This window comes from Silene latifolia, chromosome 10 (genome assembly GCF_048544455.1).
Source record: "Silene latifolia isolate original U9 population chromosome 10, ASM4854445v1, whole genome shotgun sequence".
NCBI lineage: Eukaryota > Viridiplantae > Streptophyta > Magnoliopsida > Caryophyllales > Caryophyllaceae > Silene > Silene latifolia.
Window position 1 is genome coordinate 45795728 of NC_133535.1, and position 72089 is coordinate 45867816.

At 39.1% G+C, this 72089-nt stretch overlaps 2 long non-coding RNA genes across 2 annotated transcripts; both read right to left on the minus strand.

Moving 5' to 3' along the window:
- Positions 1-32675: 32675 nt before the first annotated feature.
- On the minus strand, positions 32676-34847 carry LOC141608967 (uncharacterized). The gene is made up of 3 exons (XR_012527096.1): positions 34675-34847; positions 34469-34577; positions 32676-32746 (listed from the first exon to the last, which is right to left on the minus strand). It is a non-coding gene; the product is annotated as an uncharacterized LOC141608967 (long non-coding RNA).
- Positions 34848-38673: 3826 nt separating this feature from the next.
- Positions 38674-40908, minus strand: LOC141608968 (uncharacterized). Its single transcript, XR_012527097.1, has 3 exons — positions 40713-40908; positions 40507-40615; positions 38674-38782 (listed from the first exon to the last, which is right to left on the minus strand). It is a non-coding gene; the product is annotated as an uncharacterized LOC141608968 (long non-coding RNA).
- Positions 40909-72089: the final 31181 nt, after the last annotated feature.

Genomic DNA, 72089 nt, shown 5'->3' on the forward strand with positions numbered 1-72089 from the left:
CTGGACATAGTGTATTGTCTTCACAAGAAACGTTGAAAGCGAGTTCCTAAGAAGTTTAACGTAGAAGGGACAAATTATGTTACTATCCCTGCTTTGTTTATACTTTGCAATTACGATTTGGGGGATGATGGGGAGATGAATTTCGAGGTCATTTTGTGCTTTATGCTATGTCCATTGTCCTTGCTCCCCCTTCAAATTATGGAATTGACTTTACAATTCTTAAAGCGGTGCAAGATGTTTCACGTATCCACCATTTGGATTGGTGTGGGTATGTGTTTGATAAATTAGTCGCGGTGTTGTCGAAAGTGTAGAACTGGGTTCTCTACTTTGCGTGGTTGCATACTTGTTGTTATGGTGGCATACTTCCATCGTTTGTCTTTTAAGGAAAAAACAATGTCTTCTCGAGACTCCTCTTATCAAGCACTCGGGATGAGAAGTATTTTGTTAGTAGGTGTATGTCGAGCTCAAGTCCAGTTCGCTAGGTAATGGGGAATATGTCAATGGTGTGTATCCCGTCCGCAAACGCTAAGAGAAGCAAAAGTCGCTGAGGTGTGTGCGATCGTTGATAAACTCAACACGGAAAAAGTATCTGAATCGCCTGACTTTTTGATACGATGATGTTATTCGAGCAAAGGCCACTGATGTAAGTTCCAATCATTCTTTCAATCATTTTTTGTGTAGTTCTTTGTAAAGGTGTAGTGTAGTTATTTTAAAGTTTTGTAGCAGTTATTTTTCCAATTATTGTAAATTATTGTAAAGACTTAGGACAATTATTGTAAAGACTTAGGACAATTATTGTAAAGACTTAGGACAATTATTGTAAATACTTAGTATAATTATTGTAAAGACTTATTATAATTATTGTAAAGACTTAGGACAATTATTGTAAAGACTTAGTACAATTATTGTAAAGACTTAGGACAATTATTGTAAAGACTTAGTATAATTATTGTAAAGAGTTATTATAATTATTGTAAAGACTTAGTATAATTATTCTTTTTTTTTTCTTAGGTTTCCCAAGCACATCTTTTGATGATGAAGAGGGATGTTGAGATATTTCTCCATTTGTACACGCAACGGAAGGAAGCGATGGGGAAGGAGTGTGGTTCTTCAACAGTTGAAGATTCTTCGACAGCCACTTCAGTTTCTTCGACTCCTGCTTTCATTAGTGACGATGATTCTTTGTTCACTAAATATTTCAATTTTATTTGTGAAAAAGCTGAGGAAATGAAACAAAGGGAAGTAAACCGCCGTTGTATGAAAGTTTTTGTAAGGAGCATGAAAAGGGGAAGCATGAAAAGGGGGAGCATGAAAAGGGAAAAGATGAAAGGAATGGGGGTTTTGCGTTTGATCCCGAAAAATATAAGGTGGTTTATTCTCGGGAGAAAGGTAAAAATAAGGTCTCTGATGTAGCGGTTGAGAAACCGAATGAGGAGGTGCCAACTGATGACGGCATTGATAATATTGATGTTGAGAATGAAACTGTGGACTTGAGTAGTGTGGATGACGTTGTTAACAAAGTTGTCAACGAGGGTGTTGTTGGGGATAGAATCCAAGATAATTCTCAAGATAAGTGCTTACTGCTGCATTCGGACGTTATGCCCGAGCATACGTTTTTGGGATTTGTGGTATAGGGTGTGATTTAGATTGTGAATCACCCAATCCCGATGCAGATTGTAGTTTCTTTTTTTGTGCAAGTACAAGGAGCTTTTTGCTCCTATTTTAATGCGGAGGAAGACCGTACTTGATTACTTGTTTTCTCGACGATCATGACCTACGAATTGGGTAAGCATTATATGTTTTTTGTCCCCTCTCTTTTTTTTTTTTTCTTTTTTTGCTAATATATCTACTATATAATTTGTTTTCATGTGGCAGGGAGGATTTGGTTGTGTTTTCATTTCATCACATGTTAACTCGAGATGACATTATTTCATTGTCTGCTAAGACTATGATCACATCGAACGTGATTGATTGCTGGTCATTCTTACTTAATGACATGCTGGTCAAGGTTGGGAAAGGGTTATCCCCCACAAGAAGTTTTTTTTGTACAAGTCATTCGGTATGTGATTTTTTTTTATATATTTCTGTATCAGTAAATTTACAATGGTTATGACAGTTATTCTATTGTAGTTACTTGATTATTGTAAAGTATATTAGCTGTTTTTTGATTCAGCTAAAACAGTTTTTCCTATTCTTCAATTTTCCTATTCTTCAATTTTGTTTATTGTTTCTGTGATTATTCTAATACTGTATTTCAGTTATTGTATTTATACAAGTTCAATTATTCTGTCTTTTTTACAAGTTACAATAACTGAGTTTTCATAATACAATAACATTGTTATTGTAATACAATAATCGATTATTGTATTACAATAACAATGTTATTGTATTATGAAAACTCAGTTATTGTATTATGAAAGCTGTTTTTGTTGTGATAGTTATTGTAAAGCAGAATAGTAGTTATTGTATTCAGTTAACCAAGTTTTTTCATTGTGATATTTCATTTTCTCTTATCGTGTGGTAATATTTTTCATGGGCTTCTTTGTTTAAGCTTATCAAAGCTGCTGATGATGAGAAAGATTTATACGAAAGGAAATTTCTAATGTTTGGGACAACATCATTGAGAACAACGAAGGTTCTCTTGACATTGGTGCCGATTTGGTAATTTTTCCAATTCTTTTCTGTTCTTTCTTTCTTCTCGTTGATTATTTTATTGTTGAGAACAAAGAAAGGTTTATGTACGTCTGTTTTATCATGCCAGGTTTTTATTCCTGTTCATTTTGGAGATCATTTTTTCTGTGTTGTTGTTAACTTTGTGGGGAAGACTGTGGACTATCTTGACAATCGTGTATATGTTGATTTTGAAGATAGTATCTGGGTGTTGGCTACCAACTCTATTGTATGTACCTTATTATAAGTTTTTGTTTTCATCTACTTCTTCTAGTTATTTTTCTTGTTCTTTAGTGATGATTTTTGATTTAAAAATGTAACCAGGTTGAAATATTTGGTAGTTATCTTGTCGAGAAAGGTTTTGAAAGAGGCAGTGAGGTCCGCAATTTCAAATTTGTAAATGTGGCTTTTGGGTGGAAATCGGAAGGGTCCCAGAATTTGGATTGTGGTGTTTTTGTCATGATTCATATGATGTTTTATCTTTGGGAAGTTGTTCAAATCTGAGTTGCATGACGCATTGAAAAGGATCATATATAGAGCTGAGATAGCTGCCATCTTGGTTTTAGCCAATATCAACAAAATTAGGAAAAAATTGTTGGATTTGGTTGATGATTTTACAAAGACAAAGGCACCTTTGTCACTGCTTTTTGCTTGAGAAGCGTAGGTTAGCCGAGTTGGAAGCGGCAAGGGTGAAGCGATGCTTTGGAAGCTCTTAGGGTTATGGCAGAGGAACCTGATGATGGTGTAGGTACTCCGGGGCCTAGGAAAAAGAGTATGCCTGGTACACCTATGAGCGCTGGGATGATTAGATCGCCGAGGTAGCATCCGAACTCGATGGTCTTGGTCGCTCAATAAATCGTGGCAAGGCGATACAAATCTTCTTGTTGTTTCAAAAGTTATGAGGGCTAACAGCAGATATACACACGCTATGCCAAGCAAGAAGAAACAAGTTGTTGATTATTGTTTCTTGGATGATTACAATCTTGCAGATGAGTATGTTCATTTTTGTCCAAACTCAATGAGAAACAAGTTTGTGTGATTATTCTAATAATTGTATTCTACAAGTTCAATTATTCTATGTTTTTTTACAATTACAATAATTGAGTTTTCATAAAACAATAACTATGTTAATGTAGTACAATAATCGATTATTGTATTACATTAACATAGTTATTGTTTTATGAAAAACTCGTTATTGTTCTTTGGTAGTTATTTTTTAAATATTGTTTTTAAAATTTACTAAGCTTTTTTTTTTAACTCCTTTGCGGTGAACTTCTTTTTCAAGGGGCAATGCTATCTTGGATAGGTCTCGATATTCTTTCTACGGCCCAAGATTACACCGAGTTGCGCGTAATAGCCGCCTGGTCGGTTTGTCTTGAATTTCATGGAGGTTAAGGAGAAAGAAGCGCCAGTGATGATGTTCCTTGGGACACAACATATGGTATGATCTGTTTTTCATTATTCGATTCTTCGTAGAATGTTTAATCATTTATCTTCAATTTTATTAACAGTTTTATGGTATTTATAGGAAATCTTTGAAGAGATGCTAGAGCAAGCGGATGGATAGTGATGATGTAATCGACGACCCGAGAAAGACAAGGTTGTGCAGTCTTGGTCCCATTTTTTAGGTGAAAATGTTGTAAACTCTGAGATCGATGTGGACCTTGTCTTCATCCCGTTGTCTTTAGAGAAGTACTACTTTTGTGTTTGTGTGAACTTTATGAACAAGACGGTTGATGTCTTTGGACCATACGTCGCATAAAGATTGGGTAAAATCCGATTTCTACAGACTTGCAAAGATTGCGAAGACGTTTTTCTAACTCCCGATCATATACAAATGCTATTTTCAAATCGGAAATTATTGTATTGTTGTAACAAAGTTATTGTATTGTTTTAAACTTGTTATTGTATAGTCGTGCTTTCTAATTCTTTCTTTTTTTGTACATGTTTGTAGGTTAATTGTTTTTCGACTTTTTGGAGACAAGGAAAACAAAAAAAAGAAGGAGTTGTCATTAACACATTTACATTCGTGAATGTTGATTTTGAATGGAAAGCGACTATCAAGGGTGATAAGGAATCGGGATTTTACACAATGTTTCACATGCTCACATATGAAGGGAATCACGAGCAAGGATTGTATGTGGTTAACAAGAAATGTGAGAGGATTCCTATATGGCTTGAGATGGTTGCTATTTTGTTGATGTCAGATGTCAACGAGTCAAGAGCATCTCTTTTGGAAAAAGTGGGAACTTTCAAAGTGAGTATATCGGAAGTAGAGAAAGAAGTTTTAAAATTCAAAAGATCGGGGAAGAAAAGGGTTAAAACAACAATTCATCTGGTCCTTCTCGGCGAAACAAATAAAAGAACAATTGATTGATTATAGATGGATTTAGCAAACAATTCTAGATGGATTTGTTCGATAATCTAATGTTTAGATAGTCATTTATTGATTGTTTGAACAAATTTGATGTAGTCATTCATTGATTGACTGAACAAGTTAGTGTTTTTGTAATGCCTTTAAGTCATGTTATTGTAATATCTCTAGACAGTTATTCAAATGATCAAATGCAATTATTCTATCAGCCTTCATGTAGCTGATTATTGTAAAGCGTTTGCCCAATTATTTTAAAGCATACCTCTGATTATTTTAAAGCTCTCATGTATCTGATTATTGTAAAGCTCTTTCCCAATTATTTTAAAGCATATCCTTGATTATTGTAACAAATTGGCAAGTGCAAAGCATTATCAATTACAGTAAAGCATTATCAAATTAATATATTTATGGAAAAAAATCGAACGATTGCGAATAAACTCAAGATCAATTATTATAAAGCATAATTGTGATTATTGTATAGTTTTCACATTATTATTGTAATAGCGCAAGGTATTATTAAATGAACAAAATCCGAACAATTGCAAAAAAATTCAACATCAATTAATGTAAAGCATAACTTTGATTATTGTAAAAGTCTAACACACTTATTGTAAAGTATACCCCGATTACTTGTAAAAAGTCTAACACAATTATTTTGCAATCTTGCGGTTATTTGTAAAGCATAATATGGATTATTTTAAAACGTAATCTTGATTATTTTAAAGCGTAATGCATTTTTCATTTTTCATTCTTCTTCTTCATCTTCATCCTCCATTTCATTTTCCTCTTCATCTTCTTCCTCCAAAGCATGCTCAACAAACGGATTTGGACAGTTTCTCTTGTCATGGTGTCCCATTTGTTTGCGCTTATTACATAGCCTCTTCGGTTTGCTCGCCTTCTCAATTGCCTTATCCTTGTTTGATTTCATTCTCATGCCGCTTCCTTTGTTTTTTGCAATCTTGGGTGGAAGAACAAAGAATATTTGATTTTGGTGAACAACCTAAGAGCATTTCCAGTTCTTGATCCTTTGTCAAGCTCTCTTTGGTTGGATTTATTTTCTCTCGGAATTGTAAAAGCATCAAACTTAGCTCCTTGATTCGATTATCGTGCATCGAGTTAAGAACACTTATTGTTGCATAAAACTCTGACCATACCCTTGATAATTCCAATTTTCTCAAATCAGTGGGATCGTAGTCTTGCAATAACTTTCCATCCAGTCCATACAAAGGCTTTCTATATGATTTCTTCGTCCATCTACTTTCGATGTCTTTGCTCCGGTATGCGTTGCGATCCTTTTCCGATATAATCCATATAATGTGTTTACAAAGGATTCCTTTCCTCTCAAACATCTTGCACGTACATGTTGTTTCCTTTGATTCATTATTGTGAGCAACCCGCATGCACAAAGTGTAGTTATTTTAAAAGGCAATCATAGTTATTATATAGTTCAACATGAATTATTTTATGCAGACTAGCAATTAACACCAAGGTAGAAGTCCTTCAGTTTTTTTATGTTCAACATGTACTTGCCAATTATTGTAAAGCATACCTCGATTATTTTAATCTAATGTTTAGATAGTCATTATTGATTGTTTAACAAATTTGATGTAGTCATCATTGATTGATGAACAAGTTAGTGTTTTTGTAATGCCTTTAAGTCATTATTGTAATATCTCTAGACAGTTATTCAAATGATCAAATGCAATTATTCTATCACCTTCATGTAGTGATTATTGTAAAGCGTTTGCCCAATTATTTTAAAGCATACCTCTGATTATTTTAAAGCTCTCATGTATCTGATTATTGTAAAGCTCTTCCCCCAATTATTTTAAAGCATATCCTTGATTATTGTAACAAATTGGCAAGTGTAAAGCATTATCAATTATTGTAAAGCATTATCAAATTAATATATTTATGGAAAAAAATCGAAACAATTGCAAATAAACTCTACATCAATTATTGTAAAGCATAATTGTGATTATTGTATAGTTTTCACATGATTATTGTAATGGTAAAAGACGGTTATTGTATTCTTTTATCACAGTTATTGTATGTTAAAGTAAAAAGACAGTTATGTTTATAAAATTGAATAACCTGAAATACTCTATGCTTCCTGTAGGCATCTTCAACATTTATAATGTGCATGTTTCCTTGCTCGAAAAATCCAACAACGGCACACGAACAGGGAGCCATTTGCACTTGCTCTTGGAACTCATAGAAAACAGTATGTGTGTAGATTTTAGAGGCATGTTTTTCAATCATTGTCTTAGAAGAAACTCTGTGGCAATGTCTTTGTCACTTGCAGATCAAGAAATATGTGATTATAGCGTTGTTGTTCCATTGCACTCTGAAAACGCAACCAAAATTCTACAAGTGTGCCGTCTATGCTCTCAAATCTTTTGAAATAACTGTTTTGACTCTCGATCTTTGTGTAGTCTTCAAAAGGCGACCTAAAGGCAAATCCCTAAAGTAAGCCGGTATCCATTTGTGCCTTTTGCCATACATGTATGTCAACCAAGTATTATCATTCAACTCAAAGTCATTAATCACTTGAGTCCATTTTTCTTCAAACTCAATGGGTTCCAAGTCAGTATCCCAAACAACTCCGCATATCCGCTCAACAAAGTCAGTCTCCTTACAAATCCGTGACTCAACTTTATCGGTAAGTTTTTTCATTATATGCCACATGCGAGCGATGTCTTGCTTGCTTGAATACGAACGCACCCCGAGTTTAATTGCTTAGGATCTTGATCGGTAAGAATGCACTGAGGTTCCTTGTTGCCCATACAATCAAGGAACTTCTTAAGCACCCAAATGAATGACCCATCGTTCTCATGATCGACAAGTGCAAGAAGAAAAGTCACCGATTTTTTGTGGTTGTCAACACCAGTGAATGGGGTGAAGGCCATGCGGTACTTGTTAGTACCGTAAGTAGGATCAAAGGTGATGGTGTCCCCAAACAAGGAATAATTCATTCTTGCTTGTGCATCTGCCCAAAAGAGTTTAGCCAAACAATTATCCTCATCAACTTGGTAAGCATAGTAAAAGCCATCTTGCGTTTGAGAAAGCGCCTTTAAATAATCGAGAATCATGTCAAGATCATTCTCACCTATATAACATTTAATATTTCTTTTGAAGTTCTTGAAATCTGTGAGAGATGCACCAATGTTTGCATACCCATTTGATTGTTCCGCCTGAAATTCTAAAAGTCCTGGTAGCCCCGATGTTGAGTTTACAATTGTTAACAATTGTCCGCTTCATGTAAAGGTTAAGTGTTCTTACATTTTTCCGAATTCCCGTTCTTTGAGTGAGCAGAGCTTGTGATTATGACCTTCATAAAACGTATCAATAGCATACCCTATTAGCTCCTTAAGGTCATTGAATACAAAGACAAAACCGTATTTTTGCCTTGCAACCAAATCTTGTTATTTTTGTTTTCTTTGGCTCTACAGACCTTTTCCTCTTTTTTTTCTCTTCTGTGTTTTCAAATTCAACAACAGGTTTGAGTTTTTTGCGATCCTCTTTGAATCCATGTCTGTTGCAGACCATTGATTTTTTGTCTATCAAACCATCACGGAATCTTGTTTGTGTGTACTTCCTTGGTATGAAACCACAAGCCACAAAGATATAAATTGTAAAACTCTATTGCCTCCTCCAGCTTTACAAACATTAACCCCAGAGCAGGTTTGAAACCATTTTCTACCATCCTATTCCACTCCTCACTGCCACCGGAGTATATCTCAATCCCGATTATGGATAGTATTTTCTCCTGTTTCGACGCAAAGCAGAGGTGTAGAAAAAGTTGTTGCATTGGTAGTATTAATTTCAATGCCTGGAAACATTAAAACAAGAGAACTGTTATGGTATTATTAATTTCAATATCTTAGATTCTATACAAAACAAAACAATACAACCTCTGCAGTGTGATTATTTTAACGTTATTTTTCGATTATTGTATTATACAAATACAATTATTCTATCAGAGAGGGGAGTGTTTTAATGAAATTGGTAGCCTAGTCCACTACAATACACACACAGTTATTTTAATGTAGTATTAAAGTTATTTCATTATTAAAGAGTAGTTATTGTAAGGATTTTTTGGTCAGATCCTATAAAGTAGTATTTATTATGACAAAAACAATCTCATTCTGAAGAATTATTTTAACGTTATAATGCAGTTATTGTATTATACAAATGCAATTATTCTATCAGAGAGGGGAGGGTTTTAGTGAAATTGGTAGCCTAGTCCACCACAATGCACACACAGTTATTTTAATGTAATATCAAAGTTATTTCATTATTAAAGAGTAGTTATTGTAAGGATTTTTTTTGTCAGATCCTATAAAATAGTATTTATTATGAAAAACACAATCAGTGCAACAAAGCAATTATTTTAACGTTATAATGCGGTTATTGTATTATACAAATGCAATTATTCTATCGAGGGGGAAGGGTTTTAGTGAAATTGGTAGCCTAGTCCACCACAATGCACACACAGATTATTTTAATGTAATAACAAAGTTATTTTAATACTTAAAGGCGATTATTGTATTATTGTAATCCAATTATTCAAATACTAGATATTGAATGATATCATGAATGAAAACCTACATGCAATTACGCTTAAACTTTACATGCAATTACTTGTTATGAAAACAATATGAAAACAACTTACATGCAATCGATAATTTGAACAAAAAACTTATCAACGTAATAACAACAGTTTTTATATCAGCATTATGTCACAAATTTAAACCTGAATTCATCGTTGTTTGATTATCAACATTATTATCAATCATAGTAAGCGTTTGATCGTCTCAATTCAAATCGTTGAAGCTGAATTTTATTAGAAAAACACGTAAATTAAGGCAGAATTTGTTATTTGATTCAATTACTGAAATTATTCGATTATTAAATCAGAAATAGGGAAGAAATATCAATACCTTCAGTCGAATTTGAAGAATTAGGGTTTTCGGAGAATTGTGGATCAAATTTCGAAAAATTGATGAACAAATTGATAGTTTTAATTGAAAGAATCAAAATAATGAACGAATTGTTGATCAAATTTGAAGAACTGATGAATTTTCTTGATCAAATTTGTTGATCAAAATTTGAAGAACTGATGAAAAAAATTCGGTTGATTTTTTGATGAAACAGAGTGTTTATCAGTAGAGAGAGAAAGGGGGAGAAAGAGAGAGAAAGCGGCTGCGATTATGACGGCTAGATTTTTGATAATTGGGTTTTGTCAACTCATTTGCTTATATATGCGGGGGAAACTCACGAAAAGTGGCAAACTCACCGGATCTTGCCTCTATATATATATATATATATATATATATATAGGCGGGTTCAGGTACGAACTGAGTTACGGTGCGAACCGTACGAACTAGCTTCAAACCATTTTTTTTTTTTTACGGATACACTTTATTTACTTAATAGATACACCTCTTATTCAGATACACTTTATAACATATGTAGATGCACTTTTGCACTTTTACACTTTTTTAACACTAATTTTTTTGGGAGTTTTAAGACTAACTCCGAGATACATTTTATACTATTTGCGGATACATTTTATATTATTAGCGGATACACTTTGTGGAAATTGTTACAAGTTTTAACACTAACTCTCAGATACATTTTATATTTTTTGCGGATACATTTTATATTTTTTTGCGGATACACATGACATTAAAGCCAGATACACATCTTATTAACCCCAGATACGCATGTCATTAAAGTGGGATACGCATCTTATCATAGATTTATGAGAAACGCATTTCCAGATACACTAGCTAGTACCTCCGGATACACATGGTATTAATACGGGATACACATGTATCCCGTATCAATACCATGTATATCTGGGGTGGTATTTTGTGTATCCACTTCCACCACCGTCATCACAGCCCCCACCACCACTGCCCCCACTAATGCCACCACCACCACATGGCTCCCACCACCGCCACCACCACGCCGACCTGACTAACACCACACCACTACCACCACTATCCCACAAACAACACCGGCTGCATCACTCCACCAACGCGAACACCACAACCACCACAACCACTGCCCCCCACCACCATCACGCTGCCGTAACAGTCACCACACCACTAACAGTCATGAAAGATCGAGAAAAATCGACCAAATATGAGCACTCAGATTTCCCGTTACCTGTTACCTGATGACGACAACTTTGCTGAACCTTCGACTTCGTATTCGCATCTCCATGAGCGGTAGCACAACCTCCGACCACCGTCGTATATTACCGCTCATCAAATCGTCATTCAACACACCCCACCACGAAACCCATCACACAAGACCTCCACCAACCCCCCTCGCCATGACCGCCCAACACACTCCACACAGCACTGCCTCCGACCGTCACACCAACCCCTGCTGGTCGCACCAAATTTCCGGTGACATAACACACTAGCGCCACACATACCCATAAACAAAAAATAGCAAACGTCGTCCCCGAGGCTACCACGACACCACCCGCTCCAAATATTATTGTATCTCCACCACAACCCAGAACTAACTCCAGCAAACATCAAATCCAACCACCACGCCACCATGGCTCAGTCAAGTGCCTGCACGACCACCTCAAACCTCATTTTAAATCGCCGTTTTTTCAAAAACTAAGTGATTCAAATCATAGATCTACGAAAAAAGAAGATAAATTTCAGAAAATTAATCGCATTGGTGAATTTGTTGCAGGATTTTGAATCTATTATGAGTTCATAGTTCAACAATTAACCTGGGCTTAACTTGTCGGATTAATCGAAATAAAATCCTCGATGATCAAAAGAAGGATGTGGAGACCAGTGACGAAGGTTTTATTGTTCGATTAATTTCTTTGTATGGTAAATCTGGGTCAATTATGCTCGAAGAGATCTCGGGGAATGGCGGTGTTGCGGCCAGCAGGTCGGCGGCAACGTTTTGTGAAGAAGATATAAAAAAGGTTGACGGTGAAGATGACACGCGAACTCCGGCAACCGTCAGATGGTGTCTAAAGGTGAGGACGAGTGGTGATGGTGGTTGATAAGGGGAAGGGTGGTTAAAGGTTGAAGGAACGAGAGAGGAGAGGTATTACTGTATTAGTAATGAGGGATTGACCATTGGTTGTATTAATCTGAGGGGATTTAATTAGTTCGTACGGTTCACACCGTAAAATGGTTCGCACAGGATCCTCATTCTATATATATATATATATATATATATATATATATATATATATATATATATATATATATATATATATATATATATATATGGTGAGTGCGGTATACGTATACAAGTATCGTATCTCAAATCTCATATTATTATTACTATTATTATTATAACTTACTATTATTATTACTATTATTATTACTACTATTATTATTATTATTATTATTATTATTATTATTATTATTATTATTATTACTACTACTACTACTACTACTACTACTACTACTACTACTACTACTACTACTACTACTACTATTATTATTATTATTATTATTATTATTCTGTCTCATACATAATCCGTATACAAATACAATATAATATTATTTATATAATTATAAAATACGGAGTATTACAATCTCCCCCCTTAAAAAGAACTTCGTCCCCGAAGTTCACCTCACTCTCTCCTTTCCATAAATATCATGCACTCTCTTGCACCTCACATGCCTATCAACCGTATACGCTTTTTCTAAACATCGCACTCATCCCAAAGTTCTTCTCTCAATTCTCACTACTTTCTCACATTATGTACTTTCTCTTTCCTTAATTTCCGAATTGTTATATTCACTCCCCTTAAAAGAGAACTTCGTCCCGAAGTTCAACTATCAAACCTCATAGTGTTCTCTCATATGGTTATTACTAAATTCCACAAATGTTTATGTTTCAGGTTCAACACTCTCTCTGATGTGACTCATAATTGCGCACATTTAGTCCCCTAATTGAGCCTCTTTTGCATACTATTATAACATTCCATAGCCATTTTATCCGTCAAATGCTTTCTATTTTGCTTTCCTAGTGTATTTCGTATGTTTTGTAGGAAAGAAGACAATTAGGCGGAAATTCCCGCCTCCCGTGCATGTTTGGAAGCTTATTGATGATAATGGGTGAACTAGTGTGAAAGAGGAGGCAAAATGAAGACCGACAACACAAGAATAAAGAGCATGCAAGAGAAGGAAAAGCAAGGACCATTCTGAGGAACAATCCGAGCGGACTACAAAGAAGACGCTCGTCTCCCCTGCCCAGAATCCGAGCCTCTCGAGCAGGCGACGCTCGTCTTCCCGTCTCTTCATCCGAGCGTCCCGACCATCAACCGCTCGTCGCCGCAACCCACAATCTGAGCGTCTTCCTCCTTGGTCTGAGCGGATAATGATGACTCTAGCACGATATGCTCATCTCCTTGAAAAGACTTGCATTTCCCTAATTTAGAACTTGGCATTGTTACTTACTAATTTATCCTTACTTAACCTAGTAATGCATTACTATAAATACCCCATTTTGTAATAATGAAAGGAGATTATGATGGAGGTTCCCATAGTAGGAAATTCTATTAGATTAGATTAGGAGTAGATTAGAATAAATTACTCTTTAATCTTTTCACAAATCACACATTAATCTTTCCTTAATTATTGTTCAAGTTTATTTTTTTCTGGGTAATTGAAGATTATTGGGTTATTATTGGAGAATTGATAACTTTTCATCAATCAATCAAGTTCTCTTCTTTTATTCTTTGCTTTATTATTTGGATTATCTCAAGTTTGATATAATTCCTTTACTCTTTACTCTTTATTGTTTATTTCCTTAAGCTCTTATCATGTTTATACTTGTTGTAATGATTGACACCATTGATGACATGTTTTCCATGATAATGAGTGAGTAGCCTTTTAGCTAGAATTAATGGGTAATTAAGGGAAACAAACATGGGGAATGATTCATGCTTAATCTAATATGTCTTCATAATTAATTTGCTTGCTTGTTATGATTTCAACTTATGCACATGTTATGTTTGATGAAATGCTAAGCCTATGAATCCTTGCATTTTTACCCATCACTTATATTTTCAATGAGACTTGTAAGACATAAACCAACTCGAGTCTCATTAGACCATGCATATAGTTGAATAGGAAGGACTAAGTCGACTTGTAGGTGTTGTACAATCTAATCGATTTGGCTCCGGGACCTAAACCTTCTTAGGGATTCTAAGATATACACCAACTCGATCCCATCACAACAATAAATGCTTGCTATATAATTGAGAACATGTTTGTATGATCAACTGCCATGAATCCCCTATGATCCCATGACATCCTAGTATCCTTTATTATTTGTCTACCTTTGTTGCTTGTTTTACTTTGTTGCTTACATTAGTTTAGAACACAACTACAAACCCAAATCAATTGTGACACTAGCACAAATTGAGATAGATAGACTTAGAACCCAAAGCACACAGTCCCATGGATCGACCTCGACTTAACCACTAACTAGTTGTTTGTTGAGAATATAAATGTGTTTGATTGGGAGACCCAACGACACTCCCGTCAAAATGGCGTCGTTGCCGGGGACGGTGTTATGTGATTAAATTCTTACTTGTTTGTCTATTTTTAGTTGTGCTTTAACCTTGAGGAACTTGTTCTTCAAGGTTCGTTTTTACCATTTTGTTGTAGTTTCCATGTTTGTAGTTGTTTCCTTGTCTTAGCTATGATGGCTCAAGACTTGACATATGGAGTATGTGGTGGATCTTTTGAGTATGACTATGGGTATGGGGAGTTTGAGGAGCAAGTCAACACAAACCTACCTTACTATTCATACAATGAAAATCCTAACTACTACCCCAAATTTTCCCACCAAAATCACTACATCCAATATCCACAACAACCACCCACCCAATACCCACTTCATAATGAATTTCAATTGCCACAATACAACCACTTTTACACCCACCCACAATAAGAAGATAATCCCATTCAAAATGTGATCCTCCAAATGATGGGAGATCAACAAAACTTCTTCAAACAAATGCTAGAGGAGAGCCAAAATAGGGACAATGTTCTTCAAGGCATTGTTACCCAAGGTGAGGAATTGGAGATCCAAATTGCCTAAATAAAAGAAGCCCAAGTAACTACTCTTCACCATTCCTTAGAAATTGATCATGAATACGAGTTTGAAGGATTTACCTTTGATAAGAAGTGGGAGGAGCCAATCCTTTTGAGCTTTTGTGAGTATGAAAGTGTTGTATTTGATGAAGGAGATATGAGGTTGAGTACGCCAAATACTCTTAGCCTTTGTGAGTATGAGGGTGTGTCTTTTGATGTGAATATTGAGATGGTGGAGGAAGAATTATTGAAGAAGAATGAAGCCGCCGTTTATGATTCCTATGAAGATAGCCATGATAATAAGATCGTGTTTTGCAAGAACTCATGGGACAAGGAAGCGGAAGGTTATGAGATCACTCTACTTCAGGAACCTATCCTTGAGAAATTTGAGATACCTTATCATGAAGAAGAAGAATGCCCCTTCCCTATTGCCTATGAAGACTATTTTACACCCACCATGGAACCTATGATTGTTGGACATGATATGGTGGACCTTCTCCAAAAGGTCAAAACATCATATAAAGGGTACTTGGTGGAAAAGCTCAAGAAGAAACTTGTAAATGAACTTGCTTGTGGAAATTTGGCATCCACAATTTCGACTTCTAAAGAACCCGATCATCAATTCCATAAGAATTCTCCTTCTACCTTGGAAGGATTGAGTAATCAAAATGCTATCATCATCACCAAAATTGAAGAGGAAGATGGTAAGTGGAAGTCTCCGGACAAGTATGAACCATACTTCATACCTTATGTTGACAAGAATCATGGGCTTGTTGGTTTGAAGCATCGTAAATACTCAAGTGCTAAGAAAAAGGTGAAAAAGAAAATGAATGACAAACTCCTTTGGCCAAGCTTTGCTTTGAAGTTGAGCAAACCATGCTTATGCTTATTCGGGGCTTGTTCTCAAGCTTTTGATCTCCTTCTAAGAGCTTTGAGCTCTATGGATAAAGAATTTCGACAATTTGAACTAGATTGGTGGAGTCCTATCTCAAACCACCATTTGTAAGATATTGCTTAAACCTTTGCATAGTATAATATTGTATAATTTCGCACTTTTCTTACATTTTCTTACATGAGAGTAGTGAGAGAGGGTTTCTTACCCATTTATTGAGCATAAATTCACAAAAAGATAAGGAGGAATTACAAAAGGGTGCAAGGTAATAATTTTTGGAAGAAAAGAATAAAGAAGTGAGAAAGACGGCACGAGACGCTCGTCCCAAGGGAAAGACGCTCGTACAGAGCCTCTTTATGGGTATTGTTTGGTCCTGACCTGAAATCCGAGCGGATTATAAGAAAGACGCTCGTCCTAAAAGAAGACGCTCGTACCAGAGGAAAGACGCTCGTCCTCAGCCGATCTCAGAAGAGCCAAAATCACTGACTAAGAATCCAAGCGAATTCTCACCAAGACGCTCGGATTCCTCTGCGAGATGCTCGTCCTGACATCAGGATGCTCGGATTCCTTTGAAACCTCGTGAAATCCGCCCGAGCCCGACCCTCAGTCGCTCGTCCCTCGCCCCTTTTTCTATATAAACACCCCCACCATCCCTCATTTCCTTACCTTATCAACCCTAAAACTCACATCTTCATCTCCCAAACACTCCCATCCCAAAAATCAACCCCAAAACCCTAACTCTTTCACTTGAAAAATGATGAACCTAAAGGGAAAAGCCAAGAAAATCGTAGAGTCCGCCACCAAGAAACGTAAGGGCTCTTCTTCATCTTCCCAAGGAGGGATGCCGGTAAGAGGCCATCGCAATGTGATGATAGGAGGAGTGAAACAACTTGATTACTTTCCGGAAGTGATCTTCACATCCAATGAGCACCGCAAAAAGTTTGTCACATTGCTAGGTAGGCATTATGAGCCAACTCAATTCATTGATACCAAAGTGTTAGAAGTCCTAGGTATAAGGTACCATACTGAAATGTTCTTTGATTGTTTGGGGCTTGGAAAACTATTCTATGCCCATGAAGAGACCTACCTTAGCCTTACCCTGGAATTCTTGAGTAGCCTTCGTATCGTCACAAACACGCAAAGAACCGTTTGTATGGAATTCCGATTGTGCAATCACGACCATAGACTAACACTTGACCAATTTGCAAGTATTTTTGATCTTGTTGTGCCAACGAGAAACACCGACAAACCCGCCGACTTTGATGTGGACCAAGTTTGGAGGGCTATTTCCGGGAGGGACTTCATACATTTGAAAAAATGCTATACCTTCGCAATCCAACATCCGGTGATTCGAATCACCGAACGCTTCATTATCGGCACTATTAATGGGAGATTTGAGCAAGATAGGTGCACTCTCCTTGATTTGACCTTTTTAGAGTCCTATATAAATGTTCGAGGGACGAGGCCTTATAATTTCAACACCCCCCTTGAGATGCTCTCAAGGTTCTTCGACTTTGCTCAAGGGAGCTCCCAAATTAAGACCTTCGTGATGGGAGGTCTAATTACAATGTTGGCTAATGATCTTTGTCCCGGGTTTAACCTTCATGGGGCTTATGTGAAACTTGAGGGTAGCACTTTAATTGATGAGGATGACATCTTCAACCACCACCGGTGGTGTACCTACACCCAAACCGGGAGTGTAGAGTGGTTTACAAAGGGGTGCTCTTCTATTGTTCTTACGGGGTGGAATGTACCTGCTACCGACCCGAGGTTGAGCCGGTACTCACCTGCTCCGAGCTACCTCCTCGACATTGAGATCTACCCCAACCCGCCTCAAAGAGAAGAAGCACCCCGCCAACCTCAACAACCTCGTGCGATGCCTGTAAAGGGTATTGCACCACCATCTTATGTACCCATTCCACCATACCCCATTCCGCATGTGCCATTTAGATCACAAGTCCCCAATGCTCCGGATGTGAATGATTTGATGAGCCTTATGCAACGGGTCGATCTCGGGGTACACCGAGGGCAAGAAGACAACTATTTGGCCCTCTATCCTCAATACTACCAAATGGCACAACAAGGGTATATAGACCCCAATGGCCATCGTCTATCTTGGGCTCAGCCGCACCTTTTGTTCCCTAATCAAGGGAACCAAGACGGGAACTTTGGCGGTCAAGGTAGATGAGTCTACGGTCAAGGTGGAGGATCCTATGGTCAAGGAGGAGGGTATGACCAAGCAGGTTCTAGAGGGTATGGATACCGCGATGGTGATGATGACGAATGATAGATGTCTACCACACCATCTCCAATTGTATGATACCCTTCTCTCCCTACCTCTTATGTATAGTTGCATTGCATTTTAAATTACCTTGAATTTAGTTTACACCTCACTTGCATTTGTATTATATTTATATTGCATTAACATTAGTTAGTTCATTTAGTATAGTTTGCATTGTAATATATCTCACATGATTTATATAATTAGTTACATATAGCTAGTTGCATTCTTACATAGTCACTAATGACCCAACCTCATTTCTCCTACACTAGAAATAGTGCTTGAATCGGTTTGGGGAGGTTTGATCATAGGTGAAAACATGCATCATATAGTATAGTTTAGATTGCATTCATTTCTTATATATGTCATATAGAATTACATTTAGTTAAAGCATGCATTCATTCATATCATACCATTGCACTTGTACTTTAATTCCGTAAATTCAAAAATCCAAAAAAACATGTACTTTCCTTTTCATTCCTACTCCTACATATACATTGAGGACAATGTCCAAAAAAAAGTGGGGGATGGGAATTTATAATCCAAAAAAACATAAAAATTTAAAAATTTTAAAAAATTGAAAAACTCAAAAACATGTTCATTTCCTTTGTAGTGTAGTCTTGCGTATATATTGTGTTTATATATATTGTGTTTGTTCATCCTTTTTCACATTGATCGACTACGCCACATCTGAGACATGAGAATATTGAAGACCGCATGGTATGATCTTTCCAATATGATTTTTCCTCTTTATGTTAATGACTATGTGGCTTTATCTTTTGATTGATGTGGTATAAACAATGTGATTATAGGATTGCATTTAGATTATTTGGCATACTAGTTGGTAGAAGCATATGCATTAGGATGTATATATGTTAGTTGCATCATGGCATGTAGTTGCATGTTAGAAAAACTTTGTGAAAGCATCTATTTGGGAAACTTGACAAGTGTATATAAGGCCCTTGTAGATACTTTTTCTTCTTAAGACTTTGCTTGTTAGAATACTTGTAAAACACCCTAGGATGTGTCATGCTAGTATCCTTTGACCCATGGATTAAGGCCTAGTCAAGAGTACCTTGTGGTGTGATAACTCCTTGGCTACCGTTTATTCCAAGGTGACCCTTGAAACCATGCAACCATTCTTCATCCATGTTCTACCACATTTTGTCATCAAAATGGGAATTGGCACAAAAATTGTTCAAAATTGAGTTCAAGAATTGAAATGAAAAGTAAAAAAGTTTGCAATTACATCAAAAGAAAAGAGGAGTAACAAAAATGAAAACTCCTATGCTTCAAATATAAGCACCCTTCCTACAAATGGGGTAGCTTTGAAAATGTTCAAAAGAAAATGCAAAAAGTTGAAAGTTGTCAAGTATTGAAATGCCAAACATCAAAAGAAAGGCGAAAATAAAGTGTTCTCAAATGTCAAATCTCAAATGCCACAAGAAATTGGGGGGAAACACAACAACAAAAGCAAACTCCCATATGAAACTCAAATACAAATGATCCCTTTATCCACCAAATCCACTTTTGTGCATGCTAGAGAGGGGACGACCCTTCTTCTTGTCTAGGCAAGAAGGGGAATTCTGCGATCCTCCAGTGTTTCTAACACCATAGGGAGTCTACTCTTGACAAAAGCATTTAACGATTGAGGATAAAAGTACCCTAGCTTGACACAACTTGGAGGTGATTTATTAGTATCCTCCTAGGCTTAGTAAGTTGAAGAAATTGTATCTATAATGGAGTGTGTACCCTTAGATTGCTTCCCTTATAGATAATTTCCGCCACTTAGATGAGGAAAGTGGCTATTCATTTTTGTAGATGCATCCATTACTTGTTTTGTATGCTTTAATGCTTGGATGTATCGCCATTTTGGCAAGCCCCACCTTGCCTTGCAAGAAGCCATCCTACCTCATGGTTGTCTTGTTGTGAGTTGAAGGGGCGGAGTGAGACCCGCTAAATGTCTCACAACGGCTATATTATTAGGATAGTTTAAATAAAGGTCTAGTTCTAGTCACCTCTTTACTCGGGACGATTAAAGGTTCGGTTTGGGGATATTTGATGTGACTCATAATTGCGCACATTTAGTCCCCTAATTGGGCATATTTTGCATACTATTATAACATTCTGTAGCCATTTTATCCGTCAAATGCTTTCTATTTTGCTTTCCTAGTGCATTTCGTATGTTTTGTAGGAAAGAAGACAATTAGGCGGAAATTTCCGCCTCCCATGCATGTTTGAAAGCTTATTGATGATAATGGGTGAACTAGTGTGAAAGAGGAGGCAAGAACGAAGACCGACAACACAAGAATAAAGAGCATGCAAGAGAAGGAAAAGCGAGGACCATTCTGAGGAACAATCCGAGCGGACTACAAAGAAGACGCTCGTCTCTCCTGCCCAGAATCCGAGCGTCCCGAGCAGGCGACGCTCGTCTTCCCGTCTCTTCATCCGAGCGTCACGACCATCAACCGCTCGTCGCCGCAACCCACAGTCCGAGCGTCTCCCTCCTTGGTCCGAGCGGATAATGATGACTCTAGCACGATATGCTCATCTCCTTGAAGAGACTTGTATTTCCCTAATTTAGAACTTAGCATTGTTAATTACTAATTTATCCTTACTTAACCTAGTAATGCACTACTATAAATACCCCATTTTGTAATAATGAAAGGGGATTATGAAGAGGTTCCCATAGTAGGAAATTCTCTTAGATTAGATTAGGAGTAGATTAGAATATATTACTCTTTAATCTTTCCACAAATCACACATTAATCTTTCCTTAATTATTGTTCAAGTTTATTACTTTTGGGTAATTGAAGATTATTGGGTTATTATTGGATAATTGACAACTTTCCATCAATCAATCAAGTTCTCTTCTTTTATTCTTTGCTTTATTATTTGGATCATCTCAAGTTTGGTATAATTCCTTTACTCTTTACTCTTTATTGTTTATTTCCTTAAGCTCTTATCATGTTTATACTTGTTGTAATGATTGACACCATTGATAACATGTTTTCCATGATAATGAGTGAGTAGTCGTTTAGCTAGGATTAATGGGTAATTAAGGTAAACAAACATGGGGAATGATTCATGCTTAATCTAATATGTCTTCATAATTAATTTGCTTGCTTGTTGTGATTTCAACTTATGCACATGTTATGTTTGATGAAATACTAAGCCTATGAATCCTTGCATTTTTACCTATCACTTATATTTTCAATGAGACTTGTTAGACATAAACCAACTCGAGTCTCATTAGACCATGCATATAGTTGAATAGGAAGGACTAAGTCGACTTGTAGGTGTTGTACAATCTAATCGATTTGGCTCCGGGACCTAAACCTTCTTAGGGATTCTAAGATATACACCAACTCGATCCCATCACAACAATAAATGCTTGCTATATAATTGAGAACACGTTTGTATGATCAATTCCCATGAATCCCCTATGATCCCATGACATCCTAGTATCCTTTATTATTTGTCTATACCTTTATTGCTTATTTTACTTTGATGCTTGCATTATTTTAGAACACAACTACAAACCCAAATTAATTGCGACACTAGCACAAATTGAGATACATAGACTTAGAACCCAAAGCACACCGTCCCATGGATCGACCTCGACTTAACCACTAACTAGTTGTTTGTTGAGAATATAAATGTGTTTGATTGGGAGACCCAACGACACTCCCGTTACTCTCTTACCTATTGCAAATCCATTATCAAATCTCGTATCGTTTTATGCCATTGTTATAATCCCAATCTAGAAAACCTCTCTAGAAGTCTCTTTACGGGTACCCCTACGAGCCTCCCAAAGGTCAAGTGCCAGGTCTAACCCACGGTTCGAAACTCTAATCTCATAGATAACTTCTAACTCATGTCGGTTATATGAATACGTATTTATCACGGGGTGTTACTCGATTATTACTACGTATCTATATTACGTCAATCCTCATGGTTTCACATGTATCCACATCAAAACACAAATTATGTTAATTCTAGAAAACAATCAATTAATGTAAAGTTTCTTGTCATTTGTCTCAACATGATTAACATTCCCAATTCCGGACCTCATTCCACGCATATACCGCGTTAAGTCCACCACATGATGATGCATGTGTTTCCATATCCGTTCCCATCCATCATCAACCCTTCCGCTTATGTGGAAGGTCACAATCACTATCATGCAAAGACCACTATGAGACACATAACTTGCATGTTTCATCTTAGTTTTACACAATAAAACAAAATCACGTCGATTAACACATATCCAACAAGATTATCACCTCATTTGTCATCCAATTACTCATGTTAAATCATAATTTCCATTTAATTGTAACATGCCACTCAATATGATCAAACATAAAAAATTCACAAAGTCTCATTCATATGGGGTCAACATATTTATCCAAAACAAACCAACCAATATAAATCACGAAAATAAGGGTATACACCCCATACTAGGTCGAGTATCGACAAAATAAGGGTCAAAGCAGACCACTCGTTCAAGTATAGAAGACCACTCGGTCGAGTGCCACCTGGGCAAAATGTTTTCATTCTCTAACTCGTTCCCAAGCTTTCTTATTTCTTCACTCAATTAGGCACTTCAGCTAGATCACGATGTACACCGTGCGTGTTTCACTTGACGATTAGGAGGCAACTTCACAAACAACATCTATACTACCGCTCATAGGACAAAATTTCACCAACTACCTTCACACGTCATGCATGCATACTTAAATCAAACGGTTACGCTATATACACCAATGATCAAGTACCTCAACAATATGATTGAATCCTCAAACATTATATACCACACTCTTACTCTCATGACCGCGAAAACCAAGCTTGCTAATACTAAATCCACAACTTTATCTCACAAATAACATTCCTCGAAAAAGGCCGACGACGGCATAATAATATGATCATCACTTACCATATCACACATGTACACTGACTCTCAAATAGTTTCGCCATACATTTCTCACTACGACCTTTACTAGACATATTGAACCCTCAATTCTCCTTGGTCACCTCAAATTCAACCTAATATCTTCTTATATTCCTATTTCATAAATCTTTGCTATCATCTATCAATTCTCGTCAATCCTTGAATTCAATTTACATATTCTCACAATTATGAACCCAAATAATCACTTTATTCTAACCTTAGATACCTCAATTGCTTTCTCATTATTCCACCATTCAATCTCATTTATTTATCAACTCAAGATTTCCATGTCTTGTTCAACCATAATATCCCTCAACATAAAACCCATCCTCACTCACTATGCATAAGTTCAATCAATCAACAAAGGTTCGACCTAGATCACACATCACTCATTGTCCCATTGTCCCATTGTCCACAAGGCCATCTTATGTAATCAACTCACTCACTCACAACTTTGTATGGGTTAACTCATCTTCCTAGTGTTTCCAAATTCCTAACTTGATGTTTATACATAATTCTACACTTCAACCCTTCACCTGAATCCCCTAAATGCATCAGTATCGCTAGGCAATAAGACACACACTATATACAACTAGTTTCCGTTCCATGTTCTCTTTCCCACAATAGTTACACCACTATATAACCGAACCCAAATCATTTATAACACATTATCCAAGGTTTCAACCAATACTATTCTCATTCATCACATGGCCTACCATTCACGACGCCGTACATGTGCCTCTCTTCCTCAAAGTCAAAAACCAAGTCAATTATCAAATTTACTTAAATTCCAATAAAACACGTGTTTCACATTTAAAATCCTCAAGATGCAGCACTCACTCATCCTACATTATTAGCACTCTTTATCCTCATGGCTCATCAACTCACGCCCGTTTCACATCCTCTCCAACACAACCATATATACCTATACGTCTCCACTCATCACGACTATATAACCCTTCCCCCACGGCAGACTAGGCATTGACTCACATATAAGCAAAACAACACATTATTAGTAAAATGGCAACATTATGAGACAAGGAAACCATGTTTTAAACTCGAACATGTAAAATTTAATCGTATACCCTATGGTATTAAAAAAAAAATTGGCGAAATTTTGAGATAAGATTCCCAAATTAAATCAATGCATAGCACTATTAACAAAATTGAAGTCATATCACTCAATTAAATCAAGAAAACTTTAGAGCAAAATTTTCAACTTCTAAGAACTTACCCAAAATTGTTAAACAACATTTGGATCAACACATTACTACATCAACAAGGACTAAGTACCAACAAACAATTAAGTCACATTCGAGAGCAAAAAAAATCAAAATTATTCACTTTTCGATGAAATTTCAAAGGATTTTAGATACACCTTAAAAATGAAATTTCGATTCAAAATGATACATGCTGTCACTAACCAAGATGGTGCCTCACTAGTTAATTAAACTAAGCTTCAAACACTAAAAATCGAAATTTTGGAACGAACATTAAGGTTTCAGGAAATTTTGGAACGAAAATTTCAAGGCAATTTTAAAACATACAATAAAGGTTAGTAATAACAACCAAATTTTTATCCTTGTTAAACCATAACCAAGCGACAAATATAAAAATCGAATTATCGACTCAATAACATATATTTTCGAGTTCATAAGAAAATTTTAGGTAAAATTCAACATGAAATTTTTATACTTGACATCACGAATGGTGGGAAAGAGGTGATTAACATCATGAATCTAACCAAAACATGGAATTAATTGACAAATTTAAAGGGAATAACGTGGGTTTAAACGAAACCAAATTAGGAAAAATTAAGGACAATGAGAAAACCACTCAAGTTGTTAATTAACAAGAATTAAGAGAGTAAGATGGGGTAGAAAATTTAAGTCCAAACAATAATATCCCCCTTAAACTAAAAGAATAAGAAAACTGAAAATTTTCCCGCCTAAATGCTTTTAACTAGAAACTGGGCCTAACTTTATCTAGATATGTATTGGACATAATATATGGTCTTTATGTGTCAAAGTATCTTATCAAACACCGCAACTTTTATAGTTGGGCCAAATTTATTTTATTCATTATTATCTCATTAGTCAAATATATGTATTTTAAATGTCGTAAATTTTCTATTTAAAACATATGCAGATTTTACTCATATTATTAAAATCAGTGTGTGCTTTTCACTTTTTTATTCTGTAAATTTTTTTACTCCGTTTAAATTGTTACTCTGTATATTGTAACAAAAATTACAAAAATAATTATATGCTTCAAATGCGTAAAAATAAGCATAAGTTTTTGTAATTAAACTAACAATCTTCTTTTTTTAATCATAAACTTATTCTGAGTAAAAATGTAAAATTCGTTCTATTTAATTCTTAGTATTTTTACACATTAACAATTGTAGATAATTACAAATAAAATTCAAATTTCATTTATATATTATTATTATTAGCTCTAATTGTTAAGTTCTCTACACATAACATTCTAAAATACTGTGCATTCGCACGGGCACTATACTAGTTAACAATGAAGAGAATGGAAAAATAATGATGAATAGCTCAGAAAGTGGCACACGGTCGAGTGCTGAGTCCACTCGGTCGAGTGCCACTCCACTTCCAGAAACTCGAAAGTTTCTGGAAATTGGTCCACTCGATCGAGTGGTTGGGTTCACTCGGTCGAGTAACTGGTACTCGGTCGAGTAACTGGTACTCGGTCGAGTACTAGCTCGCACTCGAATGGGTGCCTCTCTTTGGTTTGCAATTTCCGACTAAAAATTATTATGCTTATACCAGCGGTTATTTTACTAATAATTACTACTAATCACATCCCACTATGGCATTAGTGAAATTCGAACATATATACGACATGAAAAAAGATGCAAAAGAACGGGGCTAGTGCCCCTTATACTCTAACACGTAATAACCATTCATCAGATCGACACACGATACATATGAATACTTAAATTCAAAAATCTACATGCTATCGCATTTCATTTGAGTGAACAAAACAGGTAAGATGTTCAACAAAATCATAACACGTATACATTCATGCAACATATCACTTCGCGTTTCCCGACTCATAACCACCCACGTAGTGACCAACCGAAATAATAGGTTCTAGTTTTGAAATGAGGGATCCTTCTCACCCAAAACCGACCTCCTATTGTACTCATACCGGGTTTATTTTATTAGACACTCCTATATTCATTTTGGTTCATTGGTTTAGGTTCCAAAACCTGGCTCTGATACAACTTTGTAACACCCCGATTATCCGGCCAAGATAATTAGAGCGTTACCGTCTCTGTTTCCCGAGGCAGTGAAATCGGAATTACAATTAAAAAAATTTCTTAAATAAATAACAAGTTTAGTTATTACAAATATAAACTAATGAATAAATACAATACAACTCATCTATGGCTATGTCATCCACCTAGTGACTATGTACTCGACTCCAAAGTCCGTAGCGCGGCCCGAATCCCGATCACGTCAACAAACAATCCTGTAGTTAACCTGCTCCCCATATGACCAAAGAATATCATATGGATCAACACAGGCCACCCAAAGATAGGTGATAATGCACAGACACAACAAACGTCACTAACGATAAAAGAAAGTATGACATGACTCAAGTGCGTGAGTCAACAATATGACCATGATATGAATGGCTCACAATTATCCAACCGTCACGCCGGTACCGGGACACGCCGAGACGTACCCACAACCACTGGTGCTAGGAACACGTCCACGACACCATACTCACACAAGGTACTTTGAACACGTCGGTGGTACATGCATACAACACTAATTAAAGCACACAACTGAAAGTAAAACATACAACATAAATAATTATTCTCCCAAACCCAAATGTCACGGTGCCCTCAGTATGACCCTTGCAGCATAGCAATCATAACCAATAACAACAGCAACATAAAGGACACCACTAACAAAGGGAAAAGGGAGATAACTAGCAACCTAGAGATAATACAATAAAAGAAAACACAAAGAAGGATAGTACTAGCTGCAAAGTAGAAGCTCCCCTAAACCAGATGTCACTACTGCTCATCCCCATCATCATCATCATCATCATCATCATTGCCATCAGCATGGATGGTCTCATCATACTCATCAACCTCTCTCAACAAAGCTTCAACTTATGTATCAGCAACACGGCCTCTAGTACGGCTGATAAGCTTGTCGTGTACCTAACAAAGATAAATTTCCTAAACACAAATGAATGTAGTAATAGGGGTCGAACCACAAGGAGACGAAAGTTTGCTAAACAAGTTGATGTGGATTGAATTCTATCGAGGTCGGTTTATCGGTTTATCGGTTGTTGGTTGGTTGGTTATGTAAATAAAATGAAAACAATAATAAAGAAAGCGTCTATGAAAGTCGGGTCACACATGCCAATTACTAATTAGACATGTTAATTTAGATATGTATAGATAACGATAAATTGTGTAGGCCTTTAGACACCCATCTCTCGATATTAGCGCCGACCAGAGATCGGGTCCTAACAATCTCTCGATATGGCTAGGTCGTTCTACTATAGCATGTTTAGTTTAATTAAATTTCGTGCCTCTCGATATATAGAACGAATTAACAAACTTAATCTACGATTACAGCCAATAACCAAATATTAAACAATACAAAGCAAACATGTTATGGAAACCATTATTTGATATCGTGACATCTCATTTTAATAATTGTGTTTAGTTATTTAGCATGTCTTCCTTAATCCATAAACTAAGGCATGATGTAATTTATCTAATGACAAATGAATAATAAAAGTAATGCAAGAAATGAAATTACCTTTTTTTTTGGTAACATATGAGCTTTTTATTAATCAAACTTGATCAAAGTACATAAAACCAAATTACATCCATTGTGATCAGAAAGAGTTCACTAATCTCATTATACTAAAATATCTAGCTTTGCTAACCAAGCTTTATCACTAGCCTTGACTGCCCCTTCAATCTTCAATTTAATCCGAGTATGTATAATCCTCTTGATTTCCTTTACAAGCCTTTTAGGCCTTGCTAGTTGCCTGTTAATCCTACAGACATTCCTCTCAATCCACAGAGTATACCAGAATGCTGCTAGTACCATTCTACACACTCTGATTTGTAATTCAGAAAGACGCACATAATCAGGAATGAGTCTAATCTGTAACCATGTCTCCAGCTGAATCTTTACCCTAGCTCGATAGCTGCACCCTGAGAATAGATGCTGATGAGTTTCTACAACATTCTCACATATAAAACATGCATTACTCTCACAAATATGCAACTTGAATAGCTTCTCTCGATTATTTAAAGCCTCATGATTAATCAACCAACTAATGATTGAGTGTTTAGGAACACACCAAGCATCCAAAACATTTTTGTGCCACACAACAGAGGGGTGTCCTCCCTGCAACTGACAGTAACCAGACTTAATGTTATAGCCTTTAGGGTCAGGAATCCACTGGTTATTCACATACCTAGTGGACAACAGTCCCTTAACTTTACATATGTTCCTCCAGTTCCAGTTAGAATTTGAAGGAGGGACATAAGTGTGTCAATCATGACCTTTTAAGTAGACATGATCAATCCATTGTACCCACAACCTATCAGCTTTAGTATAAATCCAATAAACTAATTTTCCTACACTTGCAATATTCCATAACTCAGAGAGAGAAAGCTTACAATTCCACAATTTCTTCAGCAATGGCGAGAAATAGACGGAATGTAAATAATAATAATACTCCACAAAAATACTAGTTTATCAAATAATAAACACAAAAATAGTAGTAATACGATACATATTACAGAATTACGAGCGATTGCTGCTGAAGTGACTACAGCTGAATGTTCTAAGACAGCGGAATTACGATCGTTCAATTTGAGCAAGGAAGTGAGTGCAGTGCCGGAAATTACTGTTACTAATGAAACGGAGTGGAAGACAGTTGGCGCGAAAACAGGAACACCATTGGAACAACCTCGCGTCAAAATTGAAACATGGGATGTTCAAGGTGAGCTTGAGTGTTGGTCTTCGTCTATATTCTGCTTTGTTTTGGGAGCCAATCCTCCTAATCATGTTATGGATGGCTTTGTTAGAAGAATTTGGAAGGATTTATCGATTGATAAAGTTGCGTTCCAAGCTAATGGAATTTGTATTGTTCGATTTAGTAAACAAGAGGATAAGGATTATGTGCTTCAATCTTAACAGCTTTTCTTTGATAATAAACCTTTTATTATTAGAGATTGGCAACCTGATGTAAAATGTGTGAAGGATAAGCCTGATTTGGTGCGAATTTGGGTGCGATTGTATAATTTGGACCTTAAATTTTGGGGAAAAGCCTTACCTAAGATTGTTAGCATAATAGGTACACCTATTAGTCCTGATCATGCTACTGAGAAGAAGGAGTACTTGGAGTATGCCAGGTTCATGGTGGAAGTGAAACTGGGACATACCCTACCTGATAAGATTGAATTCATTGATGATAAGGATGTGGTGCAGCAGCAGGAGGTCTCTTATGAATGGAAACCTCTTGTATGTTCTCAATGTTCTGGCATTGGACATGATGCTGCTATGTGTAGGAAGCGTGCTGATGAGGTTCGTAAGAAACCTGCTCAGAAAGTGTGGAGGCCTAAAGCTCAGGCTCCTGTGAAACCAGTTGTTGTGCCTGTGCAGGTTGCTCCTGTTCAATGTGTGGAGCCTGTGCATGAAGCAGTGGTGATGCCTCAACTTGACCCTCCTGTGATGGTTACCCCTATTCCTTTCAGAGGCAATGAGATGGCTTCACCAGCTAGTCTGGTTCATCGCATGTCTAGACTAGGGAGGGGAAGCAGCCAGGGGGGGCCTACTGTGTTAGAAGTCATTCAGCAATCTCTGAGATAAAGTATATTGAATAGTATGGGGAAGGGGAGATCAACAATCATTTAAAATGGTTAATATAGGATTTTGGAATGTTAGAGGCCTTAATAAATGGAATAAGCAAGGTGATATTAGGAGATTCTTGCACATTAATAAAATTAGCCTGTTTGGCTTGGTTGAAACCAGGGTCAAAATAAAGAATAAAGATAGAATACAAGCTGGGTTTAGCAGTCCCTGGCAAATAATTGATAATAGTGAGGTAAAAGATAGTGGTAGAATTTGGTTATTGTGGGATTCCTCACAGTTTGGGGTTAATTGCATTAGGAAGGATTTGCAGGTCATTCATGCTTAGGTTACTAATCTGATGACTGCGTTTGGATGGATTTGCTCCTTGGTGTATGGGTGTAATGCTGATTTTGATAGAGTTGCTCTTTAGGACTCTCTGATAGCTCTGAAAGCTAATGTCCATGGTCCTTGGCTTGTAATGGGTGATTTTAATAATGTTTTCTATGTGGATAAAAGAATTGGGTCTCAGGTAACTGATACTGAGGTAAAGGGGTTTCAGAACTGTGTGGATGTGTGTGGCTTGTATGATTTGGTCACTACTGGTGCCTACTTCACCTGGAATAATAAGCAGGGGGGTGATGCTAGGGTATTTAGTAGGATTGGCAGGGTACTGGCAAATGATGAATGGATTCTTAATGGTCATAATGGTGTTGTTACTTTCCTACCTGAGGGGCTTTATGATCATAGTCCTTACTTGATTGAGCTAGGGGAGGATATTGAGAGAAGGAAGGGTACTTTTAAATATTTCAATATGTGGGGAAAGCATGCTAACTTTAAGAGCATTGTCAATGAGACTTGGAGACAGCCTATTTATGGTTGTTGTATGTTTCAGTTGGTCAAAAAGCTTAAACATCTGAAACATCCTTTGAAAAAGCTGAATAATGGAGGGTATGGGGATATTGAGAACACTGTTATGGTTGCTAAAATGCTGCTGGAAAGTATCCAAAAACAGTTGCATAATGACCCTAGGAATGTGCATTTACAAGCTGAGGAGAGAGTTGCAGCTGAAACCTACAAAGAGCTTGATGATGCCAGGCTTCTGTTCCTAGCACAAAAAGCTAAATCTCAGTGGGTCAATTTAGCTAATGATAACACTAGGTACTTTCATAGTACCATTAAAGCTAGACGTGCCCAGAGTAAGGTCCTTAAGATTAAAGATATGCATGGGGTGACTTGTACTGAGGTTGCTGCCATTGAACAGGCTTTTTTAGATTACTATCAGGCTTTGTTAGGTAGTTCTACTGAGGTAGTTCCTGTGTGTCCTGCTGTTGTTAAAAAGGGCAGGGTAGTGAAATCTGAGCATGCAAGAGGGATGGTTCAGCAGGTAACTGATGCTGAGATTAAGGAAGCACTTTTCTCTATTCCTGTGGAGAAGGCTCCTGGTCCAGACGGCTACTCTGCTGGGTTTTTCAGAGATGCTTATGACATTATTGGAGGAGATGTGATTAACTCTGTAAAGGAATTCTTCAGTACTGGCAGACTGCTGCAGCAAGTTAATGCTACTGTGCTTACCCTTATTCCAAAGGTGGACTGTCCTAATTCAGTCCATGATTTTCGTCCCATTGCTTGCTGCAATGTCATTTACAAATGCATTTCCAAAATCATTTGTAAAAGGCTTTCTAGAGTGCTGATGGACATTGTTAGTATGAATCAGAGTGCGTTCATTAAGGATAGAGAGATTGTTGATAATATACTTATTTGTCAAGATTTGGTGGGGCTTTATGGGAGGAAATCCTGCACACCTAGGGCCATGCTTAAAATTGACCTCAAAAAGGCTTATGATTCCATTGAATGGGCCTTTATTAGGGATATGTTGATTGCTCTTGAGTTTCCTGATCAGATGATTCAGTGGATTATGGTGTGTGTTACCACAACTTCCTTCACCATTTCTTTGAATGGGTCACATTTTGGTTACTTTAAGGGACAACGGGGTTTGAGACAAGGGGACCCCATGTCTCCTTTGCTTTTCACGCTATGTTTAGAGTATTTTTCAAGAATACTCAGGGTTGTTACTGAGAAACCTGATTTCAAGTATCATTCCTTATGTAGAGGTTTGAAGCTAAGTCATCTTGCTTTTGCTGATGATCTTTTGTTGTTCTGCAGGGCTGATATAGCTTCAATCACTATCATTTTGAGAGCGTTTCTGACTTTCTCTGAAGCTTCTGGCCTGTGTATGTGTGACACCCTTAAATCTAGCCTTAATTAATTACGTAAATTCTACAGAAAAACTGGTAGGATATGTTTGTAATTGGTTCAACTAGCCAAAAACCTGTAATTTCAAAAATTTTTCTAAACCAATTACAACATCTCCAACATTCCCAATAGACGGGTGCCAAAACCTGCAATTGCTAACAATCTAACTTACTTAATACCGCTAAAGGTAAGAAAATACATAATGATACAACCCAAAATAGAAAAAGGGAGACATATGTCCCTTCAAATAATATACAAACCAAAAGATAAAAGGTTTATTAATAGAATAGCCAAAACTAGGTCCAAGGTTCCTTGCTCACTAGCTCGTCTGTGACCCCCAACAAAGCATCAACAACCTGTCAATCGCATTTTATACAAACACGAAAGCCACAATTCAGTGGGGAGTAACTTCGAGTCCTCCCAGCCACGAATCGTCAAAATTAATGTAACATGTAATGTAACATGTAAACAATATGATAAACCATGTAATTACCCTATAATCTAACCTATGACCCCTAAACTGACCAAACTAAACTATCATGTGAATCATTTAACAAATAGTAATCCAAACTCTATCAACCATAGCCGGCTTGCATCTCACCTTCTATGATTCATAGAATCATCAAACAAGAAAGGGCAATATATCAAAGACAGGCATAAGTTCTTAGTACGGTCAATAGTCACTTTGTAACTCGAGTCTATACCACGAGGTAGGGAAGGTAATCGAACCGGTATCTTGGCTCGCTCGGTTAATATTAATAAAACATGGCCAAGAGACAACACAACCCTAGCCTAAAATCTGCGCAGACCTAGACATGCGGATACACACCACCGCACCCAAGACCCACAACTTTTTTTAAAACAAAGTGAAGTGAGTACCCTAAGGACACCACCGAAGGGTTGGCTAGTACTTAAGCTGACCACTTACTATCAAAATAAGTAACTGAGGTCATGCCCCAACTTGGATAAATATCCACTAGTCAGGAACACAAAGGCTATCAAGCAGTGAACATATACTCGTCAAAGACTATAAAGACCTATCTATGATGAAGGCCGAAATACTCACCTAGGACCTAGTCCCACTAGTCCCACTTGAATACTTTAGCCCACACCACACAAGACTCACCACACAAGTCAATTAAGACACCCACTTAACCATAAGAGGGCAAAAAGTCCTACTTACCAACATAAATTCTAATATTCTATCATGTGAAAGGCTATATAAAAGTCTAATCAGCAGATAAACCAACAGAATCCTCAATACCAATTTCCAATTCTAACAACATTAACCAAATTAAAGGCTTCGGGGAATCTAGGGCCGTTTTTACAATATAAGAAGCTACTTAAATCAACTAATTACACATGTGAGATAAAAATATAATGAATGGCCTAAAACAAGAAAAAGGCCGATTATCCAATTCATTTAAAATTTCATCCAACCGAATTTTTACCCGCAACCCCACCTGCGGCAGTGCACGGTTAAATTGCGGTGACCAATCACTCAATTGACCGACATCGAATCGATCAAAGGGATTAAGGCTCAGTTTTCGGCACAATCAACAAAACATTACAATTATCACTATAAAATTCATTTTGAGCCTATTAATTACAATTTCATTTTGTAAACTATCCTAACATGTGATAACTATTAATATGAGCACAATTTTACCATTAACATAATTTTTGTTACTTATATGATCCAATTCCTAAAGTGTACTCATACTAACTATGTCATTAATAAACCTTAAATGACAAATTTTACATGGAAAACCGCGAAACAAGCAACGGACCGACCCGGCCAACTGTGGCTAGCCGTGGGCTCACTTGCGGGCACTGCCGGCCTGCCGCCCCCCCCTACACCACCATTTTTTTCCATTTTTATTTAGTAAAAGACCGTCTGAACATTAATTAATCGTTCCCAATTCAACTTTGTTAATTTAAACTAACAAAAGGCACAAATTAAGCATGCATGCAACAAATTTTACATGTGAAAACTACTATTCAACCAAAAATCACCAAACATACAAAAACAACAAAGATTGTGACGATAATTCGTCAAGTAACTCGAAATATGTTACCTTAAGCTAGAAAAAGAGCAATTAGCACCTCAAAACCAAAACCCTAACGACGACTAGCCGCTATCCTCTACAATATACGAGTCCCCGAACTCGTCTTCCAAATCTTCACCTAATTAAACAATAAAACACAATAATTAAACACAAAAACCGAAATTACCGAATTTTGGTCTTAAAACAACTTCAAAAAAACTGAAATTAAACTATACCAAGTTGTAGATCTCGTCGAGGGGATTACGGAAAGGTAAATTTCGTGAAAATCCGATAAGAAACGAAGAAATTATGGCCAAAATAGCTTGGAATTTGGTTGAAAATGGTGTTTTGGTTTTGTAAGGTTGAAGATGACGATGGAAGCAAGGAAAATCAGAAAAAATTAAAGGGGAAGGGGGGTTTGACGCGTGAAAGGGGGAAAGGAAAGGAGGGAGTCAGGTTTGAGTCGGGATTTTTCGAGTCGGTTTTGACTCGTTTCAATAATAATTAAATCCGTAAGTCAAACGCAAATTCCGTCAAGACCGAAGTTTTTAAACACGAGATTACAAGAAAATTGAGTATTCATACGACCCACTTCCAATTTCGTTTACCCAACGTTCAAAAGAATTGTCATTTTCCCCCCGATACGCCCTTATTTCGAAATAAAAAGTTTTACACGGTTTAAACTATTTTTAAACATTTCGAAACTATCAATACTTTTCTTCAAAATATAATAAAATTATATTTCTTTGAATTATTTTTACTTTAATTACTTTAAATATCAAATTTTATTTGATTAATAAATTATTTTTGAAATATATTAACGGTCCGAAATTACGGGGCGTTACAATCACCCCTCCTTTTAAAAAGTTTCGTCCTCGAAACTTAGAAGGAGAAATTATAGTTATTAGAAAATATAGGTATATTTTCAATGAAACGGTGATACTCTTGTTGATCAGACAAGAACATCCATATTCATATCAAGATATAAAAATATTTCTACACCAATAAATGAGAAAACCCATTATTGGGACGTCACCAACAACGAGATTCAACATTCACTAATGTTAAAACCATTGAAAATCATACAAGCATTTTCAAATTTTTAGTTTAAAATTCTATAGTAAGAATACTATCTTTACTAACTATGATTATACAAGGCTTAGTAACTCGGAAAAATAGTAAGAAAAGGAATCATTACACAAAACGAGAAATAGCTTAGATGTCCAATCGAACACTAGGGTTGAAAGAGAGTGAGAAATCATTTTCAAATGTTATAGAAAGAGGTCAATTGTAGATTTCACTCCAAATTAAGGAAAAATAAACCAAAAGTTTACTCAAACTATATAGAATCTATGCAAGATGGAAAACAACTCGGGAACGAGAAGTGCAAGTCGCGATAGGGAACTCACACCCAACAGACAAGAAGGAATTGAACTTTTAAAGGTGGAATTTTTGGATGAAGTCAATAAAGATGTCAACGAACAAGACGCTTTACTCAGGAGGTCAAAAGAGTTCCATAAAGGCGAACACAACGGAACAAGCCAGAATAGTAAGAATACAATTGTCAGAGATCGGAATTAGGAAGATCGGTACATCGAGAAAGGTTCACAATCCTATTTCCCAACAATATTCCAATTCCAATAGAAAGATTCCTCAAAGGATTAGATATAAAGTCCAAATTTACAATAACATTCCAAAACAACTTTCACAAGCCTAAGGTCAAGGCTTCCAACAAAGTTATATTCGTATCCAACTAGTGTCAACTATGGGTTCCTCAAATTCTACAAGGTTTTCATTTCAAAACAAGGTAGTGACATACCAACCCCAAAATCCGAAAAATTAATAGGATCTCACGTTCCTCTATCCTTTTATTTATTAAGGATTGCCAAAAGCGGAACTACACTCAGCTACAACACCGTCCCATCATCTCAAGTACTCAATGCGACCTCAAGGTCTATAAAACTATAGGATTAACAAATTCTTCTCAAGACTAAGTCTCTCTCAACTCCAGAACTCACAAGAGCCAACTAATACCAAATTACATCACCAATCCATTCTGGTCATCAACATCCCCAAGGAGTATTCTTTTAAATTTGATATCCTAAACTTGCTTACCCTCAATTTCTCAAGGAACAAGGTCATAATTGTAACAACATTTTATCACCTCAGAGTTCTTAAAACCATAAATTGAAATTATGTTCCTTAGCCTAACAATTGGTGTCAACCATACCATTACCCTTTCTAGTTACCAAAACAAGTGCTAAAACCTCCCAATAATGTAGCTTACTCTCACTCTCATACCATACCTCAAGTAGTAATCAATATCACTCACTAAAATCAACTAATAATCCTACATTTAACATTTCTCGCACGGTAACATATACATTATCAAACTCTCATCTCCAAAGTGATTATGGAAGCCAATCACAAACTCGACTACTTAGTCAAACCTATATTCTCAAGTCACATCTCACTAACTCTGTAAACATGGTCAAAGGTACCAACTATACTAAGGAGATAAGAAGTGATAAAGGAATAGAGAAACGGTGAAACATTTCCGGAGGGTGCATGAATCTGACAAGTTAGGAAACTAAGGAGTCGGTCCGTAAAGATAACGGTTGACCTAAATAAGAGGTATTCGAGTTAAGAAGATATCTCGGGCAAGAAAAAGATTCGTAGGATTTGGCATAAAAACAAGGTTCAACGAACGTTAAAGAAAAGGAAAGGAGAATAGAAGCGGCACAATAAAAGGGTTACCGCTTACCAAACACTCATCAAAACTTATGATCGATATGATAAGGTTACATCACTAAGGTATTCAACCAAGCCCCAAAAGTCTACCAAATTATAAGACTAACTAGGACTCCACAATGGTAGGTATTCCTCAACTCAATTGGTTCTAAGAGCCAAAATCAATTCACCACACAAATTCATTTGTTACCTCCCATGTCACAAAGTATCTCCTTTACAATTCTCGTCATTGAACTTCACTTACTATGTCATCCCCAAGTACCATAGCTTGTCTACTCCATCATCTCACCACTTAATACTTCTAGTCTCCGATACCATAAATTGGAATCACATCCTTGAACTCACGAACTACATCGAACAACTTTCCACCCAAAATTCCCAAATTCAAATATGATTAAAAAGGTCAACAAGGGCTACTCTACACTAGATTTGGTCAACTCAAAAGGAACAAACTAACTAATTCCAAAGTACGATACCAAACCATTAAGCAACGTCAATGTCCTATTGTATTCCTTTCAAGGCCTACAAGGATTAGGGCTGACTATCATTCCCTTAATTCTCCCTAAGAAACATCGAGACTCTCAAATGAAGTAGCTCAGGTTCATACCATCTTATGTGCTAAGGTAGTACCTCATGCTCAATCATCTATAACAAACAAGCTCTCAATAGACATAAATCCAAAGGTGTTCCTAAACTCACTAGGCTCTCATATCATGCACAACTAACACGTCTAACCAAAGGATCCCAAGTTATATTCTCCTATACCACTCAAACCTTAACCAATCAATTTCTCAACTCGTTCACACCCTCCAAAGTTACATTCTCTCAAAACCGGGTTCTCTTGAACAAGGGGACTATCCTGTGGAATACAAGGAAGGTGTCCACATGGACTTTATTATAAGAAGAAAACGAACCTAAGATGAATCGGGAGAAAGAATTGAAAGGTAGTTACCAAGGCGAGAGAAGAGGAATTTGAAAGACGAATAAACAACGAGATTGGAAAACTAAGGTAAGATTGCATTATCTACCTCTATTGGAGAGCCATCTTACAAAAGAGAAAATCAATTAGTACCTAACAATTAGCAATCACAAACAGACTACCACATAAAATCCTAACTCTACCCATCCTACCCATCTCTCAAGTTTATTTTTTTAAAGGTCAAGTATTTCTAAGTGGGGTGCACAAACGTGCGTCGAGAGCAATAGGCTCTGATACCAACTGTGACACCCTTAAATCTAGCCTTAATTAATTACGTAAATTCTACAGAAAAACTGGTAGGATATGTTTGTAATTGGTTCAACTAGCCAAAAACCTGTAATTTCAAAAATTTTTCTAAACCAATTACAACATCTCCAACATTCCCAATAGACGGGTGCCAAAACCTGCAATTGTTAACAATCTAACTTACTTAATACTGCTAAAGGTAAGAAAATACATAATGATACAACCCAAAATAGAAAAAGGGAGACATATGTCCCTTCAAATAATATACAAACCAAAAGATAAAAGGTTTACTAATAGAATAGCCAAAACTAGGTCCAAGGTTCCTTGCTCACTAGCTCGTCTGTGACCCCCAACAAAGCATCAACAACCTGTCAATCGCATTTTATACAAACACGAAAGCCACAATTCAGTGGGGAGTAACTTCGAGTCCTCCCAGCCACGAATCGTCAAAATTAATGTAACATGTAATGTAACATGTAAACAATATGATAAACCATGTAATTACCCTATAATCTAACCTATGACCCCTAAACTGACCAAACTAAACTATCATGTGAATCATTTAACAAATAGTAATCCAAACTCTATCAACCATAGCCGGCTTGCATCTCACCTTCTATGATTCATAGAATCATTAAACAAGAAAGGGCAATATATCAAAAACAGGCATAAGTTCTTAGTACGGTCAATAGTCACTTTGTAACTCGAGTCTATACCACGAGGTAGGGAAGGTAATCGAACCGGTATCTTGCCTCAGCGGTTAATATTAATAAAACATGGCCAAGAGACAACACAACCCTAGCCTAAAATCTGCGCAGACCTAGACATGCGGATACACACCACCGCACCCAAGACCCACAACTTTTTTTAAAACAAAGTGAAGTGAGTACCCTAAGGACACCACCGAAGGGTTGGCTAGTACTTAAGCTGACCACTTACTATCAAAATAAGTAACTGAGGTCATGCCCCAACTTGGATAAACATCCACTAGTCAGGAACACAAAGGCTATCAAGCAGTGAACATATACTCGTCAAAGACTATAAAGACCTATCTATGATGAAGGCCGAAATACTCACCTAGGACCTAGTCCCAGCTAGTCCCAGCTTGAATACTTTAGCCCACACCACACAAGACTCACCACACAAGTCAATTAAGACACCCACTTAACCATAAGAGGGCAAAAAGTCCTACTTACCAACATAAATTCTAATATTCTATCATGTGAAAGGCTATATAAAAGTCTAATCAGCAGATAAACCAACAGAATCCTCAATACCAATTTCCAATTCTAACAACATTAACCAAATTAAAGGCTTCGGGGAATCTAGGGCCGTTTTTACAATATAAGAAGCTACTTAAATCAACAAATTACACATGTGAGATAAAAATATAATGAATGGCCTAAAACAAGAAAAAGGCCGATTATCCAATTCATTTAAAATTTCATCCAACCGAATTTTTACCCGCAACCCCAGCCCTGCGACAGGTACGGGTTAAATTGCGGCTGACCAATCACTCAATTGACTGACATCGAATCAGTCAAAGGGATTAAGGCTCGATTTTTCGACAATCAACAAAACATTACAATTATCACTATAAAATTCATTTTGAGCCTATTAATTACAATTTCATTTTGTAAACTATCCTAACATGTGATAACTATTAATATGAGCACAATTTTACCATTAACATAATTTTTGTTACTTATATAATCCAATTCCTAAAGTGTACTCATACTAACTATGTCATTAATAAACCTTAAATGACAAATTTTGCATGGAAAACCGCGAAACAAGCAACGGACCGACCCGGGCCAACCGTGGGCTAGCCGTGGACTCGCCACGGCCTCCGCCGCTGCCCGTCCCCCTACACCACCATTTTTTTTCCATTTTTATTTAGTAAAAGACCGTCTGAACATTAATTAATCGTTCCCAATTCAACTTTGTTAATTTAAACTAACAAAAGGCACAAATTAAGCATGCATGCAACAAATTTTACATGTGAAAACTACTATTCAACCAAAAATCACCAAACATACAAAAACAACAAAGATTGTGACGATAATTCGTCGAGTAACTCGAAATATGTTACCTTAAGCTAGAAAAAGAGCAATTAGCACCTCAAAACCCAAACCTTAACGACGACTAGCCGCTATCCTCTACAATATACGAGTCCCCGAACTCGTCTTCCAAATCTTCACCTAATTAAACAATAAAACACAATAATTAAACACAAAAACCGAAATTACCGAATTTTGGTCTTAAAACAATTTCAGGAAAACTGAAATTAAACTATACCAAGTTGTAGATCTCGTCGAGGGGATTCCGGAAAGGTAAATTTCGTGAAAATCCGATAAGAAACGAAGAAATTATGGCCAAAATAGCTTGGAATTTGGTTGAAAATGGTGTTTTGGTTTTGTAAGGTTGAAGATGACGATGGAAGCAAGGAAAATCAGAAAAAATTAAAGGGGAAGGGGGGTTTGACGCGTGAAAGGGAGAAAGGAAAGGAGGGAGTCGGGTTTGAGTCGGGATTTTTCGAGTCGGTTTTGACTCGTTTCAATAATAATTAAATCCGTAAGTCAAACGCAAATTCCGTCAAGACCAAAGTTTTTAAACACAAGATTACAAGAAAATTGAGTATTCATACGACCCACTTCCAATTTCGTTTACCCAACGTTCAAAAGAATTGTCATTTTCCCCCCGATACGCCCTTATTTCGAAATAAAAAGTTTTACACGGTTTAAACTATTTTTAAACATTTCGAAACTATCAAAATAAATACTTTTCTTCAAAATATAATAAAATTATATTTCTTTGAATTATTTTTACTTTAATTACTTTAAATATCAAATTTTATTTGATTAATAAATTATTTTTGAAATATATTAACGGTCCGAAATTACGGGGCGTTACAGTATGAATAAGGCAAAGTCAGATATGTATCTGAATGGTGTTGATGACAACTTAGCTACCAATATTGTCAGGCTTGCAGGTTTTAAGTTGGGGCAATTCCCTTTTAGATATTTGGGTGTCCCAATTTCCTCCAAGAGACTGAGTGTTGCTGATTGCAATAGGGTGGTGGACAAAATTGTAGCAAGGATTAGAGGTTAGGGAGCTAAACACCTAAGCTATGCTGGGAGGCTGGTTTTGGTTAAGGTTGTCCTAACTCAGATGCATGGTTATTGGGCTAGGATTTTTCTGTTACCAAAAGGAGTCATTCACAAGGTGGAGTGCATTTGCAGGAATTACCTATGGGATGGGCATGCTAAGTTTAAACATTCTCCCCCTGTTGCTTGGGAGACTTGCTGTTTACCTAAGGAACAGGGTGGGTTAGGTATTATCAATTGCCATCTGTGGAATGTTGCTCTGATTGGCAAGTATGCGTGGTGGATTCATAGTAAGAAGGAGAGTCTATGGGTTCAATGGGTGCATCACATCTATATAAAGCAATGTGATTGGTGGATGTATGAACCTACTCAGAATTCTAGATGGACGTGGAGACAGATTTGCAAGGTTAAGGACATGCTTAAGCCAGGGTTTTTGAATTGAGCTTGGGATGGAAATTATTCTATTCAGAAGGGTTATCATTGGTTACTTGGTCCTTGCCCAAAGAAGGATTGGGTACCTATGGTTTGGAATAGAGTATGCGTGCCCAAGCCCAACTTTAGTACTTGGATTTATGTTCAACAGCGTTTTTTAACGCAGGATAGGCTGCAAAAGTTTTGTGTTAGCACTGCTGGTGTGTGCTATCTGCGTGGATTGCATTTGGAAACACACAGCCATCTGTTTTTTGAATGCTCGTTTAGTTTGCAGTGCCTGATGCATTTGCCGACTTGGCTACAGATTCAGTGGCAGGGGGATGTGATGGATTGGATTATTCGTTGGAGGTGCAGATCATTGTTGAAAAAGTAGGTGATTGTTTAGGTCTTTTTTACCTAAGTCGATTTAGGGTCAATGTAGTCTATATTCGTTGGTCGATTGTATGATGATTTGTATGTCAATAAGTAAACGGAAAATAAAGTGCGTAATGTAAATTGACACGTAAGATTTTGGTGACGCGGAAAACCCAATGTGGGAACAACCGCGGGAGGGACGGTACCCTGCCAAGTATTGCACTATATGAATAGGAGGATGATTACAATGATAACGTTTATGCTAATCTTGCTGGCGTTATGTATCAGGCCTGCAAGATCTCGGACGGTGTATATTTGTGAGTGATATGCCGTGATGTAGTTGTCTTGAATATAATCTTGAATGAATATATGGATGAGTGAATCCTCTTTCTTGATTTCCTTCCTTGGCTATTTATAGGATAAGAACCCTAGATATGTCCTACCTCGAATATGGAAAGGGAATATTATTTCCATAAAGACTTATTTCCAAACCCGAACTCTTTTACCAATTCTCCCCAATCTCCCTAAATTCTCCCTAACTTCTCCCCGACTTCTCCCTAACACTCCTTTCCTTAACGCGGGCACCTTCCACGGTGGGCTCTTGATCCTTCTCAAGCCCATCTCCCTTTTGCAGACCGCGGGCTCCCTTCCTCCTCATCTCTTCTTTATAATCTTTATTTCACCAAGTAGGCTTTCTTTATTACGCTATTTTTAGCCCAAACAGTTTGCCCCAAATTTCTTGTGAAGTACGCTTTCAAGTATCGAACAAGGAATTTACGTAACCAAATGTTAAAAACCCTACGCCGTCTTTTACTTCTCCCCATGCAACCCATCACTTCCAGCCGCCCTATTCCTCTTTCTCCGCACCCAACTCCCTCTCTCCTCTTTATAACCCCAACGTCTCTCTTCCACTCTCATTTAATTACTTCAAATCATTTCAAAAGCTCTCCTCTCTTAAACCCTCAATCTTCCTTCTTTTTCACTCCTCGCTGGCTTCACTGTTCCCCTTCTCCATCTTCATCATCAGGTAATCCGTCTTCCCTTCCCTTTTTAATCTTCATTTTCTCTTTTCCACCATGGGCAAAACCCGACAATCCACGTCAACCTCAACACCCTCCGACCGTAATCTCGACTCTACTTTCCCTTCTCGGGGACTTTTCATACACCCACACGATTGTGACTCCGTCCTAACTCCGGCCGACATTCCGACGATCAAGAAACTGCTTGGTCTTGGTGATGGGGTGGATATTGCCATCCCTGAACCGGGACAGAAAGCTGATGCCCTCCGTCCTGGGTGGGTTTGCTTCTACTTATATCCGTTTAGATATGGCCTCCGTTTCCCTTTCCCGAAACTCGTTCAAGATTTCATCTTCACCAACAATTTCGCCATGGCACAAATCTCTGCCGCCATTTAGAGAGTTCTTCTCTACTCTCTGGCCGCTGGTCAGAGTACTGGCAAAGCTGTCACTCTGGGCGATCTGGCCTATATGTACAACATCAGGTCCCTGGGCAGGGGTCAATTCTCCTTCCGGGGCCGTGGAGAGGCTCCCTTCAAACATGTGTCAAAATCTCGCGATGAGAAATGGTTCGAGGACTTCTTCTATGTGAGGAAGGACTCCATCCACCTCCTCCCGCCGATTATATTTTCGAGAAATGGGTTCGACTTGAGTAAGTAGCTTTCGTGTTACCCGATTTGTTTTATCTCGCCGCTTACTAGCTTAATTCATCGTCTTCGTGCAGGCCCCTGCGACCTTACCCGTATCGGCGCCAAGATCCCTGCCTGCAGCAAGTCGTTCAAATTTTGAGTCCGAGAGAAAGTTCCCGGACACCGCTTCCCGGTTTTTCACCCGCTTCTTCCTCCAATCCTCCTCAATCACCCACGTATGTCTTCTCGGTAAGGTTTCGTAACCACTTCTGTTTGCATGCTGTTGCTACTGATGTTTTATGCATTCTGCCATCTGAGACTGTGTATGCTTGCAGGTTCAAAAGTTGATCAACTGGAACTCATCCTCCAAAGTGCTAAAAGAAAGAGACCTTCTGCCAGCCCTGATGTGGCCTCTGCCTCCAAGAGGAGTGCTCCTGCTGCCTCTTTTCAGACTCCTCCTGCAGTTTCCAGTTCTGCTGCTGGCGTGCCCCTGGAGGTTAATCCGTTATCTCGTCATCAGCCTACTCCTCCTGCCAGTCCTCGTACTTCGTCCAGTGGGGGCATCATTTCTCATTTCCCAGAAGGCTTTGGGAATGTGGACAAGGTGCCGTACTGGCCGGAGATTGATCAGCTGCTCTTTCCTCCTGTTGAGGAAACGTTTTCGGAGTTCACTCCAGAGGAGATGGCTGAGAACGATGTGCATAATGCCTTCATGGTAAATGTTCTTTGTCTTCTACCTGTCTGTCTATCTGCTTCTTGCTTAAATTCTGCCTCCCAACTCTTTTGCTAACTTCTTGATTATTTATGCCCCAGACTCTTCAGTCTGCACTCTACAACAGGAAGATGATCAACATAGTGCAGACCACCAGCCGTGCTACCAGCGCCAAGAACCAGGAGTCAAGGAGATCATGCTGCGGATCTGCACAAAGAGCGGGTTGATCTCGAAGAAGCGTGTGGTGGAGTCAAGACCGAGCTCGTCACCAAGAAGAAGTTGAAGGAGGGGGCCGATCACCGGCTCGAACTCGGGCGGTGTGCAAAGACCTTTTCCGACTCTCAAGCGATCGAGGAGAAGATCGGTGAGTGATCTCCCTGGCCACCAATGTCGTTGCATATGCCACCTGGCGGGGAAAGATCAGTGGGATGCGTGCTGCACTCGAGGAGGCTCCCACCCAGCAGGCCATAGAGGAAGAGGAGAAGCACTGGAGATGCTCTACCCCGCTCAACCCGATCCGAGTATGCTGATGCCCGAGGTTGGTGAGGTGAATTCTCTGCGTTGGCCGAGCAGTCTTGGGGGGTAAGGCTGGAATGTCCCAGGATGCTGCTGATGGAGCTCAGGGAGCTATGGCGGCTGAGGATGCTCAGACTGATGCGGTACCTGAAACGAAAGGTCAGCAGGCAGAGGAGATTCCAGAGGTGGAGGTCATTAATATGACCGATAATTAAATTTTTATGTTTTTGATAAACTTTTTGGCAGTCTGACCCAGAGGTGGCGGACTTTGTAAGTTTTAAACTTGTTCTTGTGTTGGCTCCGCCAGGGTGGCGGTTAAACTTGGGGCCGTATTTTGGCCATATTTTGAAATGCCCTTTGTCATAGTTTTGGCAAGGTTTTAGCTTACATATCGTGTGTTTGTTGTTTATCTTCCCTGTTTTTAGGAAGCTTATGCCGTGTCAGTCTGTTTGACTGATTTAGGCGAGTCATGTCACCCTGAAAAGGATAACGTTATGACTCAGCTAGCTGCCGTGTCAGCCTGATGGCTGATTTAGGCGTATGCCGCAATGTAAGGAGGAGTGGCCGTGTCAACCCGGGGGCTGATTTAGACCACCTGGTCACCGAAAGACCGATCCGGACCAAGCTAGGCCGTGTGTGTCGGCCGGCCGGTGATTTAGGCGTATCTGCGATTTGTGGACTACTTAACCTTGTTCATGACGCAAGGTGTGTTCGTCTCATTTTATGCCGCGGGGCGTCATTGAGGCAAGTTTATCGTCATTCTAGGACCGGATGGAGACGCTGCAGATTCTCGTAGCGCGAGATATCCCTACGTTCCATGTTCGTTTTTGCATGCATCTTTGGGGCCCCGATTAAGTGAGATTAGTGCGAGCTACGTCCGGGGGTGGTATCGGGGGTAGCTGGATAAGCGTATTCACCGTCGGCCAGCTCCCTTTCATATGTTCCACATCACTTTGGTGAGGGTGCTCCTTGTGGAGAAAATAGGTTAGGCATGTTGGAGTGCCATGTGCCTTGTCACCCGCGTTGGCGATTGACGATCTGCTAGACATCCTTTCAAAGTACCATAGATACCGGAATTCAAAGTGATGTACTTAGAGAAGCCTGAAAATAGGAAAATCTATCGAATGATGTGAAGTACTGTCGCCATCTCATGGGGTACCGAGCAATTGTGGTCCCGGGACGCCGCCGGACCACACCATCCAATAGTAGTTTAAAGTTTTAAAAACAACTAAAGACACCAGAAATAAGAGTGAAACTGGCAGTATGCCTACTACCTAATTTTTATTTTATCTTTAAAAATGATTTTGGCTTCTCATAGTACATTATTCCGAAAACTAGAGTCTACTTATTATTAAAAGTAATATCTCTTCGGGTGAAGTATGTTCCATGGGCGTTGTATGATTTGACCGTTCATAGTCATCAGTCTGTATGCACCATGGCCAACAACTCCTTCTACCTGGTATGGTCCTTCCCATTTGTAGGCGAATTTGCCTGCTTTTCGATTCTTGGTGTTCTGGAACACCTCTCGGAAAACCAGGTCTCCTACCTCCAGGAGCCGGATTTTTACGTTCTTGTTATAACTCCTGGCCACTGACTGTTTGTAGGCAGCCAGACGGATCTTTGCGCTTGCTCGCAGCTCGTCAATCAGTGTCCAGGGCTTCGGTCATCTCTCGCACTTTGTTCGGTTCCCTCGTCATATTTTCATACCGTGGGTGGGAACTAGAACTTCGATGGAATGATTGCTTCCGCGCCAAACACCAGGCTGAAGGGTGTTTGACCTGTTTCTATCTTTGGCGTCGTTCTGTCTGACCACAATACTAGTGGCAATTCATCTGCCCACTTTCCTCTTAACTCCTGTAACCTCCTTCTCAGATTGTCCATAATGATTTTATTGCTGGATTCAGCTTGTCCATTGGACTTTGGAGTCCTGGGTGCTGACTTTTTTAAGGTGATGTTCCACCTGGCACAGTATCCTTCATTATCGTTTGAGATAAATTGTGAGCCATTGTCACATATAATTTCTGATGGGATACCAAATCTGCAGATGATGTTTCGTTTTATGAATGAGATGACCTGTTTGTCCTTTACTTCCGTGAATGCTTCTGCCTCTATCCACTTGGAGAAGTAATCTGTCATTTCTAGCATCCAGGTTCTGTTTCCTGTGGCTCGTGGTAGAGGGCCTACTATATCCATGCCCCATGCCATGAATGGCCAGGGAGAAATAATAGGGTGCAGGGGCTCTGCTGGCTGGTGAATCATTGGTGCTGAGCGCTGGCAGGCGTCACATTTTCGTGCATACTCTACTGCATCTGCCTTCATTGTAGGCCAATAGTATCCCTGTCTGAGGGCTTTATTTGCCAGACTTCTGCCCCCTGCATGGTTTCCACATTCGCCACTGTGGAGAGCATGTAACACAGTCTGTGCTTCTTCCTTGTCCAGGCACCGTAGGTAGGGGCCTGCTAGCGACTTTCTGAATAATATATCATCAATAAGTATGAATCTGGAGGCCTTTATTCTAAAAGCTCTTACTTCCTTCTTATCATATGGTAGCTTGTTATGGCGCACCCGATCCTAGGTAAGGTGTGCGCCCGATCGTCTGCTTGGATCGGCCGCACTGTCGAAGCGTCTGCCCTTTTGACCGAGAGCTCTCACTTCCTCTGTAACTGCTTGGACTTCCTTTTCGCTTTGCGGATCCTCCAGTTCACCCATATCTATTTCGTCTACCTTCTGGATAGAAGGTTCCAGCATATGTGCTATTGGAATGCTGGACAGCTTTGTTGGCTTGAATGTTGCCCCCAGGGTTGCTAGGGCGTCTGCTTCCACGTTCTGATCTCTGGGGACCTGTTTAAGCTTTCAAGTTTTGAATTTTTGTTTTAATTCCTTTGCTACTTTTAGGTATGCTATCATCTTCGAATCTCTGGCTATAAACTCATCATTCACGTGATTGACTATTAATAAAGAGTCACTGGATATGAGTAGGTGCCTGACCCCTAACTCCAGAGCTAGCTTCATTCCCAATATCAAGGCTTCGTATTCCGTTTCATTGTTGGTTGCCTTGAATTCACATCTTACAGCTTGTGCTATCGGATCTCCCCGTGGTGATCGCAGAATTAATCCTACACCCCCCCTTTGGTTGGAGGCTCCGTCGATATGCATCCGCGGACTTACCGTCCGCTTGCTTCCTTCTAATGTGAGGATCTCGGTATCCGCGGATTCTGGATGGGTGGACTAAAGTCGACATGAAGTCGGCCGATGCTCGTGATTTGATTGTCTTTGTTCTAGGGTCGTATTGGATGTCGTATCCACCGAGGTGTACAGACCATTTAGACATTCTTCCCGACATTCGAGGCTTCCTCATGATAGCTTTTAGCGGGTAGTTTGTCACAACATGTATGATGTGTGACTCAAAATAGGGACGCAGTTTGCGAGATGCTACTACCAATGCTAGTACTAACTTTTCAAGGGATGTGTACCTGGTCTCTGCCGGCAACAGAGACTTGCTTACGTAGTATACTGGCTTCTGCTCCTTTTCTTGCTCTCTAACTAGGACAGCACTCACTGCTACTTCTGGGATAGCCAGGTATAGGAATAATGGTTCACCTGGCTTTGGTTTTGACAGCAGTGGCGGGCTGCTGAGATAGTGCTTCAGGTCTCTGAAGGCTTACTCATTTTCAGCGGTCCATTCGAACTTCTGGCTTTTTCTTAGTACGTCGTAAAATAGCCTGCATTTGTCTGAAGATCTTGAAATGAACCTGTTCAGGGCTGCTACCTTTCCAGCTAATCTCTGAACATCTTTAGGCTTCTCGGGTGATTCCGGTTGTAAGACAAACTTTGATCTCGCTCGATGTCTGGCTTCTATTCCTCTTTGAGTCACAATATAGCCCAAGAACTTGCCAGAAGATACCCCGAAGGTGCATTTAGATGGGTTTAGTTTCATCTTGTATTCCTTGAGGGTGCTGAATGTTTCTGCTAGATGCCGCATATGATCTTTGGCTTTTTCTAACTTCACCACCATGTCATCAATGTACACCTCCATGGTTCTTCCTATTTGCTCTTTGAACATGCGGTTAACCAGACCTTTGATATGTGGAGCTCACGTTCTTTAGGCCGAATGGCATGACGTTGTAGCAATATATTCCTCTCTCGGACATAAATGTCTTCTTCTCTTGATCTGCGGGATCCATCTTGATCCGATTGTATCCACTCCATGCGTCCGTAAATGTTAGCATCTCGTGTCCAAATGTTACATCTACCATTGCATCAATATGAGGCGGCGGAATGGATCTTTAGGACATGCTTTATTGAGATCGGTGAAGTCCACACATACTCTCCACTTCCCATTCTTTTTAGGCACCACCACTACATTAGACAACCATTCGGGTATTTCACTTCTCTTATCTTCTTTGTCTTTGCCCAAAGAGCAGTCTACTTCCTGGTTGATTACCTTATTTCTCTCTGCTGCAAACTTTTGCCTTCTCTGCTGGATGGGTTTACACTTTGGGTCCACGCTAAGCTTGTGTGTTATGATGGATGGTACTTTGCCTATCATATCATCGTGTGACCATGCAAAGCAATCCATGTTATCTTGTAAGAACTTGACTAGCTGCGTCGTAAGCTTCCTGTACATCCCGCTCCAATGAGCACGGTTCTCTCTGGTGCGGCTTGTCCAGGTTAATCGATCCAGCTCTTCTGCTGGGGCTCGATGTATTCGTCCCGGATAGGTCGCTTTTGTAATTGCTATGCGGGAGGGTCGGCAAAGTGCACTTGAGTGCCTTCTTGTAGCGACCTCTAGCTTCCTCCCGATCTCCTCTTATCGTTTCTACTCCCCATGGGGTGGGGAACTTTATGCACTGGTGATATGTTGAAAGGACTGCTTTCATCTGGTGCAGCCATGGTCTTCCTAGGATGATGTTGTAAGTAGAGGGGCCATCTATAACCAGGTACCTGACTTGCTTGTTGACTCCTCCCACATAGGTAGGGATGATTATCTCACCTAGCGAGTTTGGGTCAAGTTTCTCCGCCAAGCATACTAGCGGAATAGTCTTCTTCTCAGAATCCTTCTCGCTTGAATCCCATGTTCTCTATGGTTTTCAAAGATGATTAAGTTGACCGAGCTTCCTGTATCTACCAAGACCTTTCTTATTGTGCAATTGGCCATTGACAAGGTGATAATAAGTGCGTCATGGTGCTCTCGTTCATCGTATGTATCTCCTTCATCAAAGCCGATCACTGGCGATCATTGTGAGATATTCTGCAAGAATTGGTGGTCTGTCTCCTTTGGTCTCGGTGGCATGCCTCTTAGTCTGCTGAGTATGTCAGCCGCTTAAGTCCGAGTCGCTTTGTTATCGGGTTTATAATTTTAGTGCATGTGGGTGGGTCTGACGGCTTGGCGGAACCTACCTTATCCTGCTGCTTGCCCCCACGTGGTAACAGGTGGCTCGGCTTTCCTTGTTCGTACAGCGCTTGATCTCTCTTCTCAATGTATAGCGTCCTCGATTGTGCCCAATATCACGGTGAAATTCGCACTTCTTCTTGCCATCCTTTCTCCAAGCTTGCTCTCCCTCGGTGGGTTAGGCCACCTGACTCCATCTCCCATCTCTCTAAGTGCCTTCAAGATTCCTCCGATACACTGTAGTGAATCCATATTCTCGCCGGGGGGGGAGTAGGCGGTTTTCCTCGATTCTGTTGACTCCCCTCCCATATGGTCTGTATCTCTCGTCCTTCTTGTTTGTGGTTTGCTTTCTTCCCGATTTCTCCACGGTGAAGTACTAGAAATACTTGGCTCGCTCTGTGTGGCTCGCTAGGATATCTTCCTCCGGTCCGATCGCGGCACCGCTTTCTCTCATCGCTTCAAACTATGGCAAGGATGCATAGTCACCGTTTGCTTGTATAGGTCGAGTCGTGGTGGAGGCCTCTCCCGAAAGCTTCTACTGCTGTTGAGATATCACACTCTCGTCCTGCCACCTTCTCATTGTTAAATCTGGTATTGTATTCTCCGATGCTATCTCCTCGCCCCTAGACGATTCTCATACGGGTCTCCCGCATGCTTCGTGGCTTTCTCGCGCTTAACCGTTGAGTAAATGCGTTTACCAATTCAGAAATGTAGATATCGACTGTTTGGCGGCTTACGAACCATCGAAGTCTTAGGTCTGTTAGGGTGGACCCGAATCCTTTGCACATGCGAGGCTTCCTTAACTTGTCCTATGGTCGTTACCGTCATCATTTTCTCGTTTATACTTGGTGATATGATCAAAGGGGTCATTGTGCCGTCGAAGAGAGGCATATTTGGGTTTGTGAACCCCTTTGGCATGGCCGTGATGGATATGGTGTCCACGAATGGCAAGTCGGCATAACTGTCTGAGCGCTTTCTCGAGTGGGGTGGTAGCCCGGAACCCTACTCGGATTTCCTTTAGTTCCAAATCTGCCGATTAGTTATATTGGTTTGAATCTGAGTCCGCCCGTTGTCATTTGTCTCGTATAGTTCCTCCTGATCCGGGTTCTTGAAGACTCTGATAAGTTCCGGCTGCCAGGGGGGTTGTGGCAACGATTGTCCCCTCGCCGCGTTCACTTGCTTGGTTTGACTCGGATCCGTCTCTGGTGTCGATCGATTGTTGCGGATCGGCGACGGGGGAGGCCACCTGTTTGTATCCCTACGCAGCTGGCTGGCTGCCAGCTATCTGGTGTGAGGTATCCTAACCCTCGTGGAGTTATCCTTCCATCTGACGGTGTCGTAGCCAAATCCAATCTTGTAATTATTTCAGCTGGTATCTGCCTGCTGCCTGCTGTTCCTTGTGTCAGATCTACCAAAGGAAATCTTCCTTCACCTGTCCTGTTCGCCGAGTCTTTGGATCGCTTTGTGAGAGATCAATTTGTGCCCAGAGCTCTCTGTCTCTCATTCTTATCTCGGCATCTGCTCTCCTTTGGTCTTCCCTCATGTTTTCCATGGCTTTCTGAAGATTTTCCACGCCGGTGAGCAGGATTTGCGTGGGACTGGGCGGCGGAGTGACGCCTGAGCTTGATGTTCCTTTGTCGATCTGTCCAGGGCCGAGACAACAGGGTCCTGGGAGGTAGAGAGGCTTTTGTTGTCGGTATGATTCTTGGGGTGTGTCCGGGAGCCTGCGTGGCCACTGTCGATGTTGGACTTTGGGTAGACGATGGTGGTGGCGATGGCTGCCTGTTCCCTGACATGGCTTCAGATGCTTGCTTTTCCATTGTATATCTAGAATATCAACGATTGACGACCACAATGCCCCACGGTGGGCGCCAAACTGTTTAGGTCTTTTTTACCTAAGTCGATTTAGGGTCAATGAAGTCTATATTCGTTGGTCGATTGTATGATGATTTGTATGTCAATAAGTAAACGGAAAATAAAGTGCGTAATGTAAATTGACACGTAAGATTTTGGTGACGCGGAAAACCCAATGTGGGAACAACCGCGGGAGGGACGGTACCCTGCCAAGTATTGCACTATATGAATAGGGGGATGATTACAATGATAACGTTTATGCTAATCTTGCTGGCGTTAGGTATCAGGCCTGCAAGATCTCGGACGGTGTATATTTGTGAGTGATATGCCGTGATGTGGTTGTCTTGAATATAATCTTGAATGAATATATGGATGAGTGAATCCTCTTTCTTGATTTCCTTCCTTGGCTATTTATAGGGTAAGAACCCTAGATATGTCCTACCTCGAATATGGAAAGTGTAGATACCCGTATCCGTCGATATTGGAATTTATAGAGAACCCGACAAACACCCGATGATGATAGGACGCATGTATTTATTAGTTGTCATTGTCATTATTTGGGTTCGTTTTACGATGTAGAATGAGCGTTCTCGACGAAGTATTTTATTAATTTAAATGATATTTAAATTAAAGTTTTTAAGCTGAATTCATTTTACTTTATTTTGAATTTATTTTCTCAAATTTATTTTATTGAAAATAAAATAAATAGTTGATTTGAAAAATCATTTTATGAGTGTATTTGATTTGAAAAATCATTTATTTTAATGTGTTAATTGATTTGAAAGATCGATTTTGAAAGTTGAAAACTCGTTTTGATCACACGTTTTGGAGTTCCATCATAGCTCGGTTTTTGAGCCCGTTTTCTTTACGAATTGGCACGAATCTCGAGTTCACTAACCGACCTAGGCTTTCACTTATCCAACCCCAGTTCGAACCCTCATACCCACGTTCCAAATCTCGTCCCAAAAATACACAAAATAGCCCAACTTTTTCCCCTTACCCGCGTTAGCTCTTCCCCTCTTCCAACCCGTTTTATGTGCTTCAAGCTTGACCCAAACCCGCCACAACCAACCCAATTCCTGCCACTCATTACCCACAACAACCCATCACTAAACCCACCACGAAACCTTTCCACAAACCCGTCCCAAACACTCCACAAACAGCCCGCAAATAACACGGTCTCATCCCCTGTTTTACGTGCTCAAACTCGAGTCCAAAACCCGCTTCAAATGCCACTTAAACCCGTGCCCATTAACCCTAAACCATACCCTAGTATCCTACCCATATTACCTTAGCTTAACCACCAAGCAAACCCCCCATACAAACCCTAAAAACCCCACGAAATAGCTGATGGGCAGCAGCTATGCAAACCGAGCCCGACTGCTTGTTGCTCTCTTAAACCCTACTTTAACTCCCTATAAATACCTCCTCTCTACCATACATTGATTCCTCTAAGTTCTCCATACATACTACCGTCACTCACCAGCATTCATCTCCAAAAACAAACCCTAATTGCCTCTCAAAACTCTCGACAAAACCGATACATCCAAACTGAGAAACAGTTTGTGTCTCTCTCGAAATACCATTCGTTCTCCCTTCAAATCTCCATTAAAACTCGAGTTTCTTATTCATAATTAACCATATAACATCCATATACATCTTAGACAAAGATTCACGAGCCAAATTGACCTTGAGAGTACACGAATCCCCTCGAAAAACAGAGTGTCATACACTCTGTTTTCGCGGCTTTTCCTGTCTGTCCAGTTCTGTTTGTGCTCGTTTTTCGTGCCCAATAACTCAGAACGAGCGGGGTTTGTTTTAAGATCTTTATTCTACTCTCTATCTAGTTTTCAAAACATCTTTTAAATCTAATTGTCACCATGAAACGAGTGAGAAATTGCAGTTTGAAAGTTGCTGTCCAAATTTACAAAAAACGTGTTGTTTGCTTTGTTCCTTCGTCGACGACGGCCTCTCGAGATAAAATCTACCATCGATTACGACCCAAGACGGTGTCAACGATACATGTAGGTTGAGGGTACATCAAATCCTCCTCTTCTCCTTTTTATTTCGTTCTTTTATGTTTGTTTTTTATTGTTCGTTTTACGTTGTTTATCGTTTTGTTTGTCGTTTGATATCGTTACGTATGAAACTAGTTTAGTCCGAGTATGAGTTAAAGTACCACCACGAACACCCGCGTTGACTTGAGATGGGAAAGAAATCCACCACGTCGGTCGGTCGTATCCCCCATCTCATTTACATATCCTCGTGTTCAAGGTAGGGCATTAATAAAACGAATCCTAACCTCGTTCCTCGCTTTTGACCCCTTGCTTGTTTCGTTCAATTCGACCTACCCTAGGACTCGTTGCATGTTAGTTCGACCCCTGTTTGTTAACATATGATTCGTTTTGACGACTTTAGATCGATTAAATAACCTAATTAGACATGTTAGGGTGCTTCGACACAAGCATTAAAATCAACCAACAATTCTATAACCTAATTGAATGCATCTCTCTTTTCACCTAATTTCTCGCTAGTATAAGAGTGCGTGATTAGCACCTTCTTATTAACACTTGATGAGTTAACTTAATTAGCGAACTTGACCTAATTCGACCCTTTTAGGCCGTGTAGAACACTCGGTTTTAGGCGAAGCCTTCTGACCTCTTTTATCATCAATTTCTAATGTATATCCTATATCGCTTTGCAAATCTATCTAACCTAATGAACCTAACCTAGGAACTAGGGTGGCCGTGTCTGGGGCCGTGTGCTTGGCCGTGCCTTTTGTCATTCTTGCTTCATCTTTATATCATTTGTTCATCGTTGTTTCGTATTTTGTAATTACCTTTTGTTTACCGAGTCGTCTCTTGTAATTCACTTATAATTAGTTTTCTTTTGGGTCGAGTCAAAGGATTTACAAAAACCTTAGTCTTATTTGGTTAGATGGTTGTGCTCCAATTCATGTAAGAGCGTAGTAAATCGCATGTTGTTTAAAGCAACATGGCCCGATTTATGCTAATGCATGCCTTGGTGTGTGACCCAATGTCTAATTCGATAAGATTAAGCAAAAGCACGCATTACGAGGAGTGACCCAAGGCCGTGAGTTATGTAAGCCGTGGGCCACCCCTTTGTGCACGTTTTCCTAGGCCGAATGGCCATGTGTCGTGTATGGTGTCGTATATAGCAATTGTATTTAGATCGAGTTGTATCTCTAAATTCTCGTTGTGTCGGCATGAAATGCCTGGGTTGTAATAGAGTAGATCCCAACGGCTCCCCCATTCCCCTTAAGCCTTGTTTGCTTTGTATGTTGTTAGATCAATCAACCCACATGCTAAATTACAACTTTGACAAAGTTAGTTTAGTTGCATCTAAATCGACATAGAAACTTCACATGTTATGGTTTTAAAACGATGTTTGCATATCATATATCGCAGTAGCTACGACCTTGTTTGAAATCCGATACTTGACTTAGTAGAGGCCGTTATCGACGGGCGGGGTTAGGTGTCCTTACGGGCTTCCTAACACGTACCCTCACCCCTTACTCAAGATCTATGGTTTGTGGATCCGTCTAAATACCATTGGATTACGAGAGTCATTCAAATCGAGTGATATAGGGTACAAGTCTTTATCTTTAATCACTCGTAGTCGATTGGCTTTATGCGTTTCGATGAAAGGTGTAAAGTTGACTTGAACGGTTCCAAGTTCCCATAAAACTTGGTGGCGACTCTAATTTGTCTTAATTCGATTCGAAATAACCTCGAGTCGATTATGCCTAGTGTGGATCCCGCGGTCGTTGTCCACAGTAAGGGAATATTATTTCCATAAAGACTTCTTTCCAAACCCGAACTCTTTTACCAATTCTCCCCAATCTCCCTAAATTCTCCCTAACTTCTCCCTGACTTCTCCCTAACACTCCTTTCCTTAACGCGGGCACCTTCCACGGTGGGCTCTTGATCCTTCTCAAGCCCATCTCCTTTTTGCAGACCGCGGGCTCCCTTCCTCCTCATCTCTTCTTTATAATATTTATTTCACCAAGTGGGCTTTCTTTATTACGCTATTTTTAGCCCAAACAGTGATAATGGCGGAAATCTCAGGTCTCATTTATAGCGTTTGGGATTGTAGAAATAAGTGTAGGTTGGAGCATTATATTACTCAACCAAGACGAGTTGTGAATGGAGTACAGCAGCTGGTGAAATTTCGAGTGAACAAAGGAGATTTTGATAAGGGAAGAGTGAAATGTAAGGCTTTGGCTAAAACACATTGATGTAATAGATTGGTGGCTTAGCTTAAGATGAGTATGAAAGGTGTATGGTGTACTATGATTGATTTAATGATATTCACATTTTCACCAAAAAAAAAATATTCCATAACTCTGCCTTCTTGAAACTCAGACCTCCTTTTTTACTGCAACAGATTTTATCCCAAGCTACCAGTGGTGCTCTCTGATATTCAGTCCCTCCTTCCCAAAAGTAACATCTTCAGATAGCATCAATTTTCCTTACCACAGCTTTAGGAATCAGGAAAATAGAACCCCAGTAATTATGCAAAGTATTCAGTACATAATTAACTAGGATCAGCCTACCAGCATAGCTCAGTTTTTTGGCTCCAATTCCTCTCACTCTAGCCACAATTCTTTCAACCAAAATATTACAATCCATCCTAGTCAATCTCTTAGGCTGAATAGGAATTCCCAGATATCTAAAAGGTAAGTCACCTTCCCTGAATCCGAAAATCTGGAGAATATCTGCTTTTAGAACATCAGAAACAACCCCTAAAGACAGCTTCAGACTTACCAGCATTCACTTTCAAACCAGAAGTTGCATAAAAAGTAGAAAATGCTCTAAGGATCAGCATGATGGATTTAACATCACCCTCGTAGAATAACAGAAGATCATCTGCAAAAAGAAGGTGGTTCAATTTCAAAGACCCACATAAAGGATGATGCCTAAAGAACCAGTTATGGGTAGCATAATCCAAAACTCTTGTTAGGTATTCCATACAAGTGGTGAACAATAGTGGGGATATGGGATCCCCTTGCCTTAAACACCTTCCTCCTCTAAAATACCCAAACATAGCTCCATTGAGATTGAGAGAGAAAGTAGTGGAACTCACACAAGTCAAAATAAGATTCCTACTTTTCTCAGGAAAGTTCAGAGCATACAACATTTGGTCAATAAACCCCCTGACACGGCTCTCGCAACCCTATCAAAAATAAAACCAACCGTTCACTATAAAATGTAGTAGAGGCAGTCGGGTATCGAATCCACAGGGAGATGGGAATGTTGTATGCTAAACTAAGTCCGTCTAAGTAACCGTTTCTTGGGGATTTAATCGTTTTGATTCTAAACTATGGAGACAAAGATAAAGAGAGCAAAAAGGGAGCAACAACTAAACTTTAAAGAGATTAACATATAGAGAGAAACAGCTAGGACAATCGGCTCACCATGGTTTCCTAGGAATACAATCTAGGGTAGAAGGTCAGTGTAAACTCGGTCTGCGGGGTAGTGAAAAGGTCCTTCTGGTCCGCTATTCGCCCTAAAACATTACTAAATTAACTTCCGCCCTCATTAGAATGCCCTAATGTTCACTGCAGGCCTTACCCCTTCCAATCTTCTTATCTAGGTTAAGGTGTACCAAATCAACTAGCTGAATGCGTCGACTCAAACAACTAATCGCTATTAAATTCGGTGATAAACAACACAAACCTAATTATAGCCGAACCTTCGTCACCTAATCTTAATCTCCCTAATTACCATGGCTCCCCTATGTCCTAGGAGGATTAGCTGTGCATAGTAGAAATTGAGGAAATATTAACAGGCATAACAAGTGAATTAAACATGGTGATTAATTACTAAAGAGACAAGAAAAAGAGCAATCAAGGAAAAGAGATGGAAACAAGAATAAAAATGCAGTAATAAGTCAATGAACTAGAGATCGAGAATACCGATTACAAAGAAATTCCAAGCAGTAAAGTTTTTAGGTCTAAGGAGTGAAAAGTGCAAAGAGGAGAGAGAGAGAGAGAGAGAGAGAGAGAGAGAGAGAGAGAGAGAGAGAGATCCTATGCCGTCATTCTCTACCTCTTATTTATTCTAACATACAAATAGAATATCCGAAAGATAAATTAAAAGATTGCGTAATAGTTGAAACCTCTCGATCGAGTAGAATCAAACTACTCGATGGAGGACAAAAGGTAACAAACATCTCGATCGAGGACAATAAGTGCTTGATCGAGGAACTCAATATACACCTCTCTCGATCGAGTAAAGAAAGTACTCGATCGAGGTCTTTCAACATGTACAAGTGCTCGATCGACCAGTTTTAGCAGCCGATTTGGTCGATCGAGAACAGTAGCACTTCCTCAGCGTAGATGAACTCAAAACATCTTCCAAAACCACTTCACGCATCCTTAGGTGACGATTTCCGGGCTTCGATTCTTCTTAATCCAAAATGCATGCAAATGGGACAGGTTCAGGCTTGATTATGCTCCTTTCCGGTTCATTCCTGCAATTAATACAAGACAAACCAAAGTAGACTATCCGTTGGCATTTGTAGCTAGTCGCCACATAAATAACACAAAAATACGTGTAAATATAGGGCAAAAACCATATATAAAATGCACGCATCAAATCTCCCCAAACCAAACCTTTGCTTGTCCCCAAGAAAACTATAAGTGCAACTAAAGATAAATAGTGGAACGGGACCAACTTACCAGCTACAAATCGTCCACCCAAGCCAATTTAATGCAACAAATAACGAAGTAGCAAAGGATCAAGTGCAAACGAGTTAAATCAATGTTTTAAACTACTGAACCGTCGACCTTGCAAGATTTATATATATCGGACTCTCACGGGTCGCTTATCACACAAATTAAGCACAAGGTGAGTATAATTGTATGAGATAGAAAGAAATAAAGACGCTCACCTAACTCGATCTATAAGAACATGCATGCAGCTAACATGAACCCGATTTCTACCGACCATACATATGCATTCCAACCAATGAGGACCAAGACACACGCCAAGGACTTACATATAATGTGAGGTGAGGTAATTGGGTAAGAAGGGGCAAAATAAATTTGGATAAGTGGAGGTAAAGCCAACCTAGTACAACCATAACCAAATAATAAATTCATTCCGCTTCATTAGTTAACATATTAAACGTAGAACCGTGCCATAGTGGCAAAACATCACTCACACCATCAGAAGACTCCCTATTAAAATTAATGATAAGCATGAGAGTCATAATCAACAACTTTTTCATATGATTCTTTTCTTTTTCTTTTTGCCTTATTTCACTTCCTTCTTCATTTTTTTCATTTTTTTCAATCTTTTTCATTTCACTTTTCTTCTTTTTCATTCATGCTACCAACTTCAAAACTTTCAAAGCGAACCAAATTTGACATGGATAATAGCATACCCACAAAAACCACCCAACTAGCTTGACAGGGCAGGCTAAATTTTGGATGTAGTTAGGGGGTCAAAAGGCAAACTTGGCTAATGTGAAGTTAATGGGTAGTAATGAAAGAAGGGTTGTAGGTTACCTCTCCACGTGTGTCACCACCACAAACCGAATGCATACAGGTACTAAGAAAAGAATGTCATGCTCGTGCAAATTGATGTTACTTGTCTTATAAGGAGTACTACTCACATCCTAAATGAAACCGATCATGAATGTCACCAGTTTAATCAGCTCTAACTCTTAGAATGTATATGTAGTTTGCCAATATAAGAATCAAGCCTATTCGTTCAGATAAGTTTAAACAAAAACTCGTAGATTATGCAAATAACCATGCCGACAAAAATGTTAAAATGTGCAAGGCAAAGGTAAAAGACTCAATGTAGCATAAAAGTTATAACGTTCGTACTCAACCTAAGTGCAAAAAGTAAACGTGGAATTTTATGATTTTTGAAATTTTTGAAATTTTTATAAGATTTTTGTATATTGAAATTAAAATAAAAAATGCATGCGGAAATAAACGTGCAAAATGAAATGCAATAAAAAACAGTATGCAGACACAGATGTGGATGCATATCACCTCCCCAAACCAAATCGTATAATGCCCTCATTGTACTCAAAAATAAGGAAAGGAAATGCAAACTGCAAAGAAGAATGTAGCTTCCGAAATCTTACAAGATAATCGTGAAGTAGGGACCTCCCCAAACCAGCCAGCAACATGGGAGGTCGCAATTAGCCCCCTAACATCGCAGCATGCGAGTCAAAGCAAAATGACTCGATCGAGGAAACAAAGTGCTCGATCGAGAAGAATGGGGCGTCAGAAGTACTCGATCGAGAGCAGCATGTACTCGATCGAGAGGTCAAATATGCAGGGTGCTCGATCGAGTGCAGCAGTGCTCGATCGATGAAGAAAAGCACTCGATCGAGAACAAAAGTACTCGTTCGAGATCTTTAAGCCCGAGCTACTAGGCGTCAGTTGAAGCTCCTGCAAAAACGCAACAAATGACCTATAGACCTAACAAAACTAGTTCAAACGTTCAAGTTCATCGCCCGTAAAGTTACCAACTAAAGCACACGAAACTAGCTAAAAGATTTAAGCAAAGTACAGCAAATTACAAGCGGGGTTGCCTCCCGGATAGCGCAGGTTTAAGAGGTTCCGCACGACCTTTTGGTCTCAGTTTTCTTGCTCATCAAGATGGTCGAAGTAAATCACTTCGGTGTTGCCAATATAATCATCTGCTCCATAACAATGCTTTACATGATGGCCATTCACTTTAAATCTTCTGCCATGGGGATGCTCTAACCTAACGGAACCAAACTTGGTGACAGCTGTCATTGTGTAGGGACCACTCCACCTGGATTTTAGCTTACCAGGAAACAAGCGCAGTCGGGCATTAAAAAGCAGCACCGTCTGCCCGACTTGAAATTATCGCGGTATGATTCCTTAGTCGTGCCACCTCTTTGTTTTCTCCTTGTAGATGTGTGCACTATCGTAGGCATTTAGCCTAAACTCTTCCAGTACATCTAGCCGCAACAAACGGTTCTCGCCACACAATTTAGAATCGAGTTCAATTCATGAATAGCCCACCAATCTTTCCACTCTAGTTCAACAGGTAAATGACAAGACTTCCCATAAACCAAACGATATGGTGATGCACCAATCGGTGTTTTAAAGGCAGTCCGATATGCCCATAATGTGTCATCTAATTTTAGACTCCAGTCTTTCCGTGATTTAGAAACAACCTTAGCCAAAATCTCTTTTAGTTCTCTATTAGAGACCTCAACCTGCCCACTGGTTAGGGGATGATAACCCAAACCGCGACGATGTTGGACACCGACGACTTTAGACAGAATAGCTATGAGTTTCTTTTCTTTAAAATGCATACCCCCATCCCTAATGACGACCCTAGGGTGTGACACCTCATGTTTTGTGATACATTTTCGCTTTTGAGTTTATTTTGTGATACATTTTGATAAGTTTATATTGTTGATAATTAAATGGTTAAATGGTTACTTGTGTTTAAGTGGTAATGAGTAAAATGGTACTCAGTTGTATGGATGCTCATAGAGGCTTTTTGTAGCATTTCTGGGCGAACTTGGGGACGAAATTCATTTTAAGGGGGGGAAGACTGTAATACCCCGTATTTTAGTTATATTTTATACGTTACATTTTATAAATTATATGGATTAATTATTTTTTATTAATTATTGCGAATTATATTGTGAGACGAGAATAAATACTAAAATAATAAATCAGTCGGAGGGCGTTGAGTTGGAGCATCATTTTGAATTGACTCGGGAATTCTTGTTATAATAATGATTTAATTATAATCTAATAGAAATAGAAATAAGAATAATAATAAAATAATATGATATAATATATAATAGTATTCTAAGAAGTTTCCTAATTTGTATCCACCTTACTACTATATAAGCAAGGCTAACCTAACCATAAATCCTTGTTCCACATAAAATTCGTAATCTCACATAAAAGAGAGAGAGAGAGAGGGAGAATTAAAAGGGAAAAAAAGAAGAGAAGTTCATCATCTTTTATTGTAAGTTCATCTTTAGTCTTTCAAAGTTTAGAATAAAGTTACAGCAATTCTATAAATCTTTAAGTTGTCTTAAATGAATTATCAGACCATTTAAATTCGTTATCTTCGAAAACATAAATAATAGACTTAGGTTATTTTCAAGCCTAGTTGATGCTTGTAAAATTTCGTAGCAATTGAACGTGTAGATTTTCCAGAATAAATTCTTTATGAACATGTCGACTAAGAATCCGCGAATGAACTATTAGTTTAAAGTTTATTTTGTAAACCTAATTTATAAATTGAAATTGAGTTGGATCTTTTGCATACATTAAATTTGGAGTGTCTAGATAATGTTAGGCTTTTGTTTCACTTGAAAAGGATTTGTTAAACGTATTTTAGAGGTCAATACTTTTTATGCGAGGGAATTCGTCAGTATTTATAAATCTTTCAATAAAACCTTGATAAGTTTGGAATTTGGGAAAAGTATATTTCACAATAAATGTAGATATGAGTCTTAGGGTTCCAACCCCACTAGTCTTGAGTCGTTTGGATTTTTATTAAATTAATTATGAATTTTATAGTGAGACTGACTTGTGCTGGAAAACGATAAAGTTAGAGATATAACATTAAAGTTGTCAAAAGGATTAGGACTTGATGAGCATAGGATAAGTGCATGATTAGTTGGTTGGTTATGTAGTAATTGTACATAATTATGTTATGTAGGTTATGGATTTGTAAAGATCGATTTGATTACTTGTGTGACTCGTGTGACTCGAAGATTTGCTATCAGGTAAGATAACTACTCAACTGGCTGTTATTATTGTATTTCACATGAGTATTGTGGCTGGAAGTATATTTGTTATATTGTTGTGCTTGAATATTGTGGATTATATCCGGCTGATTATTATTATTTATCGTTGCATTCATATAAGAATGACGTTTTCATTAGTTAGCAGATTTATTCTGGCAGACATTACTTATAGTAATGTATAGGGGTTATCAGATTTATTCTGGCAGACATTACTTATAGTAATGTATAGTGGTTATCTGATTTATTCTGGCAGACGATTATAATCGTGAATTCTCGAGGCAGGCCCTAGGTTGGTTCTACAGACCGTCTGGTGGATATTTATCAACTGTGTGTTGAGGCAGACATTACTTTATAGTAATGTAGTGTGTTTTCTCACCTTCGGGTTGAGGCTGCCCTGGCCAGGGATTGGCGGGATGAACAAGTGTTGCGAGTGATGAGCTCGACTGATTGGTTCTATTAAGTCATATAATTCATATTGTTAATGTCATCTACTGTTGTTAGTTATTCCTACTCAACCTCGTGGTAGACCGTGTATTCGTGAACACCTGTGATGAACCATAATGGGGAGCAAATTTGACAGGTACTAAAGATTAGCTGACTTGGGTGCATTGGGATGTGAGATCGACTTGGACCATAGTTGCTGTCTAGATCACTTAGTTGACTTATACAACTTTATTTATGTATTTTCCGCCGCGTAGTAAATTGTAATGTTAAGGTTTAAATTTAATCGGTTGGCAATGTAATAAAACCTATATTTCAGTTTAAGTTATTGAAGTACCTTGGTTTGTTTTAATTTATATCATTTACCTCAGGCAACCGAGATGGTAACAGCCCTATTTATTGGGAATCACTTGCTAAAGGCTCCTAAATAAATGGGGGTGTTACATAGGGACACCAAATCGGGGGGAAAATAATGTTTTTAAACAATTTAATCACGGTCTTGGCATCACAGTTAGGTGAAGCAATAGCCTCCACCCATTTAGACACATAATGTACAGTTACCAAAATATACATGTTACCTTTATTAGACGGAAAAGGGTCCTTGGAAGTCAATGCCCCAGACATCGAAAACCTCAACCTCTAGAATGCCATTTTGAGGCATCTCATGTCTCTTAGAGATATTTCCTGAGCGCTGGCAAGCATCACAAGCTGAAATAAACACTTTAGCATCTGCAAATAAAGTAGGCCAGAAAAAACCAGACTGAAGTACCTTAGCCATGATTCGCGACGGACCGTGGTGACCGCCATAAGAGGACGAATCACATCTGTGGACATTGCCCACCTGCACGCCCAGCTGATCTGTGGACATACAACGGTCTTTTGAAAGCCACGCTCGGCGGCGTAAAGATGCTTTCGACCGGATCGCTTTGGATCGGTCGGTATCGTCTCGGTAAGGGTCTCGAAACGATTACAGATGTTCGGATTCGCCACCAAGCATTTATGGGATGTTTGGAACCCGTTCGAAATCCACTTTATACCTCGGTCAAATCGAAGCACAAAGCAGCGTTTGACATAGGTACTAAAGATAAGGAAATCGTCCCTCTTTAGCATCCTATCTCTAGAATGACTCTCGTACGCCCTGGATAAGGTCGTCCACTATCCAAAGTTTCTGAGTAAGTGGTGAAGGTACGTATTGGGAAGCCCTTTAATCAGACACCCAATCCCGCCTGCGTTAGCGGCCTCTACTGATCGATCTTGGTTGGTTGAATGCAAAAGTTGATAAAACGGTTTAAATGCATGAATGCGCATCCAATAATTTGAACCTAACATGTGAGAGCTTTCTAAGTCAGTTGATTTAATCCAAGTATCAAGTATAAGATGTCGAGTTGGATTAACGATTGATTTGCATGCAAGACGGAAATTAAACATCCATTTACCGTATTAGGTTTAGGGTGCATAACGTGATCCATTTGTCTTAGTAAGGCATTTTGCAAATATGGTTTTGAATAATCAAATAGTCATCTGATCCGTCCTATATCCGGGTTAACCGGAGTCGGGATCGTCCTGGAGTAATGCTGGAAGGGAACAGGCCCTGTATCAGACGGCTACATGAGGCGCGAGCCAGCCGGCGATACATGGGGCTTCCCTCTGGTTTTGAAAGTGAGAAATGGAGAGCCTGTTTAGGCGCGGGTTAGACCACGGTTTATATGCCGTGTTCTGACCTTTTAGAAAACGTTATAAAACGTGTTGAAAAATGGGTATTTGAACCCGGTTTGATTTGAAGGGGTCATTTAGACCGCATTTGTTGATTTGAAAAACTAGACTCGAATAATCATCATTATTTTGATAATATTCGGTGTCGGATTCGATTTGACAAACTTGACATGAATAGTTTTGAAAGTAATTATGGACTAATTGTTTTAAGTCCATTTGAATGTTATTAGTCGATACTCATCATCGTACCCGGGTTAAAGTCCGGCATGGTATGTAGAACTAAGGATAACTTTGTGTTGGGGACTAATATGTTTGTTTGAAAATGTAAAGAAATGAAATAAAAGGCTTTAAAATACCTTTTAAATGTCATTAACCAAATATTATCACCGAAACACGGATTTAACCGTCATGGTATGAGGAACCAAGGGTGAAAAATGTTTTATGGTTAAAACAAGTGAAATAAAAAGGGTTCGAAAATATTTGGAACGGTAAAAACCGATTACAAAAATGAAACGAAATAAAGAAGAAAGAAGAGAACAAACACGGTTGATCTCTGGTCTGAACACCCCATTTAGGCGCGGGTAAGTTGGAGACCTAAGGGGCTTTTGCCTCAGACCAAAAATCAGTTTTGGCTCGTTTATTCCATGTTTTGATTCATGTTATGCACGTTTTAGCATGTTATAGTCATGAAACAAATGAAAACATAATAAAAGAGGATTTTTACACCCTCATACTTACATGTTTGGTTATGGCGAGTAACCGACGTAAGTGTAATAACTCGTTTGATCGGAAAAAACTCGGTTTAAAACCGTTTTGGTAAGTAAAAAGAGTGTTTTGATGTTTAGTGATGGTGTAGTGGTCGAAGTGGTCGGTCAAGTGATTTAATGCACGATGACGGTACCAAACAATGTGTAAGGCTCGTGTTTACAATCGGTAGGTCGTAAATACGCGTCGGGTTGTGACTTAAGATGTCGAGTCCAGAATTTTAAGGGAGAAAAGAGGGGGCGGACACTCGCGTACCTCTCAAATGGGTGGCATTTGAGGGGTATTTATAGCAGAATGAGTGGTTGTGTGAGTTTTGAGCGACGTGGTCACCTGGGATGCTCAAAGAGGCGCGAGCCACGTCGCGGTTCTTCGAGTTGTGTTGTCACTTTCATAACAAACGCAATCATGATTTGTTCTATCCTAGGTTTTGTAGTCACATGTTTGGTACTTGACCAACATGAATCCGGGAAAACTTAAGGTAGAAGGTTTGAAATGTTTGTTTTTTGTGGTTGACTCTGTTTGACTCGTTGTTGGAGTCGGGATTTGAATTTTTGAGTCGGTTTTTGGTCCGGTGTCGGTTTTGACTCTAGTTAGTGTCATTGCGACCTCGTCGTCCTGCATTAAACACTCCAGGTATTTTTGAAATGTTTTGAAATGTTTTATTTTCGAAATCGTTTTAAGTTTTCCGACGTAAAGTTGTACACAAACTTTCGATCAAACGCCGGGATTCCAAAGCATGTTGTAGTCCAATAATCATCAGGTGTTTGTTGGAGTCTCAGCAGATACTGGGTATCTACAGAGCCCCCACTTTGACTGAGGCTTGGACAGGGCGAAAGTCAAAGTAGAGCCCCCAGGTCAATCTAAGATTACAACCTGGAGACCCAAGCGACGTCGAGGCGGCTCGAAAGGATTCGGGCCAAGGACCTGCCATCGGGATGGGCGACGCCAAGGTGACTCGAGGGTACGAGCCAAGGACCTATCGTCGGGGATAGTTTAGAGTCTGTCGACTGTTCGTGCGGGTCGTTTAAAGTCCATTAGACTACGTACAAAGGCTCGCCAGCCATAGGAAGGAGTCATACCTGAGGCATCTTCGGATATGTCCTTGCACGTTTGCGGATAAAGGCTCGCCAGCCAAATGGTAAGGAAATGTACCCGAGGCATCTTCGGGATCTGTCCTTGAATGGTTGCGGACAAAGGCTCGCCAGCCAATGGTAAGGAAATGTACCCGAGGCATCTTCGGGATCTGTCCTTGAAAGGTTGCGGACAAAGGCTCGCCAGCCAATGGTAAGGAAATGTACCCGAGGCATCTTTGGGATCTGTCCTTGAAAGGTTGCAGACAAAGGCTCGCCAGCCAATGGTAAGGAAATTTACCCGAGGCATCTTCGGGATCTATCCTTGAAAGGTTGCGGACAAAGGCTCGCCAGCCAATGGTAAGGAAATGTACCCAAGGCATCTTCGGGATCTGTCCTTGAAAGGTTGCGGATAAAGGCTCGCCAGCCAATGGGGCGGTCGATGAATGGACCATGAGAATAGCCGCGTCAAATGGGCTTGTTTGGAAGTAGCGAACTCATGATGCCGCCGTGGAAATAGTGAATTTGGACTTTCACTATCACTGTTTTTTTTTTAAATGAGCGGGTTCCGCGGGGAAGCCCCCTGCTTGTATTTGAAGGAATAGTGAATTGGGAATCTTCACCATTCGTCGTTCTTCTTTGAATTCGGAGTGGCGGTTTCGATCACCGTTTGTTTAAATTTTGAAGGAAAATAGCAAATTTTAAGTCTGCTATTTCGTTTGAAGTGACGGTTTATGTGCCGCCGTCGACATTTGAAAGAAATAGTGAATTTTGAATCTTCACTATTAATTTGAAGTGACGGTTTATGTGCCGCCGTTGACATTTGATGAAAATAGTGAATTTGGAATCTTCACTATTAAATTGAAGTGACGGTTTATGTGCCGCCGTTGACATGTGTGGTGAAAATAGTGGAATTCAATTTCCAACTATTATTTTGAGCATGACGGTTTTAATTGCCGTCGCTTAAAATTTGAAGAAATAGCGGTTTCTGAATTTTCGCTATTATTTTTGAAATTTTCGAAGGAAAATAGTGAATTTCGATTTCACCATTATCTTTGAAATTGGCGGTTTTGATCGCCGTTTGCTTGAAATTTTCGAAAATAGCGAATTTAAATTTTCACTATTTGTCTTTTGGTCTTTGAGAAAATGACGACATTTAATATTGTCAATGAAAATCCGAATTTTGTTATGTGGAAATTGGGCCAAAGCCCAAAATTCGCTGAAAGAGTAAGGGACGCCTGATTGAGGCGCGAGCCACCTGGCGAACCAAAGAGGCTTCTCTTTTTTTCTGTAAAAGACGCGAGTTCAGGCTGCATACCATTCATCATCTCGTCTTCTTCCTTTTTCGACAAAACAAGCCAAATTCGCCATTGTTGGACCTTCTAGCTGGCTTGAATTCTTGCCCTCATCAACAATGTCATCTCAAGGTATGCATTCCCTCTTGAATCCATTTAAATTTGTTGATCTTTAGCTTGATCGAATTAGGGCGAATTTTACCCTAGAAAATCGAATTGGGCGTTTCTGATTGAGCCCATTTCGAGTGACATTGATGCTTGCATTAGGTTAGAAACCTGTTTAGGAGTATAGGGGTGCTTTTAGTTTGCATTTTGGTCCCCGTTTCCGCTCCCTATGCTCGAAAAACGTGAGTGAGGTGAGAAACCGTCTTATTTCGCAATGCCAAGTTTATTTGCTTGGGTAGTGGGTCCAACTAGGTTGCATTGTAGTTGGTAAAACCCGTATTCGCCATTTATGGACCTTCGTTGGATATTGTGGTCAAAATTTGAATTTTTGCCTTTTGTGACGGTCTTATGTCTGACAAAATAAGCGTCTGTTTGAGCTTGAATTGAGTCAGTTTGCCTTGAAATGGACCTTATTGGTAACTTAGGTCACCTTGAGGCGTAATAAAATCACGTTTGCCTTTTGCGATCGTTTTTTGAATTTTTGACCGGTTTGGGTTCAAATTAGCGTATGAATTGCTTTTTTGAGCCGTAGAAAAATACCCTGTTGTGTCAAGAATGTATTTTGGTTTGTAGGCGGACCTTGTAGGGGTCTTGAAATGCCGTTTTTGTGGCTTTGACTCGTCTTTTGCTTGAAAAGATGGGCAAGTCGTTTTTTGTGTGTGTTCTTTTTGTGAATTGTTTGGTTGGATTTTGGGCGGGATTGCCCTTGTTTTGCTTTGCAGGTTGTTGTTGTTTTCTGTTTAGATTTGGATTTATCCATTTCATGCCGTCATAATGCTGAAACTTCGGCTGACGTTTTTTGTGTGTTTTTCTTGTTTTGACCGCAGGGTACCACTCGGGACCTATGGGGTCCGTCGTGGAGGCTTTGAAGGAGGAAGACGATCCTGGAGGGGAAGAGACGACCGAAGAGGCTGCCGGATTTGAGGCGGTGGTGGAGGATGCTTCCCTAGAGGAGGAGAGGCGGCGACGTGGCCGGCTTGTCCTTTTCATTGTGGCTCATAGACAGGATGGCTGATGATTGGGGGTCAGCACCAGAGTGGTGCATCACATCATGGTTCTTGGCCTTCTCATCATCCGAAGTCTGCAAGCATTGTCTTCTTTTTTGTCGTGGAGCAGGAACGGGGTATTACCATAATGGTAATCACCTCTGCTTTGGCCATAGAGAGCAATGATTTATCACTTGGGTCCGTTTTGGATGACGAATTTGCTGAAGACAATGGTTATGGTGAATCTCCCCTTTTCAAAGCCGAGCTAGACGCGCTAAAGGCTGCGATATATGGGACAGAACCCACCAAGGAGGGTAACGAGAAGGTAGCCGAGTCAGCGATTATTCCTAGCACGGAAGAGGTAAAATACTCTTTTGTCAATGATTCCGACGTTAGGGGCGACCGACCTAAGGTAGTTAATGATAATTTTATTATGTTCGATAGTAAAATACCTCATTTGACTTATGTTTTCTATTTTAATGCTCTACCCCCTCCCGGTGAGACGAATAATTTAACGATTTTTCACCATACTTGTCACCAGAAATTCGTTAAACTGAGACGGTACCATAGATTATCTTTAAATACTCCCAAGCTCTCTTATTTTCCACTAACGGATAATTTGAGCCTTTATATTCCGCCCGTAGCTGGAGGGCAGGATTACTTTGTGGATAAATTCGGGAGCTGTCATAGGAAATTCGTGAGGGTCAAATGTTTGCATGTTTTAATTTCCTATTTTATTTTTATATTATGGTGCTACTTACATTTTTGTGTAGCACATGCGCAGTTATTTGATCGATTGCTGCGTGCTTTGAGCTGTTTTGACTGGGCTCAATTGGATTTGCTGACTGAAAGAAAAGAAAGTCGAGCTGGGACCTGTCTGAAACTAGCGCTGTTCGGAAGGCAACCCGGAGTTTTAATTTTTAGTGTCTTTTCAAACATTTTCGTTGTGTGTGTAATAATTGGTTTTTAAACCATAGACTTGAAACAGTTAAGCTTGTTTTGTTAGTTCAGCGGGCTGTCTGTTGCGTCTTTGCAGGTGTCTATTGTGGATGGCTCGATCGAGTACTTTATTTACTCGATCGAACCCTTTTTTTCTGTTGATTTCACTCGATCGACCATATCTTCTTCTCGATCGAGTGCCTGCCAAAGAGGGTTTTTCGATCGAGGACCCTACTTCCTCGATCGAACTGCCTAGATGCCAAGTTCTCTCGATCGACCATTGTTCCATTTCGATCGAGTGCTTTTGTTGGGATTTGCTTCTAGTGATGCTGTTATGCAGCTATTAGCGACCTCCCATGTTCATGGTCGGTTTGGGGAGGTCCCTCCTTTACGTTGTTCTTGTAAGTTTTCCGCATCTCCACTCTCTCCTTTTTATTTTGCATTTCCTTTCCTTATTTTTGAGTATAATGAGGGCATTGTACGGTTTGGTTTGGGGAGGTTATGCATCCAGATCTTTGTCTACATGTTGTTTTTATTGCATTTTTGTTATCACGTTTAATTTCTGTATGCATTGCTTGTTTATTTTTTATAAAAATCAAAATCTCATAAAAATAAAAAATTTCTAAAATTAAAAAAAAATTCATGTTTATTTTTGCATGTAGGTTGAGTCGGAACGGTGGATTTCAATGATGAAATTGCACTACAATTTGTCTTTTTGCTTAAGCCTTGCATTAATTAATATCTTTAGCTTTGTCTTCTGCATATCTACGAGTTAATGTTAAAATATAGCTGAACAAATAGACTTGACCTGATAATTTTGGCAAATTATTTATAAATTCTAAGGAATTAGAGCCGTATAAACTGGTGTCATTTATGACCAGTTCATGTAGGATTGTGAGTAGTTACTCTTTGCATAACATGTTCATTAATTTGCACGAATATGAAATTCAATTGCTTTTTGTCTGCATACATTCGAGTTAGTGGTTGGTGTCACATGCAGGGAGGCGCTTACATATCCCTTTTCTTTCGTTTTTACCCATTTAACTCCACATTAGCCAAATTTGCCTTTTGACCCTTTACTACATCCAAATTAAGCCTGCCTTGTCAAACTAGTTTAGTGTATATTAGTGGTATACAGCTTATTGTGCCGAGTTTGGTTTGCATTTTATTATCAGGAGTTGGTAATTTGTGAAAAAAAGAGGATGAAAAAGAAAAAAAAAAACGAAAAAAAAAGGAAAAACGTGAAGAAGAAAAAAAAATGAAAAAAGGATTGAGTAAGTTGGTTTTTACTCCTATGTTTTATTTTGATCGTTTGAGGAGTTGATTTTATTCGGTTTGGTAAGAGTTGATGCCAAGTGAAGGGCATTGTGCTTAATTTTGATGGATTAGAGATGGATATGTTCCATTTGGTTCTGTTCAGGTACTAGCTTGGCCGCCTATACCTCCACATTCCCAAAAATGTTTTGCCTTTTCTTACCCATTACCTCACTAAACC